The sequence below is a fragment of the Myxine glutinosa genome, chromosome 4, assembly GCF_964187855.1.
Source record: "Myxine glutinosa chromosome 4, kmMyxGlut1.1, whole genome shotgun sequence".
NCBI classification, from domain to species: domain Eukaryota; kingdom Metazoa; phylum Chordata; class Myxini; order Myxiniformes; family Myxinidae; genus Myxine; species Myxine glutinosa.
Window position 1 is genome coordinate 98,558,515 of NC_136264.1, and position 72,089 is coordinate 98,630,603.

A 72,089-nucleotide genomic window follows, 5' to 3' on the forward strand; every position below is an offset into this window, starting at 1 on the left:
CAACTGCTGTTTTCAGATCTCCCCACATGTGTTCAATGGGTTTAGATCTGGACTCATTTCTGGCCACTTCAGAACAGTCCAACGTTTTGACTTGAACCATTCCTGGGTGATTTTTGAAGTGTGTTTGGGGGTCATTGTCCTGCTGCAAGACTCATGACCTTCGACGGAGACCCAGATGTCTTTCACTGGGTTGGTTGAACATTGCACTCCAAAATGCCTTGGTAATCTCCTGATTTCATGATGCCATGCACATATTCAAGGTACCCAGTGCCAGAGGCAGCACAGCAACTCCAAAACATCACTGAACCTCCTCCATGTTTAACTGTAGGGAAGGTGTTCTTTTCTTTGAAGGCTTCACTTTGTTTCCTGTAAACATAGAGATGATGTGCTTCACCAAAAAGCTCTAATTTGGTCTCATCTGTCCACAGGATATTCTCCCAGAAGGATTTTGGCTTGTTTAGGTGTGTTTTGGAAAACTCCAGTTTGGCTTTCTCAGCAGTGGGATCTTCCTGGGTCTCCTACTATAGAACCCCTTTCATTGAGTTGGCGACAGATAGTGTGAGTTGAAACTGTCGTACCTTGTGTCTGAAGGTCAGCTTGAATATGTTTGGCAGTTGATCGAGGTGCTTCCTCCAGCATTCGAACAATCCTTCGCTGCAATCTTCGATCAAGTTTTCTCTTGCGACCACGTCCAGCGAGGTTGGCTACAGTGCCATGGGCCTTAAACTTCCTGATAACATTGCATATGGTGTACACAGGAACATAAAGGTCTCTGGAGATGGACTTGTAGCCTTGCGATTGTCCCTTCTTGGCTACAATCTTGTGTCTGACTTCCTCAGACAATTCTCTGGTTTTCTTTCTTTTCTCCATGCTCTTTGCGGTACACACAGTGACACAAAATAGCAGAATGACTCCTTTACTCCATTCAAACTGGTTGAATGAGTGATTTTTATTTTGCAGGCACCTGCAACTCAGCATATGTGTGTTCAATCCCAAAGTAAAGGAGAATCACCTGCTTGAAATCTAATTATTTTTAACAACCTCTAAAAGATGGCAATAATATTGTCCGGGCCATTTTAGGATTCCTGTGCGGAATAAGCTAAGATTTAGTAATTTTTTCAGCTTTTTTGTTTTGTTCCACTGCAAACAAAGAAATACATATGTGGAGACCAAATATTTTTTTATTTCAACAATTTTCTGGAAGAAATGGTGCATTATTTGAAAAAAGTGCAAGGGTGCCAATAGTTTTAGCCACAACTTTATGCTGTGTACACATCTTTCCAAATAAATAACGACGGGTGTTTTCTTTCAAATTGTCGCGATATTCCCAGAATTCGTCAACAAATACCTTTATAATGACATGGGTTTTATAAATACTGATTAAGAAAAAATAGTCGGAAATAATAGCTAGGACCTGCGTAACCTCCACGGTAAAATCTCTGCTTGAAAGAATGCCACATAATTATTTGGGCAGTGTATAAACAACATACTGCTGCATCGATCGATGAGGCCTATCTTCACAAGGCCTGTGATGGTTTCGTCATGTTGTACAGTGCATTTGCGTTGTGCATGAAAATCCATTCTGGTACACTCATGGTGCCAGTTGGGTGAATTTCAGCAATTTCACATAAAATAGAAATTAAAATATTTTCACATGAAATAAAAACAAGTGCAGTACCTTTTTCAGGAGCCTCATCTGTTTATTTTGTATGTAATGACTTATTTAATACAGGCTGTGCGGCGCGTACGCTGCAGCAAAAATACAGTGCTCATGTTGAGTCAACAAAATCTCACAATCAATCTCTTCAATGCATAAATAAGAGTATAAACGATGTGTACAATCTACGTAATTTGTTTTCTCAAACTCCCACTCAAACTATGTCCATGGAGTCATTTTATCCAAAAACAAACAAACAACGACAAACAAAACTCCCAAACATATTTTCTAACAGAAGAACTACAATAATTCCCCCATGTGCCTGAAAATAAAATAAATAATACAGGTAAAACAACACTGATCAGAAATTATCAGTTGATACTTCTTTTCTCAGATAATAGATTTTGGTCGAAATTGCCCAAGCAGCGGTGAGGTGCTCTCTGTCTGATACTGCTATTCACAGTTGTCAGGGTTTATTATCATACTTTACAAGTACCTGACAACTTATGGCTTTGTCTGACTACATTTCTGATTGTCATTCATCATTTAGTGAAAACACAGACTCACATTACCTGTTGCAACATTGTTACATGATGTGGTCACTTACAATGATCAATCAACAACCTTGTTATTTTCTTAAAGGGCCTTCAATCTCCTAATGAATTAATACACAAAATTGAACAAAAAAACTTAGAACTTTTAAATTTATAAAAACCAAAACACCTCCTTCTATAAGCACGGAAGGCTTTTGGTAGTCCAATATAAACTTTTACTCATGTGGTCAAAACCCTATCATTTGGAGGTTCCGCAGTTGGATTCCTGGGTGACAATAAACTATGGACCAATCGGCAGCAACTGTGGAAAATTCCTCTCTGTGGCCACAGAGGCATAATAGTCCGGCAGAATAGGTAAAACCGTTGTGGGGTTTTTTAAAGTAGCAAATTTGACACAGTGGTTGACCACCGCATACTGATTAATTTTGGACATGGGGCCACTCAAAAAAATTCAAAATGGCAGCCATTTCCAAGATGGCAGCCATTGGTTTAAATTTCTGATATAGTGACATTATATTGACAATGCAGCTTGCAGTTTTTCATTATATTTGCTTATTTACACATATTACACACAATTACGCAATTGGGGACATTTTGTAATATCAAAATAACCAATTAAACAAACCAACGTTATATATTTAGGCATGTTTGTTGACATGTAAAAGATATGATCAACAACTTGATTCTTCGAAGTTATTGATGACACTTTTTTATGATATAAATAACATTCCATTTTATCATCAAAATCCCCTGCAATGGTAAGACTGGCCATGAATATCATATGACAAAATGTGAATTTCTCTCAACACAGGTTAAACTCTTGTTATTTCCTTTGACTAACCTCTGTGAATTCTGCAAAAGATGATACAATTTAATTTGCAAAGAGTATAAATTTGTGATCATCTTTGGAGGACTCCATAATTCAAATAAATATGAATTAAGGATAAAGATAATAATAAAGATGAGTGGGTTCATCAAAAATGTAGTGGTCTGACAGGGTCATTAACCAGTGTGGCAGCTACATTCAAATGTAAGGTGTGCACAGAGGGAGCTGCAGATGGAGGAAATGTTGAGTTGGATCTTGGAGACGGCGTGAAGCTGGAAGATGTGAAAACATTTTGCTACCTCGGAGACATCCTGAATGGAGAAGGTGGATCAGACTCGGCAACGGTTGCTGGAGTGAGATGTGCATGGAAGAAGTTTCGGGAACTGAGTGGCATGCTGATGAGGGGAGTGTCGTTGAAGCTGAAGGGAAAGGTGTATGCTGCATGTGTGAGAAGTGTTATGATTTATGGGAGCGAGACATGAGTAATGAACGTAAAGCAGCAACGAAGGCTGGAAGGGGTGGAAATGTGAATGGTTTGGTGGATGTGCGGAGTATCGTTGAGAGAGAGGAAGACAAATGATGAATTGCAAAAGATGATGGGAATAGAGCCTGTGATTGATTATGTGAAGAGGAACAGGTTGAGATGGTTTGGTCATGTGTTGAGGAAGGATGAAAGTGACTGGTTGAGAAGAGTGATGGAAATGAATGGAGAAGGAAGTAGAGGATGGGGAAGACTGAAAAAGACTTGGCTAAAGATGGTGGAAGAAGAAATGCGGGCAAGGGGGTTAACAAGGGGAGATGCAGAAAATAGGGCAAAATGGAGAAGATTGTCATGGGGACTGCAAGGCTCTGCTCTAGCAGGGAAAATGGCCTTAAATGCCTGTTGTAGAGGGGTCAATATATGGTTGAACCCCAAAGAAATTGATACAAAAGGTTTTTCAATGGATTCTGGTACCATTGGGCATGCTAAATAACATACTAAAAATCTAGTAACATCTGACCTCCGGAAAGGGGTCATTTTCAAGATGGCATCCAAGATGGCCACCCGGAGCTTAAAATGGCCATATCTCAATTATTATTCAACCTACAAAGTTGGTTTTGGTGTCTAACCCTAGGTTTTAGGGCCCAAGGAATTCAATTGAATCAATAAAATTACCATCAGTTAATTATTTATTGACAAGTCCAAGATGGCATCCCAAGGTGACATCCTGATCCACTAAAATGGCTCTGTCGAATAGTAGTCAACCTAGAGAGATTTTTTCAGTGTGTATACCTAGGTTTAAGGCACCCAGGAAATCATCAAAATTACTTAAATAAGCACAAAGTAATCAGGTAATCCAGTAAGCCAGGTTTACCAGCCCATTAGGTATTTGTTGTCTTATACAGTTAGTCGCTATTCATCGTCATCCTCCGACTCACCAGCTAATGAACCAAGTGTGTGTTTCAGATTGGAGATAAGAGTGTAATGTGTGGGGGGACTGAAAAATCTGACAAACAATTTATTTTCATCTCAAAAGGAATAAGTATATTATTTGGTACATGTATGCATAAACAAAATCCATATTTTTTAGACATTTCCAAAAGAAATGTACACAACTTTTCCCAGCTATAGCCTGGGGGGGGGGGGGCACTCCATGTGTCCAGGGTAGTAGGACTGTGCCAGTGTGCCACCCACAAGGGTGGCTTTTTGGCAATTTGAGTATACTAGGGCATTGCCCGTACTATATCTATATCTAAAATTATATCCCCCCCCTCTATTTACATGAAATGGTTTGGTCCAAAGCGAACGGCTTGCGAGTACGGTGACAATCCCCCCCCTCTATTTACATGCAATGGTTTGGTCCAAAGCGAACGGCTTCCGGAGTTTGGTAAAGAAATCGCCATCGCGTGCACAAACGCGCAGGAAAGCGAATGAATCGCAAATTCGGTTTTATTAGTTTTAAAACATAGTTTAACGCCAACATAGTTTGCAAACGTGAAATAAATGAATACGCTCTCAAATGTGCCATCCGAGGCAGAGTGTGTCCTCCACGTTCGGCACACGCGATCGTTCGCTGCTCTCTGATTGGTTGAATCGTTTTTTGGACATAGCTCGGTAAGTAATTGTCCGATTAATATGAAACCTTGAAAAGGCACATCCTCGGGTCCCCAGCAATATACCTGGCAAGTTAAAAGTATATCGGACCCGTGGTTGTCGAGAAACAGCGGTCACAGACAAACAAACAAACGTACAGACGTACAGAGATTACTGGAATTATAGATAGATTCAAGGGTGTGGAAAATTCCATGTGTTGTATATTCAAATTTTGTCACAGTTAACTCTCAGTTAACTGTCAGTGGCATCTTCAGGAAACAAAAATAATTTGGAAGTCAGAGTTTTGTACTAATTTTGGGGGGTTCGGTGGTTACTTTCCATATATTGACCATTCTAGAGGCTATTTGCATTTCGTTATGATTTTGTAAAGGCACTAATCATACGTGTATTAATTTCTTCTTTTTTTCTTCAAGGTACAAGATGAGTGCATCCTGCAGTGACCAGATCTGTCCCATTTGTCAAGGCAAATTGGAAGATGGAGGTGATGTAGGCAAGATTCGCCAAAAGGGTGCTGATGGGATCAATGAAGCTAGTGTTCGGAGAGGTGACACCATTGCTGTGACTGCTGGCTGTAAAGTGCGTTTGAACTGTCGCAAAATGTACACAAACAGTATTGAAATAGATCTTCATTTAAAGAGGAAACAGAGTGGTGAATCCAGTACCACAAAAAGGAGTACTAGGGTTTCTGAAGGTCCGTTCAATAGCAAAACTGATTGCCTTTTCTGCGGCACTAGTGTTCAGGAAGGGAGTGCAGACTATAGTTATGTGAAAACTGATATCTTTGCAAAGAAAATATTGCTATGCTGTGATAACCGGCAAGATGAGTGGTCTTTCAAGGTCAAAGGTAGAATTGAATACGATCATGGGGATCTACACGCTGCAGACTGCGTGTATCATCAAGATTGTAGCAGCCATTTCAGGTGTGGCCGTCATATACCCCTGCAATTTCAGACAGATCCTGATCCAAAGCGGAGGAAATCTGGAAGGCCAAAATATGAGGACCAAGAACAAGCCATGTCAAAGATGTGTGCATACCTTGCAGCGAATGATGAAGAACAGCTGACTGTTTCTGACCTTAGGTGTAAAATGAAAGAGTATTTGTCTAAGGCCGATTCCCTCCCCTATGGTAATCAATACCTAAAAAGACAGCTGAAGGAACGGTATGGGAACTGCATATATATTGCAGAAGGAGAAGGTTTAGATGACATAGTGACAATGAGAGAGAAAACGTCACACATCCTCAGATCATACTTCAACAGCACAAACCAAGAAGGTGATGAAGAGTCGCAGAAGAGAGCAATACTTGAGACAGCTGCAAGGCTCATAAACAAGTCATAGACAAGTCCAAAGCTGATGGCAGTTTTAAAGTGTATGACATCAACCGTCTAAAAGAAATCCTCGGACATGACATGTGTTCTCAGTTGATATTCATCCATGCCATGACTGGTTGTGACACGACTTCTCGGATTTTTGGTGTTGGCAAAAAGACTGCTTTCCAGAAGCTTGTAAAAGGAGACCCTGTCCTTCGGTCTTGTGCCAACACATTCACCATCCCAAACCAGACCACAGAGGTGATCGATGACCTTGGATGCCGAGTAATGGCTATCCTCTTTGGTGGCAAGTGCAAAGATTCCCTTGCAACAATGCGATATAACACCTTCAGCAAGAAGGTTGTCTCTGCTTCGTCTTTTGTAACACCCGAACGTCTGCCCCCAACTGAATCTGCTACCAAACTTCACTGTCGTATAGCGTACTACCAGATCATGGTGTGGATGGGAAAAGAAGAGGGTATGGATGCCATGAAATGGGGGTGGAGCCTGCAGGATAATCAGTTTGTCCCACTTATGTCAAGAATGAACGCTGCTCCAGACAGTCTCTTGAAGGTCATTCATTGTAACTGCTCCACTGCCTGCAAGACACTCCGCTGCTCTTGTAGACGATATGGACTACCATGTACTACTGCCTGTGGACCGTGCCAACTTGAAGAATGTGACAATCCACATAACAAGTTTCTTCCAGAGGAGTCGGAGGATGACAATGAATAGCGACTAACTGTATAAGACAACAAATGCCTAATGGGCTGGTAAACCTGGCTTACTGGATTACCTGATTACTTTGTGCTTATTTAAGTAATTTTGATGATTTCCTGGGTGCCTTAAATCTAGGTATACACACTGAAAAAATCTCTCTAGGTTGACTACTATTCGACAGAGCCATTTTAGTGGATCAGGATGTCACCTTGGGATGTCATCTTGGACTTGTCAATAAATAAATAACTGATGGTAATTTTATTGATTCATTTGGATTCCTTGGGCCCTAAAACCTAGGGTTAGACACCAAAACCACCTTTCTAGGTTGAATAATAGCCGGCGAAGCCGGTGTTGTCAATAAACGCGTACGTATTATGTCGAAAACCAGATTATGCCTTGGCTTGAGAATTCCGAAGCTCAATGGAGGCCGCCATCTTGCGGATGCGGAAGTATGCATAACAAATTGAAAAACGTTCAAAAGGAGTTTCTTTCACCCGTCTTTGTTTGATTCACAATCTTATGCACCTCTAATTTATAATTAAAATACTTTAAGACCAACCTCGGCCCGCACGGGCCTGGTTATCTTCAACGAAAAGCGTCACCAAACACCGGAACCAATGAGATTCGAGCATTTGAAAAAATATTTCTAAAACCAAATCATGCAATGGAGGCTGCCATCGACCGGATGCGGAAGTTTGCATAAAACAATTGCGAAAAAGTTCAATAGGAGTTTGTTTCACCCGTCGTTCTTTGATTCACAATCTAATGCACCTCTAATTTGTAATTAAAATACGTTAAGACCAACCTCTGCTTGGAAATCAGCCAACATCACCGCTTTGCACAAAAAAGGTGCAAAAACAGATCCCAGCAACTACAGACCAATCAGCCTTCTCCCAATTATCAGCAAAGTCATGGAATCCATCATTGCTTCAGATATTAAATCTTTCCTCTTCTCCAATGGCTTGATCTCTGATCATCAATTTGGTTTCAGACCTGGTCACTCTACTCTGGACATGCTGCTTCTGCTTTCTCAACAATGGATGGAGGTCCTCAACGCCAAACAGGAAATTAGAGCTGTCTCCCTTGACATTTCACGTGCCTTCGATACGGTCTGGCACCCTGCTCTGCTCTCCAAACTCTCCTCCTTTGGTATCCATGGAAATCTCCACGCATGGCTGGCGGACTTCCTCTCTGGTCGTAGTCAACGTGTGGCCCTGAATGGGTTTCTCTCATCTCCTCCTCCTGTTCAGGCTGGAGTTCCCCAAGGTAGTGTTCTGGGCCCTGTGCTTTTTCTGGTCTTCATCAATGATCTCTCTGACTCTCTTGAAAATCCTCTCTATCTCTTTGCTGACGACTCTACTCTCTGTCGCTCCATTCCTCATCCCTCAGATCGGCAGTCTGCAGCCTCCTCACTCTCTGCAGACCTGGACAAAATCACAGACTGGTCAAACAAGTGGAGCATGTCTTTCAATCCTGACAAATCTCACACTCTTACAATGTCTCTCCGAAAGGAACGACTGGACAACCCTCCCATCTACTTTCTCAACAATCCTCTCCAAGAAGTTCTGTCGCTCAAGCTTTTGGGTCTCACTATCTGCCATGATCTTTCTTGGGAAAACCACATTTCCAAGCTGGTCTCCAAAGCCAGTCGCCGACTGGGCATCCTCCGTCGTGCGAAGTCCTTCCTTGGCACACCTGAGCTCCTCACCACATACAAGGCTTTCATCCGCAGCTCAATGGAATACTGTTCCCCCCTCTGGGCTGGTGCTCCTGCCTCACACCTTGCTCGGCTTCACGCTGTTGAGGCCAAAGCTTTCAGAATCATTGGAATCTCCTGCGATGTAGTCAACGCCGAGGGCCTTTCACTCACTCACCGCAGGCAGGTTGGTGGTCTTTCTGTCTTCTACCGACTCCTCTCCGGCCTTGCTCCCCCAGCTCTCTCTGTGCTCTGTCCCCCCAATATTCCTTCAGGTCGCACAAGATCTGCCTGCAACCCTCTTCTGGTTAAACTGCCAAAGTCTAGGCTCTCTGCTCACCTTCACTCTTTCATTCCCCTTTTCTCCCGCCTCTGGAACAAACTCCCCCACTCCCTTCAATCCCACTCCTCCCTCCAGGTCTTTAAAACAGCTGTTCACCACCATCTCTTATCTTCCCCCATCGAAAACCTTGATCTTTTCTACCCCCGGTAATTCACCCCAGAGTCCTTGCAGTGTTCATATGTTTTAATCCTCTCCCACTTCCCCTCAAGTCCTCCCGATGTCCCTGCTCTCAAATGTTGTGTTTGTGTCCTTCCCCCTCTCTTTTGTGTCCTTCCCCCTCTCTCCCCATCTTGTCTACCGCTCCCCTTGTTTTTTGTGTTTTGTGTGTCGGTTTGTCTTTTTGTGTGATTAATGTTAGCTCTTTCACGAGCCTCGATCTTGTATACAAAAAAAAAAAAAAAAAAAAAAAAAAACCTCGTTATCTTCAACGAAAATCGTCACCAAACACCGGAACCAATGAGATTCGAGCATTTGAAAAATATTTTTCAAAAGCTTGTTACGCGTTTCGGACGCTGAAAACAGCGTCAAATATTCTAAAATTGACGAAGAATTATTTTTTAGAAATCTCGCGGCCGTAGGGGATAGTTTTTCACGGCCAGAAATACGGTACAAGCGGTTTACATGAAGAAAGAAAGCTCGGTTTGATTAATGACAGTCACACATTGCCGTTGAAACGGCACAATCGTCTGATCTGTCGGCACTGATCTTATTGCAAGCTAACTTCTTCTGGTTGAGGAAGCCGCTGTGCCCGGAGAGAACCAGCCCTGACAGACTGAAGTTGGAAGACTACACACATACTGTGAAAACGTATGTTAAGCCCAGTTAAAATTTCCTAAAATAGGCCCCAAGCTAGCACATCGTATCGTTACTTCCTTAAGCTTCTTGTGACATTTATTGTATGTAGGTATTGGGGAGGACTGTCTGCTCTTCTCTTTTACCAAGTCTTACCAGGTACGGTACCTACACCGACCTACTATCAACTACCTAACCTACTGATGCCATCGTGATGGGTAAAATAGTGGCAAGAGGCTTTGGCTTCGCCGGCTCATTGCGGCTTTGCAGTCGGGTACTAGTAGCCGGCGCAGCCGGTGTTGTCAATAAACGCGTACGTTTTATGTTGAAAACCAGATTATGCTGTATCCCTTAGCTTGAGAATTCCGAAGCGCAATGGAGACCGCCATCTTGCAGATGCGGAAGTATGCATAACAAATTGAAAAACGTTCAAGAGGAGTTTCTTTCACCCGTCTTTGTTTGATTCACAATCTTATGCACCTCTAATTTATAATTAAAATACTTTAAGACCAACCTCGGCCCGCACGGGCCTGGTTATCTTCAACGAAAAGCGTCACCAAACACCGGAACCAATGAGATTCGAGCATTTCAAAAAATATTTCTAAAACCAAATCACGCAATGGAGGCTGCCATCGACCGGATGCGGAAGTTTGCATGAAACAATTGCGAAAAAGTTCAATAGGAGTTTGTTTCACCCGTCTTTCTTTGATTCACAATCTAATGCACCTCTAATTTGTAATTAAAATACGTTAAGACCAACCTCGTTATGTTCAACGAAAATCGTCACCAAACACCGGAACCAATGAGATTCGAGCATTTGAAAAATATTTTTTTAAAGCTTATTACGCGTTTCGGAGGGTGAAAACGGCGTCAAATAATCTAAAATTGACGAAGAATTATTTTTTAGAAATCTCGCGGCCGTCGGGGATAGTTTTTCACGGCCGGAAATATCAGAAGTTGAGATGGAATTCACCGAATTAATCAAGAAGTAAATTTTATCAATTTTAATCTCATCCAGAATGCAAATGGTACCTACTACACCTACTACACCTACCTACTACCAACTACCTAACCTACTGATGCCATAGTGATGGGTAAATTGTGGCAAGAGGCTTTGGCTTCGCCGGCTCATTGCAGCTTTGCAGTCGGGTACTAGTAATTGAGATATGGCCATTTAAGCTCCCGGCGGCCATCTTGGACGCCATCTTGAAAATGACCCCTTTCCGGAAGTCAGATGTTACTAGATTTTTAGTATGTTATTTAGCATGCCCAATGGTACCAGAATCCATTGAAAAACCTTTTGTATCAATTTTTGTAGGGTTAGGTGAGTTTTTTTCGTATATTGACCCTACTATTGTTGTTGTTGTTGTTGTTTGGAGGACTCCATATAGAGATTACAGTATGAAAGACTATCAGTGACTCGATAGAAGACAGTGTATGGACCACAGCTACAACAGAAGTAGAATTCAACTTACTAGAAACAGGAGTTCGAGTATCCAGCTTCACGAACAAACCAAATCTGCTTATGGTACGTTCAGCGACATTATAACATCACTTTTTATTGTGATAGATAGAATGGGAGACCTTTTCTTGAAATAAAGCATGGACTTAATTGTACCTGTTACCAGAGACATTGCAGATGAAGAGGTGGCAGCAACATAGAAACATTGAAAGAGTAAGAACAGTTTGATGACTTTGTGGAAAGCAGAATAGTCAAGAGAACCGAAACACTCTTTGTCCCCTTAAAGAGAAACAAGTTTCCATTGATTAGTTGTCTTCCACCGAGAGTTGCAAAAAAGGAGAAGCAACAGATTGATTAATCCAGGGAAGAATTGTTCTCTCTTCTCTCATCTGTAGGTATCTCTTGCCAGGTACATGGGTGTGATCTCGATGAGTTATTTTGTCATAAGAATCAGTCATACGCACCAGCACTTTCACAATTTGGGACACTTAGATCAGGTGCCAAATAAAGTTTGGTTTCATGTCTGGAAAAGCTGGGTCCTAAGCCAAAAAACTCACCTGATGTTGAGGCCACAATTACAGACGGTGCAGCGATCATAAACATGTTCAAAGCAGGTGTTGCCAAAACATTTTGTGAGTCTGCCCAGACCATGTTCATGAAGGTTTTGGGAACCAGGTTGCAAAATGTCAACAGAAGAAATATTGTGTGGGATGAATACATCAAAGACAGCCTGAAAGCAGCACCAAAGTGTAAATTAAACAAATGTGTCATGCGCTGTGTCGAGGCAACAACAAAGCTTCCGAGAAACTAGGAATAATTATTGTAGCTTTTTCTTCAGACAATAAATAGACCAAACAGCTCCTGTACCTTGCCTAACAGTCCATCACAATAGAGAGCAAGAATAAAGAAGTTGTACATGGCTATGGGAACTTCATACTAAGTAGCTAGCCACACGTGAATGTAATCTGGACTCCTATCCCCATGCACGCATGAAGAGGCAGATAAAATAGATTGGTAATTCATGCCGCTGATTGCGTCAGGGAAGGACATACTAGAATCTTGATGAGGATGGTGGACACAGATATAGTTGCCCTAGCCATAGCTATGTTCCAACAACAGAGTTTTGGCTAACATTCAGCATGGGAAAGCACTTCAGGTACATAGCTGTGCATGAAATAGAAACGTCTTTCGACCCTGAGAAATCCAAAGCACGACCATTATTCTACGCCTTGATAAGATGTGACCAAACATCTTTCTTTGTTGGCAGAGGGACGAATAGTGCAAGGGAGACATGGAAGATGTATGACAAAGTCACAACAGCATTTGTGGCACTTCGTGAGGAACTGGAGGCACAAGTCTTGGCTGATAAATCCCATGTGTTTGAACGCTTTGTTGTTCTCATGTATGATCATGCAAGTACCTGTATCAAAAAGGCACACGAAGAACGGTTCACCAAGAAAGCCAGATCCATGGAGGCATTACCTCCAATGTCAGCAGTTCTTATCCAACACACAAAGAGAGTGGCATACCAGGCTGGATACGTTTGGGGACATAACAGCAACTCTAAAACCTCGAGGTCCCAGTGATTTGGGATTGAAAGGGTCACCAACAAGAACATGGGGACCTCTCTGGACAAGTATTTCTGAGGCATAAAAGTCCGATCGACAGCTGATCAGATGTTCGTGTACTCCAGACAGAGGCTGCAGAGGACACTGGAAATATGTCAAAAGTAATTTACGGTATACTGCATACTGCATTATACAAGTGCGGTGCTGACTGTGAAAGAGTGTCATGGAATAGTTGGACTTTTCCACTTCGACTTATGGAGGTCCTTCATAAGCTACTTCAAAAATTATTAAATAACATGTAGTAACCATGAAGACACACTTGAGTACTGTAAAGAGATAAAGGAATAATAACTATAAATTATTTGCAAACAGAATATCCACGTGTTTGTTTAATAAATAGACAAATACCCGTGAGGTATGAAAAAAGATACTGGTATTCAAACAAAAATATGCAAATAAGGCATCAAATTTCTGCTAAACAGGTATTATAAATTTTAAAACCTCAGTATTTTAGTTTTGTTTATGTAATTCATCATACATTGTGGACACAAGTCAGAAATATAAAAATGACAACAAAACAACTCATATCTGTTAAAATTATCATTTTCACTATGTAGCGGCCATCTTGAAAATGGCGGCCATCTTGGATTTTTTTCAAGTGGCCCCAGATCCAAAATTAATTCTCAGATTTTGCTCTATCACATGCCAAGTTATATGCATTTAACACAAAAAGCGCTATTCGGTTGATTTTATGCACCATTCCGCCAGACTATAAATTTCTCACAATCTCTGAAATTTTCGAAACAAAAAAAAGAAAAAGAAAATGCGATTTGCACAGCTTAGTCATGCTCTGCATTGATCTGAACTATCCATACAAAGATTCAAATACCCAATAAACCTTGTTTGGATCAATGGACTTTCACGCACGTCGAATCTCATGGTTTACCCCATGAGACTCAGGTGAACTTTTTTCATTTTTCGAGGACTCGTGGGCTGGAAGCACATTCTCATGGGTCTCACGCAATTGTAACCCCAAGTGATGCTAGCAGACAAATTCAGCCATCATTTAGCTTCTGACCATTCACAAATAGAGAGTTTGAGTGAGGCTTTATCGACCAGAAATCATTCGCGTCAGCAATTACTTCGACGCAAGAGCTCCGATGAGAGGCTTTCATCTCAGAAAGAACCATGAAATGGAAAAATGCATGAGCCTCCAGTGAAGCCTCAGAAATTTTATTTGTGCAAGTTTCTGTCACAGTGGACAAATCAGTTTGTTGCAACGTTCTAAAGCGGGGTTTTCACATTTTAAGTTTTTTCACATCTGAAGGTTTTTAAACGAATTTCAATGAATTGAAATATTTTCTTTTCTTCTGGAGACCACTTGTTTTAACAAGTATCCACAAAATAACTTGATATCATAAGTTCTGCATTATTTACAAATATTTTTTGTAATTCTCTAAGGCTCCTTGATGAGCTTGTACCTCAACCATTTGTAGTACAGGTGCAACAAAGACGCGTCACAATGTATTTGTTCACCTTGAATCCAAGCATGCCACGCTTCTCCGCATTGGCCCTCATCCGTGCCTTTTGGGGATCTTTCAAAAGTTCGTCAAGATAGGAAGCAAACCGTGAAAGATTATTGAGGTTGTTGCTTGCTTGAAAGTTGATAAATTGATTTAGTCCATAAAACCCAGAGATACCAAGAGGGAGAATTGCTTTGCAATACATGTCCCCAACCAATGTGATATTTTAGTTCATTGACAGTCAATATTTGCAAAAAAAATGTATTCCATAAACATTTGGTTTATTGCCAACAACCCAGTGTTAATTTTAGTAATACGCAAACTAATTCATCAAAAAAACAATATTATGAAAACGATATTATTAAGAAACGTAGACTAATAGGTTGTGGCTTGCTAGCAGTTATCAGAAGTGGTTTCTGAAATTATACATCGCTGAATTCTTATTGAGTCATGAATGTCCGCTGAATTTTAGTCACTGCAGTAAAGGCCGAGCCAAACCTAACGCTCGACGTAACACCGTAATAATGTCCCAGACATAACACCGTCTTACTAAATCCGTCATACAGAAGGCGAGCTGGCGTCTGGCATTCAGCCCGTCTCCTATGGATATCAGGTAGAGTCACATCTATGGGTTATGTTGTTCAACTGCCATCAACAAAGCAATGGGACGGGTTGAGTGCTGGATGCCGGGATGACGTGCATGTCCGTAGAGGCCTAACCGGGAGCTAAACGTAACACGTGCATGGAAAAGGCCATGGCAGACGGACAGACTGACAAATCTGGCTACTTCACTATATAGATGAAACATATCCGTGTGAAGTACAAAGATAAATAAATGCACAGTATGGTGGGGATACACTATGATTGGCTGAGCCGAGGTGTTTTTTTTAGGCAAATCAGAATTGAAATCCCCATTACACCGACCGACTTACTTATTGATACATTTTTTGGGCATTTGCCTTATTGAAATCATCTTATTGAGTATTTGTCCTAATGAAAGAACTGCACAAGCTATATAATCCATGGGCATTTCTTTATTAAGGTTAGTAAGGCTTTAAAAAGTAGGATTATTGATTCCAATTAAATACGTCACGAAAGTCTTCCACAGAGCATTTTAATGCTTTGAAACACCTCGTTTTCACCTCAAGACCGAAGCTCACTCGTAAAAACAAATTCGCTGACTTTGGTGGTGTGTAACAAATGTATGATCAACTTTGCAAGTGATTTTAATTCTGCAACTCCATTCTAGCCAATCAGTGACAAGTATACCACTGAGCCAAACAACTCTGAGCTTATTGGCTCCCGCTTGACCGCTTCAGAAGTAGTAGCTCAGCATGACATGCAAATCATGCTAACGTCACATATGTTCCTCGATGACCAATTACAACGTATTTTCGGAATGATTCGCCAGCGAATGAGGAAAAGTAATTATTCCATTATCGCTTTGAAAGGAAGTTCATACTCTTTTTGTTGTTATTTTTTTCCTTGTGTATAACTGGAGCCAGGTAATGCCAGGAAACTGTAGAAAAAGTACTACAGATAAAAGGTACCTCCATGGTAAGTTTTCCTGGAAAATATGTTCATTTGTAAATATTCCGGGACCACTGTAGGTCACCCTTGACCTTGACTTGATGTTCATTCTTGTGCACTGCCATTTTTTTAGCTATTGCTAAATTTCCTTGCCTTTCCCATTGGCTGAACATAATACATTTGGCCAACTTGGGTACCCAAGCCTGAGAGAAAGGGTGATGTGGAGCCAATGTTTCAGGAGACAAAGTCGAGAAAAACTTTCCTAAGGACGGCATTCCTTCCGTCCGGCTGGCTTGTTTCCAAGAATGTTGTCCATCTCCGCCACCAGCGCAGCTGTCAACTTAGGAAGCACCTGTGTAGGTCAATCAACAATTTTCAAGTTAACTTCCTGGAAGAAATTTAAATAATTGTGCATTTCGATATATTGGGGAAAATGTTGAGAGAATTGAACAGGAAATTGAAATTTACATCTTTAAATTTACAAATTGAACAAGCAGAATGAAAACAATACGTCTCAGGACCATAATATTTGGTTGATACGCTACCTGTATAGCTCCGAGGTTCTCGATGAGTTGCTCCACCTTGGTAGCCCTCAGGAGCACCGAACTCACACCTTCATTGTGAAGGCACCATGCTAATAGAACCAGACATTGTGAAGCACCATGTTAATAGAACCAGACATTGAGCAGGCACCATGCTAATAGAACCAGACATTGAGCAGGCACCATGCTAATAGAACCAGACATTGAGCAGGCACCATGCCAATAGAACCAGACATTGAGCAGGCACCATGCAAATAGAACCAGACATTGAGCATCAGTTGAGACTTTTGACTTCGTGTAATTGTCGCACAATGTAATGATGGCTCTGCATGACATCCATAAAATGAGAACATCGCTTTACTATGGTAAAAAGTTGAGTCTCTGACATCATGCCCGAGGCCCATCATCACATTGTGCACTCCAGCCTTTCAGTGATGCTTTGTGGTTCCTTGAGACGTCCCTGCTGCCTCTTTCCCTCCTCACTGAGCACCTTTTCCTTGAGCCACTGATATCCCTGCATCGAGTGAAGAGTTTAAACGAACAGGTATGACGTATTCATGTCGAAACCCAAATTCCCTTCAGCATCCTTTTTGTAAGTAATGGGAGAAGGTATAACCATTTCCTCTTATTTGCTGTACCAGATCAATAATACTTTTAATTGTACTGGATAGTTCATCACCACCATGCACATCAAGAGCGAGGCTCATGGAAGAGTAAGGATGAACTGACAGTTGGGTAGTGGGGGAACAATTGGGCACAAAAAGGAAGGGAATAAACACCCAGAAAAGGAAGAGAGACACAAGATGGGAGGAAACACTGACACGAACAAGTAAGAGGGGACAAATTTGAAAACACACTCTTTCATAGCAATGCTTCAGATAAAGTTTATCATGGTTGTGATTTCAACACCTAAAGGTGGTTATATGGTTGTGATTTCAAACTTTGCTAACAGTTTTCTGCATTCCCACAGTGATTCTCTTTAAAAATATGATATGTGTGAACCATTAAGTAGGTAAAGTGGTGGCTTTGTTGTGAGGACTCTGGGCTGGTATCCCAGTGATTGTGGCTTGAACTCTGATTTAAGCAACATATAAAAAAATACTTTATACGCCTCATACCCATGTTCATGCAAGCCTGTAGTACATGGGCTTATGTTGGGAAACCAAAGTTTGTGGACCGTTTTGCTAGATTCTTTGCAACAAGGCTTAAATCACTCTAAATAGCATATAAAATAAAAAAATTGCTGTTGCCAAATTTTCACGACATCTTCATGGTGGTCATCTTTGATTTCAAGATGGCCACCATTTCGGACCTATTTTGCCTTATATCTCACTTATTAATCAAGGTATCAGCACAAGAATAGTGTCCTTACCCACATTTTCGGGGTCAAGGAAGACAATGGTGATAATCAAATTTCAGCTGGATGGCCAACATCTTTATAATTTCAAGATGGCCGCCATTTTTAATCAAAGTATGAGCAAACATAGCCTAGTGTCTTAGTCTGAGACAATTGATGAAGACTAGTTGTGGTGGCTAGCATCCATCATAGACTTAAGCCTTTTCTGAAAGCAATGCTACAGTTTGTTAATCAGTTTGTTTCATCAAACAACTCCTATAAAAAATCCAAACGACGGGCTCTCTACTGATCAAACACAATGTCATTCCCAATAGGCTGGGCATCAGTGTTGCAGCATTTCTCCAAATCAGCATCACAGTTACACAATTCGGTACAGACTACATTCCTAGCTTTGCATGAACACCTGCGTGAACACAATTTGCTAGGACTCTTTGCAGCTCGTCCACAGCCACAGCGAACAAGTTGGAGAATTGAGGCTGGAGCAATTGCAACCTGCGCCAGGACTGGTCTCAATTCGCCTCCAACAGTTTCCCATCCCAAGGTGTTTGGGTCGATCACAGTTGGATTTAGAGTTAGATCTTGTGCCCACGTGTGTGCTTGCAAATGAGCACGCTGGACATGCTCTTTCCAGGCACCACCAGTTGGTGTTAGTTTCTCGACTCCCTGATCAGCCTTCAGCTGGCGGAATAGGTGCCATCGTAGTTCAGCAGCACTTCTTATTGTGACACCTTTCGGACATAAGAGGCGACAGAAATACTCTTCACATCCTTCTTGGACAGCATCAGATGGTTTATCACCCTCTCCAAGCTGAGCAATTGCTGACACTACTGTTTGACTACTTTCAGTGAATGCCTTGAAGCAAGTTGTTTTACTCTTGCCCTGAATGTGGCCAGTGGTGTCACAGCCAGTGAGAGCATGCCAATTAACAAGTGCTTTTGCCCTCTGAGCACCAAGCTGTTCATAGATTGGCCTTAGTAAGATTTTCCGACGGTTTTTTCCAGTGCCCATGATAACTGCAGCATCACTTCCTAGGTCATCACTTCGACGTAGAGCAAGTAACAACACATCTGTGTCTGGGGAATAGATACTCACAATGAATCCTGTTTTCACAAGTTGCACTGCATGCAAAATCATGAGTGTGTCAGCTTCCTCCTGGCTACTGACCTCTTTAGCAATTTCACATTCAAAATTGCTCTGGACACTTCTCCTTGTCACTGTTACAATCTGCATGGAGGATCTACTGTTGATCAATCTATTTGCCAGGAAGAGTGTCAGTGAATCCTTTGTGACATTACTAGCAAGGAATGACTTGGTGTCCTTGATTTTGGTTTGCTCATCAACAATATAGTTTTTCACTGCCTTGGTCTTGCCTCTACGACGTTCCCTTGTTCCTTCCTTCAATGATGCATCAATTGTGTAATTGTCAAACACAACCCGAAGCTGATCATAAGCACGTCCTCTGCATTCGGCTAGCTGTACATACGCTGTGCCTAGCTCCTTGCAGTTCTGAAATTTCTTGACACTCATTAATTCTTGCAATAGCGCCATTCCATCAACAATTAAGCATGTCCTGGGTCTTTCTTGCACATTCTCAGGGTGTTCTGCAAGTTCTTCAGCATGGTCACTTGAGTTTGTGTCATCACTGGATTTCACAAGACCCTCCAGGAGTGATATGATCTTGCTCTTGTCGGTGGTGGGGTGGACCATTCCATTTGGCTGGAGAAGAGTTCTATTGGTATTGGACAGTTCATGTGCCCCTACCACTTCCTCTAGATCCACTGCTTCCCTCGATGACCTTGCAATGACTAGTAGTCGAGCAAACAGGGATGTCGTCACTTTCAGTGCCACTACCTCACTACCAGTTTTCACCAACAGGTCTTTGCCGACCGAATTCCAAGATGGCAATGTCAATTTGGTCATTGTCGACCACAGGTTTTGGTTTCCCTTTATTCTCTTTTCTACAAATGCACTGTAAGCCTCCTGTCCGAATTTCTCTGCATTAAGAATTCCTTTCTCCACAGCTTTAGGAATCACCTCAATTGCAGCATCTATTGCTGTCCTTCTTGCCTTTTTGCCATGAATGACAGAAGGTTTTTGGCCTTGACCATCGGTAATATCACAACAAATGTTCTCACGGATCTTCTTTAACAGCCTGCCCCTGGTGATGCTGTGATTCTGAATACCATAGTCCCTCATCATGTTACTGTAGACCTCATCAGCCTCAGGTGTTGAGACAAACTGTCCATCATCGATGCAATCCTGTAATTCAGCGAAGAACTCAATTTCAGCTGATACAAATCTCTCTCTCTGTCCTAAGTCCCAATCACCACTTTGGTCACCTGCACAATTTTTGCGCTGTGGCATTTGCACGTAGCGACTCCAGTTGGAGGTCAAACAGCTCTTAAGGTAGTAGTAAGGGAAACATATGAAAATCTGTTAACTAAATTGTTACCAAAAATTTTCTTCACCAATATGTTTGTAAAGGTGTGTAATAACATGTGTTAAAATGTTGAAGTTCAACTCCCGTGGGAAACCCAGAAAAAAAGCTGTTGAATTCGGGTACCGAAAAATTATTTTCGAGAATTTTTATTTTTTTAATCGGCCCTTAAGTAACTTATGAGGGGTCAAATAAGGGTTTTTCATGATTCTGAGTTGATTGTTAACATTTATATTTCACCACAGACACTCCTTTGTGGAAAAATAATTTCTAAATATATATCATTTTCTACTTTGCAGGACATGGAGTCTAGCAATATGGATGAAGACGTTACTCCACCTGTGCTCAATTGCTTCATCTGTGCACGCTCGGATACACCAGCTGAAAGGCTCATACAGGCAACTCCAAAGGGATACTCAACTTTATTGAAACGAGCAGAAACTGTCGAAAATGTTACTGTTGTGGAACGTATGAAGGAGGCTCAAAAGGAAGGAAAACTGAGGTACCACCAGAAGTGTAAAAATGATCTGTACAACAACTTTGTTGCAACCACCAAGAAGTCAGCTCAAGCATCAAAGGCAGAGAAAGAGTCATCAAAGTTGAAGAGAAGACGCACTACTTGTGAGTTCAGTTCATCAACTGGCTGCAGTTCTAGAAGATCACAGTCAGTTGACCTCCTGTATAAGGATGTATGCATTCTTTGCAACCAACCAGCCCAGCTCTACAAAAATAATCCAGCACAAGCTAGAAAGAAATACAGAGTGCCAGATAATTTGACTGCAGATACACTGAAGGCAAGCTTGCTGAAGACAGCACGGAGTCACGGGGATGACTGGGGCACTGAAGTCACTGGACGCCTGGAAGGGATCAACGACTTGGTAGCAGAAGAAACACTGTACCATTTGCGATGCAAACTTATGTTTGCGAGAGGTGACCGTTTGTCCAAGACTGATGAGGAAGGAAAAAGGAAGAGAGGACAGAGGAGTATTGATGAGGAGCGAGAGGCAGTTTTTATTGAATTCTGCGAATGGTTAGACTCAGAATTAGAGCATGGGGTAATGAACATGGACCAAGTCCATGAAAGGCTGCAGGAGTTTGATCAGTCACCAGAGAAGAGCCTTTCTTATTCAAAGCATTGGCTAAAGATAAAACTTCTAGAGAAATACGAAGACACCTTGTATTTCACACACAGGAAAGAAGGGCAGATGTACTCTGTCTCAAAGATGGCACCGACAATATTCTGCGAGGGCATCATGCTAATCTTGACCATGGAGATGAGAAGACTCAGATCATAAAGACGGCACTCAAGTTCATATCCAATGATATTGCCTTGATTGATTTAGGTCCAAAGTCATACCCCACCACACACAGTATGACTGACATCGATAGTCAGCTGACACTTGTTCCTGCAAGCCTTCAGATGTTCTTGAGACCGATTGTCAAGACAGATGAAAGAGTTGCCGTTTGGGGGCAGAATTTTATTAAGGCCTGTCGACCTCGGTCTGGAGTATTGCCACACCAAATGGGGCTTGCCATACAACTTGATCATAGATTTGGGTCAAAATGGATGCTCAACAAGTTCCATCGGCTGGGATACACTGAGTCTTACACGGAGACACAAAACTACAAATACTGCTTCCTTAATAGTAGGAGTGGAGATGATGTTCCAGATACTTCTGGCACTCTTGACACCATTGTGGAGGAAACCGATGAACAGATCAATGATGAGGTTGCGGTTGATGCTGCGCTTGAGGATCAATCAGTGATGACAGCCAAAGTGCCAGCCAGTGAAAGTGAATTGTCAAGTAATGATCAGGTGGTCTTTATGGAGGTTGGGGAAACAAACAATGCAGTCACTCAGTTTGTTGGAGACAATATAGATTAAAACATTGTCTCTATTCACGGAAACACTCCCTTTCACTCAATGGGTTGGATCGAAGTCACCTCTCCGGCACCACCCTTGCCAGATCCACAGACAACAGCAGCTTTCCCCCAGGTGAAGTTGAAGGCACTCGACAAAGCTAAGATCCTGAGAGGAACCTGAGAGGAACTTTCTCCCCCATTTCCCCAGATAGTTTTCACTCATTAACCTTCAATGTTTACACTTTCCCCTCAAGTTATGTATTCCGTCATATTTTATAACACCTTTTTCTTCTTCTTCTTTAAAAGGCTGCTTTCGACTTGCTCACCAATTCAATTCATCCCAAAAAAAATATCCATCTCCTATAGTGCCTTTTTTCTACATTCCCTAAACTCTCCTGCACTCCATCCTCCATCCAGCGTCCTTAAACATATTTTTAACTCGAAGGTCACAAGAAACTCATTTTGCAATAAATGTTCGTTTCCCATAAATCGTACACTTTCAAAAATCCAATCTCACCCCTCCCCTCCAAATCTTCCCCATAACCCCTCCCCTCCAAATCTTCCCCATCACCCCTCCCCTCCAAATCTTCCCCATCACCCATCCCTTTCAAATCTCCCCCCTTGCCCCCTCCCTCCTAAACTACCCCCTCACCCCTCCCCGCCAAGACGCCCCCTCGCCCCTCCCCTCCTAGACTCCTGCCTCACCCCTCCCCTCCAAATCTCCCCCATATCCCATCCCTTTCAAATCCCTCCCCTTGTCCCTTCCCTCCCAAACTCCCCCCTCACCCCTCCCCTTCAAATCTCCCCACCCTCATTGCTTCTCAATTTCCCCCCTCTCACTCCCCCTCCTCAAAGCGTCCTCCCCGCTTCTTCCCCCTTCAAACTCTCACCTCCATCTCCCCCAACCTTCTGCCTCGCTCTTCCCCCTCCTCAAATAACACCTCATTGTGGCTCACCCAATCACCATCAAACCTTTTGTCCGCCCCATCCTTCCCTTTCTCCGAGCTATTCTGAAATCTCTGACACACCTTCAACAGCTCTCCCTACCTCTTCCACCTCTTCCACATCTTACCCTACCCCTCCTCCCCCCTGTTCTGTATCTGATGCTCCCCCTTCCTCTTCATTAACGGTATGGACCTCAAACATCCGGGGCCTTCGTTCAAACTTAACTGATCTCTCCTTACAGGTTGCTTCTGTCAAACCAGACGTGATCTGCTTAACAGAAACTTTCCTCCTTTATGATGTCTCTGATTCCATAGTATCTCTCCCGGGCTACTCCCTCCTCCGGTATGATAGACCTGAGCCTCGTCCTGGAGGCGGGGTTGCTATCTTTATCAAAAACTCTCTTCCTCACTCGCCCTGCACTGCACTCTCTCCACCTCACCCCCAGGAATACCTCTGGCTACGGCTTCCCCTTCGCTCCCACCTCTTGTTCATATGTGTGTTGTACCGTCCACCAAACAGTGATGACTCCATCTACATCTCGCTGTCTGATGATATGGACCAACTTCTATCTACTCATCCCGACTCTCTCTTCCTCATATGTGGTGATTTCAACTGTCATCATGCCAGTTGGCTGGGTGTGGGTACCTATCTCACCAGCCATGGCTCCTCAGCAAAGGACTTCTGCGACTCACTGGGACTGACACAATCTGTCAATTTCCCGACCCGGATCTCAGTCAACGGAACATCTTCTCTTCTGGACTTGGTTATGACTAACTTCCCTGAAAATGTCTGCTGCTCTTCTTCTGCTCCGATCGGATCATCTGATCATGTCCTTGTTAAAGTGGACATCTCTCTGACCATCCTCAGGGAGCCTGCTCAGCGTCGACGAGTCTGGCATTTCACTCAGGCCAACTGGCACGGTCTTCAAGCAGCCATCAATCATCTGGACCGGTCTCCCATCTCTACCACCTCTGACATCAACTCATCCTGGGAATTCTTCCAAAGTAAATTGCTCTCTCTCATGCACAGATTTATCCCATCTCGTCTTCAGTTGTCATACCCTTCCTCCCGTCCATGGTACACGGAATCTTGTGGTGAGGCTGTTGCCCAGAAACAACTTGCCTTCATCTCCTGGAAAGCAAATCCAATGGAAGGAAATCTCATTTCCTTTCACAAAGCCCGAAACAAGTGTGTGTCCACCCTCAGGAGAGCCAGGAAACAATATCTCTCCGTTCTCAAGACCGAACTCTCTTATCTGTCTCCCTCTTCCAAATCCTGGTGGCATCTGGTCAAATCCGTTTCTGGTGTTTGTTCCCCCTCCATCCCCTCCCTTACCTCAAACGGCTACACAGCTGACTCCGCACGTGAAAAAGCTGAATGCCTCAACTCTGTGTTTGCCTCTAAATCTTGTGTCCCAAACCCATCCCTCTCTGTACCAACCATACCCAGTCGTACCCTGCTGCTCCTGGACTCCGTGTCCTTTCCTCCTGACAAGGTGGAAAAGTTTCTGTCAACCCTCGACTCTGATTCTGCAACTGGACCCGACGGCATCAGCCCACGGGTCCTAAAATCCTGCTCTGCTGCTCTATCTCACCCTCTCTCTGTTCTCTTCACCCTCTCTTTTGCTCAAGGTCAACTGCCATCTGCTTGGAAATCAGCCAACATCACCGCTTTGCACAAAAAAGGTGCAAAAACAGATCCTAGCAACTACAGACCAATCAGCCTTCTCCCAATTATCAGCAAAGTCATGGAATCCATCATTGCTTCGGATATGAAATCTTTCCTCTTCTCCAATGGCTTGATCTCTGATCATCAATTTGGTTTCAGACCAGGTCACTCTACTCTGGACATGCTGCTTCTGCTGTCTCAACAATGGATGGAGGTCCTCAATGCCAAACAGGAATTTAGAGCTGTCTCCCTCGACATATCACGTGCCTTCGACACGGTCTGGCACCCCGCTCTGCTCACCAAACTCTCCTCCTTTGGTATCCATGGAAATCTCCACGCATGGCTGGCGGACTTCCTCTCTAGTCGTCGTCAACGTGTGGCCCTGAATGGGTTTCTCTCATCTCCTCTTCCTGTTCAGGCTGGAGTTCCCCAAGGCAGTGTTCTGGGCCCCGTGCTTTTTCTGGTCTTCATCAATGATCTCTCTGGCTCTCTCGAAAATCCTCTCTATCTCTTTGCTGATGACTCCACTCTCTGCCGCTCCATTCCTCTTCCCTCAGATCGGCAGTCTGCTGCCTCCTCACTCTCTGAAGACCTGGACAAAATCACAGACTGGTCAAACAAGTGGAACATGTCTTTCAATCCTGACAAATCTCACACTCTTACTATGTCTCTCCGAAAAGATCGACTGGACAACCCTCCCATCTACTTTCTCAACAATCCTCTCCAAGAAGTTCTGTCGCTCAAGATTTTGGGTCTCACTATCTGCCATGATCTTTCTTGGGAAAACCACATTTCCAAGCTGGCCTCCAAAGCCAGTCGCCGACTGGGCATCCTCTGTCGTGCGAAGTCCTTCCTCGGCACACCTGAGCTCCTCACCACATACAAGGCTTTCATCCGCAGCTCAATGGAATACTGTTCTCCCCTATGGGCCGGTGCTCCTGCCTCACACCTAGCTCGGCTTCACGCTGTTGAAACCAAAGCTTTCAGAATTATTGGAATCTCCCGCGATGAAGCTATCTCTGAGGGCCTTTCACTCACTCACCGCAGGCAGGTAGGTGGTCTTTCTGTCTTCTACCGACTCCTCTCCGGCCTTGCACCCCCAGCTCTCTCTGTGCTCTGTCCCCCAAATATTCCTACAGGTCGCATAAGATCTGCCAGCAACCCTCTGATGGTTAAACTGCCGAAATCTCGGCTCTCTGCTCACCTTCACTCTTTCATTCCTCTTTTCTCCCGCCTCTGGAACAAACTCCCTCACTCCCTTCAATCCCACTCCTCCCTCCAGGTCTTTAAAACAGCTGTTCACCACCATCTCTTATCTTCCCCCATCCAAAATCTTGATCTTTTCTACCCCCGCTAATTCACCCCAGATCCACCTTGTTTGAAATTCCAACTTCTTTCCTGGAAGTCCTGGCAGTGTCCATATGTTTTATACCTCTCCCACCGCCCCCTTCCCACGCCCCTCCCACCAAAGCCCTCGCCCTCTCTCAGATCTCTCGATGTCTCCATGTCTCTCGGTCCCTGCTCTCAAATGTTGTGTTTGTGTCCTTCCCCCTCTCTCCCCATCTTGTCTACCGCTCCCTATGTTATATGTTTTATGTGTCGGTTTGTCTTTCTGTGTGATTAATGTTCGCTCTTTCACGAGCCTCGATCTTGTATACAAAAAAAAAAAAAAAAATAACTGAAGTAAAGATTATTCCATTTACGAACAGGAAACAGATAGGAACGAACGCGATCATGTTTCTCCCCCTCGCTGAGCTTTCCTCCTCCCTGGCTCATGATCAGCCACTCCTCACTCCAGGTGACACACTCTGGGCAGCGGGGTGGGTGATCAAAGCCAACGATCCTGAGTTCCCACACTCCAACTGGAATGGCTGGATGAAGAGAATCCATGCTAATGATGCAAAGCAGAGCACACAGATCGAGTTCCTCCCAGTTATTGAAGGAGACCCTAATGACCTCAACACCATCTTCACCACTCTGAAAGAGGATCCTTCTACAGAGCATGTCTCTGAACCCCAGTGACTATGGATGGACAATAGGTGTGCATGGGTATGAGCCAGTTCCAACACTGGACCCCACGGCTCCTGAGGAGCTATTGCAGTTCACGAGCTGTAATTGTCATGGAGATTGCAGCAACCGGCGATGCAGCTGCAAGAAGAATGGGGTCACGTGCATCTCGGCCTGTGGAGTCTGTAATGGCATTACATGCAGAAACTGCAGTCATGATGTTGTTGAGTCTGAAGAAGACATAGACAATGACTGTTGAAACTTCTGACATTGTGAATGAGAAATAACTCTTGAGTATTATATATGTATGTGAAATAAAAGCTACTTTGTGTGTAAATGTAAAAGTGAAAATATAAATGTTAACAATCAACTCAGAATCATGAAAAACCCTTATTTGACCCCTCATAAGTTACTTAAGGGCCGATTTAAAAAAATAAAAATTCTCGAAAATAATTTTTCGGTACCCGAATTCAACAGCTTTTTTTCTGGGTTTCCCACGGGAGTTGAACTTCAACATTTTAACACATGTTATTACACACCTTTACAAACATATTGGTGAAGAAATTTTTTGGTAACAATTTAGTTAACAGATTTGTGAAATATCTCATAAAATGCCCTTAAAATCTCATAAAGCACATACCCGGCCCCTATTCTCACCTGCATTAGACCTACTTCACTCACTCCCCAGTTCTTTGTATAATTCCGCCCTGGATGTGGTTCATTAATTTGGCCTAGGGTTGGTGTGACCCAAAGTAGGCATACGCCCCGACGGAGGTTATGTCCCTTGCAAGAAAATCTCCCTCAACGAGAAAGTCCACAAGGTTGAGTTTCCAGACACTGTTGTCACTGTTTTCCACAATCTGTTTAACTGACCTACCAATATCTTTGCTTCTACACTCACAGCGTATCTCTTCTGTCCCGGTCTTTTTGTCCTGTTTCACAGTCTGACAGAAAAAGCACATATTCCGGCAGAATGATGGTACTGTCGACCGTGTCTGCCTTTCTGCTGGTGCTGAACAGGAGGCTTCCTCTGGAATAGGAGTTGTTGATGGTCTTCCTCGTTTCTTACCTCCGGTCAGAACACGAGTGTCCATTTGACTTGTGGCTTGTTCATATCGTCCTTTATCACGTTCAATATGCTGTATATGTGTCAGCATACCGTAACAGCTCCGATGCCATAATGCTTTTCTTGACATCAGATCACCAGCGGATAAGCCTTGCAGTCTCTGATTTATGGCCACATATGTCGGATTCCTGTATGTATCTCGTTTGGTGAGATTTCGCAAAAATGTCTCATATGTATCAGTATCTGCCTGTGGTGTGCTTAAAGGCTCAAGCACTTTCCTTTTTATGTATTTCTTCCCTTGGCATAGCAAACAAAGACTGAAGTCAATGGGCTTCTTTTTAGCAGCAGGTTCCTCTGGCGTGGTCATGATGCCGGCAGTCGTTCTTCCTCCACAGTTATCCAAGAATGCAACTTCTCAAGGTCGTCTGCTGCACATCTGAAAAGAATAAAGATTGTTAAAAAGTCATCCAACACAGTTTCAGGAATAATATTTGACTAAAACTAGATGTACGGTAGCTTGATTCTTTAGATAATATTTGGGTGTGGATCTGGCAGAAGAACTCCCCTGTCCCCCCACCTCCTATCCACCCCCTCCCAATCCAATCCTAACCATTATCTAAAAATGTAAGTACCTGTGAGTAAAAGTAAATAGATTCAATACCAGGACATTTATATTTAAACCTGATATACATGAAAACCTTTTAAAGTATGGCTTTGACCTGGAGTTTGGGCAAAACTAGCTTAAAAAATGGTGGCCATCTTGAAATTATAAAGATGTAGGCCATCCAGCTGAAATTTGATTATTACCATTGTCTTCCTTGACCCCAAAAATGTGGGTAAGGACACTATTCTTGTGCTGATACCTTGATTAATAAGTGAGATATAAGGCAAAATAGGTCCGAAATGGTGGCCATCTTGAAATCCAAGATGGCCGCCATGAAGATGTCGTGAAAATTTGGCAACAGCAATTTATTTTATTTTATATGCTATTTAGAGTGATTTAAGCCTAGTTGCCAAGAATCTAGCAAAACGGTCCACAAATATACATAAGCCCATGTACTACTGGTGTTGGCTTAGCGGTTAAGGTGCCGGCTTGGGATCCTGGGTTCAAATCCCAGTCGATCGCTGAGTTAATGCCAGGGGGGTTGACTCAGCCTATCATCTTTCCAAGGTTGACAAATTGAGTACCAGCTCACTGGTAATTCACTGTGTGTTGCAAGAAGTGAGTAACAGAGTTGGTGGCAGGAAGGGTCTGATTTTTGCCTCTTATTTGCAATTGATAATAATATTTATTCATATAATATATGTTTATTATTTATTTATTTATAATTATTATTTATTATTTATATAATAATATTTTATTATTATTATAATACTTATATAATATATTATTATTATTATTATTATTATTTATTTATAATAATATTATTATATTATTATTATTTATAATTATTGTTTATTTATTATTATATTGTTTATAATTATTATTTTATATTGTTTTATATTGTTATTTTATATTGTTTATAATTATTATTGTTTATTATTTATATAATATTTATTTATAATATATTATTGAGATAATAATATTGATAATAATATTTGCAATTTGCAATTTGCCTAATAGCGTACAGCAGGATATGCCTCCCAATGGTTTATGCCAGATGGCTGTAAAACATTGCTTCAAAAAGGGGACCATGGTGCCCAAAAAGGCCAGCCTGCTCTGTGGGGGAAAAATGGCCTCTAAAGACGGTTCCTATACGCATGTTCATTCAGGACAAGTATGAGGCAATCAAGGTGGTCAAAAAGAGAAAATGACCTTTCAAGCTCAGGCTCATTTATAAGCAGTTTGAGTAAGAGGAGGTGTAGACATGTAGACATGTGGACATCAATCTCACAGCACAAAAGCACCTCTGAAAGCATGCTTTTTAAGAATATCATGTAACATACGGAGGGGTCACAGATGACCCCCTCCCAAGACCACAAGCAACATTGTGTGGGAATCATGGTCACAGATGACCCCCTCCCAAGACCGCAAGCAACGTTGTGTCGGAATTGTGGTCACAGATGACCCCCTCCAAAGACCGCAAGCAATGTTGTGTGGGAATCATGGTCACAGACGACCCCCTCCCAAGACCGCAAGCAACGTTGTGTGGGAATCATGGTCACAGATGACCCCCTCCCAAGACCGCAAGCAATGTTGTGTGGGAATCGTGGTCAGAGATGACCCCCTCCCAAGACCGCAAGCAATGTTGTGTGGGAATCGTGGTCACAGATGACCCCCTCCCAAGAACGCAAGCAATGTTGTGTGGGAATCATGGTCACAGACAACCCCACCTCATGCCGGTCCAGAATTATTGTGAAAGATGGCGATTGGATGAAAATTGCATACCAACACTCCCTCACTGTCCCTCATTGTCCCTCATGTCCATTCCGGCACCCTGTCTCTTGCTCCCGCTCCTTCTCCCTCCCCTCCCTCTAGTTCCCATAGGCGGACGTTTTGCGAGAAGCAAAGCGTTTTGCAGGAAGCTTCCAGGAAGCTTCCAGGAAGCAAAGCCAGGGCTGTTGCTTTTTGTGTATTTTCTCTGTGCCCCATACTCGCAGATTTGGTTGGTACAAATATTTTATTGAAAGGTGAAAGATGCTTTTGTGGAAGAGCAATGGCAGACCACCCATTGTCACCACTTTCATGAGCTCAGAGAAATAAAAAATTCCAAATTCCACTCTGATGGCTCAGTGGAAATCGGCAGCAGAGTGGGAATCGGCAGACAATGGAACAGCTAGCGACGAGTGTTTGTGAGTAACAACCACCCTCTGGTCGAGGCTCATAGGAGGGGTGATGCTTACTGATTCGGCACGCTTACAATAGATATTAATGGCGAAGGTTGTGGTTGGTTCGATTTTGCGAAATGGACGTTCTTTGAACGGGTTAAATGAGAATTTTCATATTGGATGATAAAGCAACGAAGAGTTTTGTGGGATTATGGGGTCATATCGCGACATCATGGGAAAGCTGGTGTAAATGGTGGGATGTCAGAGGTAATGGTGTGGTTTAATGTTCACACTGTTTTGGAAAATAATGCTCGATGCAACATGATCCTAAAAAGAACCCATCCCTACATCTAAGGATCAGGAAGGGAAGGAATGGAAAATTTGAAGTATTAAAGTTACGGAACTCAAAATGTCTGGGTTTGGATGTAGTCATTAAAGGATTGAGTCATTCATTGGTTTGATGATGGTCCTAATATTTTGATAAATGTTTGATAATGGTCCTGGTAATTTTAGTCCTAGGAATAATATTGCTAGTGGTTTGTCTGAAGATTTTAATGGGATTTTAATAGGATTTTAATGGGATTTTAATGGGATTTAATGGGATTTTAATGGGATAAATTGGGAACATTCAAATGTTGGGTTGTGCTAACGTTTCCACAACGTCGCTACAACGTTTCACTTTCGTTGTTGCAACGTTTTGCTCCAACGTTTTGGGAACATTCAAATGTTGTGTTTTGCTAACGTTTCCACAACGTCGCTACAACGTTTCACTTTCGTTGTTGCAACGTTTTGCTCCAACGTTTTGGGAACATTCAAATGTTGTGTTTTGCTGACGTTTCCACAACGTCGCTACAACGTTTCACTTTCGTTGTTGCAACGTTTTGCTCCAACGTTTTGGGAACATTCAAATGGTGTGTTTTGCTGACGTTTCCACAACGTCGCTTCAACGTTTCACTTTCGTTGTTGCAACGTTTTGCTCCAACGTTTTGGGAACATTCAAATGTTGTGTTTTGCTGACGTTTCCACAACGTCGCTACAACGTTTCACTTTCGTTGTTGCAACGTTTTGCTCCAACGTTTTGGGAACATTCAAATGTTGTGTTTTGCTGACGTTTCCACAACGTCGCTACAACGTTTCACTTTCGTTGTTGCAACGTTTTGCTCCAACGTTTTGGGAACATTCAAATGTTGTGTTGTGCTAACGTTTCCACAACGTCGCGACAACGTTTCACTTTCGTTGTTGCAACGTTTTGCTCCAACGTTTTGGGAACATTCAAATGTTGTGTTTTGCTGACGTTTCCACAACGTCGCTACAACGTTTCACTTTCGTTGTTGCAACGTTTTGCTCCAACGTTTTGGGAACATTCAAATGGTGTGTTTTGCTGACGTTTCCACAACGTCGCTACAACGTTTCACTTTCGTTGTTGCAACGTTTTGCTCCAACGTTTTGGGAACATTCAAATGTTGTGTTTTGCTGACGTTTCCACAACGTCGCTACAACGTTTCACTTTCGTTGTTGCAACGTTTTGCTCCAACGTTTTGGGGACACTCAAATGTTAAGTAAATCGGATAAGAATTCACGAGTTATTTAATTATTAGCGATTAATGAAGTACTTATTTAATTAATTACATTTCTTATTAAATTACAGTAATTACATTACAGTAATTACCTGAGGTAATTACAGTAATTACAGTTCCGGTAATTACAGTAATTACAGTAATCATTACAGTAATTGCAGTAATCTTATTACAGTAATTACATTACATTAACTCAGGCACCTTTTGAGTAAGGAAGCTGATATTTGGACATGACACTGACCAAGTGATGTGGCTGTCAAGGAAAATTTTGATTTATTGATTAATCATTTAATAAATTAACTCGTTGATTTATAAATGACTTATTTAATTAAAAGTCCTCAGAGATACATCTTCGGATGAAATACTTGCAGATTGGTTATGCTATGAGCCAATTGATGAAGGAAAATATTTTGTGATGGCCATATTGGCAATTTCGTGGCCATATTCGTGGCAACTCAGTTAGTGCCACTGCACCTTTAAAATGCATCCCTGCGTTCATTTTTCGATCGATTGAGTTGAAATTTTGAACAATCGGATCTGGACTGTCGTTGTTAACGACTCTAGCACGCACTCGTCCAATCAGGATGGAGCGGTATGGTCCCCGGATCATCACTGCCCGCAGTTTTTAATTAATTTTACTTTTTCTCTTGGTCATATAATTTTGAAGACATGCATGTCATGATAGAGGAAATGTTTGTTCTGTAAAACGGAATAAATGTTGTTTATTTGTGTGGGTGTGTATTTTTGTGTATTTTGGATATATTTTCACGACTAATTCCAGTTATCGTCCTGCAAAATGTCTGCTCGTTCTTTTTCCTTTGAGTCGTAAATTCCTGTTGAATTCTCATTAAAATGCGGAATTAAGTACGCTGTGTGATGATGGAGATCCTTGATGACGAATCAGGAATAGTGAATGAGCAAACAAATATCACGGATGGTACACCGGATAAGGAAAATGTAGATGAAACCCCTTTTGCTCAGGTGCTGTGCAGCGCTGCACAAAGATCCATATGAGCGGGGCCTGGGTGCTGTGTAATTAGTACACAAAGAACCAATTACTAGGGTGCTGAATAAACACAAAGATCCATTTTTTGAGCTGGTTCGCCCGGTGCTGTGATTTATTCAAAGAACCAAATTTTGTAAGAATTAAGATATGATTTTTCGACATTATAAATACTTTAATATATGTAACGATTTTTGTAACGATCGTCCTGCAAAAGGTCTGCTCGTTCTTTTTCCTTTGAGTCGTAAAATCCTGTTGAATTCTCATTAAAATGCGGAATTAAGTACGCTGTCTGATGATGGAGATCCTTGATGCGAATCAGGAAAAGTGAATGAGCGGACAAAATTTGGGAGAGGTCTTACACACGGGTTTATCTATTATTCGTGTTTTTTTTTTGTTTTTTTTCTCTAGTGATCTGTAAATAATGCATGTGTATGGAAGAAGTTGAATGATATGATTGGATATTCTTCACACTTATGGAAGAAGTTGAATGATATGATTGGATATTCTTGACAATCATGGAAGAAGTTGAATGATATGATTGGATATTCTTCACACTTATGGAAGAAGTTGAATGATATGATTGGATATTCTTGACAATTATGGAAGAAGTTGAATGATATGATTGGATATTCTTCACACTTATGGAAGAAGTTGAATGATATGATTGGATATTCTTTACAATCATGGAAGAAGTTGAATGATATGATTGGATATTCTTCACACTTATGGAAGAAGTTGAATGATATGATTGGATATTCTTCACACTTATGGAAGAAGTTGAATAATATGATTGGATATTCTTGACAATCATGGAAGAAGTTGAATGATATGATTGGATATTCTTCACACTTATGGAAGAAGTTGAATGATATGATTGGATATTCTTCACACTTATGGAAGAAGTTGAATGATATGATTGGATATTCTTGACAATCATGGAAGAAGTTGAATGATATGATTGGATATTCTTCACACTTATGGAAGAAGTTGAATGATATTGTTACAGACACGACTTTGATGTTATGGTGGGCCGAGCGGAATGGCGGCCATGTCCGCACAAGTTACCCGATTATACTCGAACCTTGGCCGAGCCGCGCTACGCTAGATCAATGAAGGAAAAGGACACAACGGCTGGGATTAAAATGACACGACACCAGGGATACGGTTCTCAAGACCTCCGGAGGAGGTTATAATATGGCGGAAGGTTAGATTACAGGAATGAGAGGGACAGCATAGAAAGATAGGCACTTAGACACACTTATCTTATTCCCGACAGACCACAGATAAACAGGACAAAACTGACTCACACGGGGATTGATGGCAAGGAAAGCGGGCAGTCGATGGCTCAAGGTGCACTCTTGGCTCAAGGACAGAATCGACCCGGTCCGGTCCAAAGATGCGGGGAGGTATCGTCGCGCTGGGGGTGGCGTCCTTTGCTCTCCGTAGTTCAGGCGCATCTGACCTCACATCCGGTTAGTCGTCGCGTATATCCGGCGGGGAGTGACACGCCCTCGGCTCGTTAGCTCCGCCCTAGATGGAATCGGCCCGTTGCTTCTCATTGGGTGCGGGGGGGTTACCAGCTCCGCCCTTGACGAGGGGCCGACAGGCAGCCCCTTCGTGGTAACCCCGTCGGCGCACATGGGTAATGGCGGCTAACCGAGCCGGAGTGAGGACGCACACTCCCCGCGCGCGCCGCCCCCCTCTGTTGTTGTAGTTGTTGTTGTAGTTGTTGTTGTTGTTGTTGTTGCATGGGGAAGATGGGAGGAGGTATGGGGAGGTCCTAAACTCACTATTGGTGCCATACAATCACATTCTGGTGCAACGAAGAGTCAGAATTAATGGAAACGAGTCCTTAACTGACATAGACTAAGAATAACTAGCAAGATGTCCGAAAGTTGTCTACGTGAGATGCGGTGGACCTGGGCACGACATTTAATGGGGGAAAAAGGGGAAGGTCGGTTCTACAGAGTGTTATTTACAGGCAATGGGACTAGGGAATGGGGGATTGGGGATAGTTGGGGAGTATTGGGGAAATAGGGGAATATTTACAAGCGGATATGGAGGCCAAATGCCATATCCGCAACATTGAACCCTTCTCTACCCTCGGGGCGTCCCGACCCGATAAATTTTTCCTACTTTAGTGTGGCACTCAGATGTAGTTCCCTCTACTATTAACTCTACCCTGAGTGCGACAGTTTTACAGATGTTCACAAATGAGTAAATATGTCCCCCTGCGACGTTGCACCCTTCTCCTCACAGAAACACACCCACAGGATAACCGAATCACGGAAAGAATTCGCAAACTAAACATACAGCCGGTAGGGAGCATTATTTACAAGACTACGCTGATATTTACACTACGATCCAGGACCTGTTTTTGGAGGAACACATGCAGATGTTATGCATAGAGAGAGCACGCATGCCAGCATCGATACACCAACCCACGAGTGCTCTGTGGCCTTACGGCCTTTAATATAATGTGCAGAGCACCCCTTCCAAGCACCAAAAGCACCACCCCATCACACAGTCAGCACCATCCGGTGCACCAATAAAGTGTCTATAAATCACGGTGTGGTGTCGCAGCCGGCCGATGGTCTGCCGCTGGTCTTGCCTTCGTGTGGTGCACTTGGCCTTCTTGCCTCTTTCAAAAAATAAAGAAAGGCGCCAACCACGTCCATTTCTTTATTGTGGCCGTCAGGGGGCCAACTATAAGTGGTTCACCTGTATGGCATAGGTGCCACGTTGACCCATAGGTCCATCCACGGGTGGTGCTTGGCCGCATAAGAACTGCGGTCCATGGTGGGTGGCCACAAACATTGCGGTCCATATGGCGTATCGATCCAGGCAGCAAGCAGCGAAAGTGCAGGCCCACAACTGCGAAGCCAGCACCTCTCTCTCCTCTCTCTCTGCCCCAAAGCCAGATCCTCGGAGGTGGGAGACAAAAGAAGAAGACAAGTGAGTAAGGTGGTAAGGGCGCAAAAGTGCACGCAACACAAGGTAATGCACACTAGGGGCACATGGGAACCAGGTGAGACAGGTACGTTCCTACCGTACGCTCCCCCCCCCCCCCCCACCAGGTAACCTACATGGCCCCTCCCTTACCCCTTACTGTATCCACAAAACACAACACTACCCATAAACATCTATTTTACTAATCAACAAACGTCCCTACTGTCTTCCCCGTTCCTCCCATAAACCAAATTCGTCTTCTCTCCCTCCTAACCAATCAAATTTGCTATTTCCAACTCTCATCAAAATTTGCCATCTTCAACTGAACATCAAAATTTGCCATTACCAATTCATCATCAGTCCCTCCTAAGGAGGGAGAGATGGAATCACCCCAATGTCTCATCCACGTCGTGATGCGTCTCACAAATCCACAGCAATCTCATTTCCTGCAACAAAACAAAGAAAACACAGGTGTGGAGTCATCATCACCACAGGTAAGTGGCTGCGTATGGTGCGACAGGTTCATCAATCCTAACTATTTCCTAAATGACTTTAACAACTTTACATTACCCGGGGTCTTTCTCCTGCCAAACCATTGGCCCTCTTACACTATGGGTTCTAAAAACCAATTCCCATTGGCCAAACTGTGGTGCTTTTCAATTTGGGGTCTCACTCCCCCGATTCATCTCCCGGTGCCCTCGCACAATTTCCGGGCTGTGACGTGTACCTCTCCCAGCGGGTCTACCCACTTGCACACCTCCACCACTGCAGTTGCCTCCGAGCTTACCTGCTCCTTACCCTAACCTAACTACCTGGGGAAGGCCCTCTGGCGCTCTCCCCACTCGGTGCCCTCTCTGGCACTGGGCTGCCCGATCCACACCCGGGATCCTCAGGCACCCACTCACAACTACCGGCTCCCAGAGCCCACCTGCGGCCTCACCTGGCCGACATCCTCACAGTGGTGGAGTGCCCAACCAACTACACACACTAACAGGCTACACGCCCAGCCATTTCCACAACACTAATGCACCCATCCACAATACCATTCTGTCACCCGCACCACAAATGCCAATATCCAACCACAATTTACCTATACCCTCTACCTAACACTTACACTACCCGCCCCGGGTATCCGTGATGGGGGTCCACTCTTCCCCCATTCACACCTTCGCACCATGCACACCACTCCGTACCACTTACTCCAACTCTCTCCACACACCTGTACCTGCACACCTGTGCTCTCACACCTGGTGCCACCTGCACCCTTCTCTCCCCAAGCGCATTCGCGCTGATCCACAACACTCACTACTCATACACTGCTCCACACACCTGTCCAGCTCTCACACCTGTTCAATTCTCAACCACACGGCATCATCTCAGCTAACTACTCCCTTCTGAAACTTGCGCTTCCCAGTCGCCCCTTTAAACTATTGCGCTCCCTCGTCATTATCATCCATACTAATCTACCTGCGTCCCCACTACAGGTATCAGTCACTAACTAACCTTAACGTTACCTAATGTCATCTTCTAGGGCCCTATCAATATAACCTAACCCACCCGGGCTAGTTTTCACTGCCATCAACCCCATAAGCTATTGCTCCTTTGCCCCCACATGGGAAGGGCGGCAGGGATGCCAGCCTTACCCACCGGGCCCATCGCTCACTACCAATTTTGCACATCAAATTTCCACAAATCAAAAATTTGCCAATCACTACTCATCATCTGCCAATCACTACTGCCAATCCTTTGCCAATCATCAAATTTTGTTTTTCTCTAATTTTGGGGCCAAAACACTAACCTCATCACACAGTCTACTCACTAATGCCTCTCGGTGCGCCAATTCACTTCTAAAGCTCGGCTTTGTAAAGCCAAGCCATGAATGCGGGTTGTTCTGTGCCAGCGGCTGGATACGTCCCGCACTCGGGGCAGGGACGGGGGCTTACCCGGGCCGAGATCCCACGCACCATCTCGGCACGGAGCCATCCCATGGCTCGATCTCGACCTGCTGGAATGCCGCAACAAAAAGTGGTCGCCATGACGACCCTTCCTATCCAGCCGCCCGCTCCGCCTAGTGGAGCACGGACGCGGCCGTTCAAAGCGAGGCCCAGCACGCACCGAGGGCCCGATTCGGCTAAAAGTCGACCTAACCGCTGCTCCGTTTAACGTCGATGCTTCACCTGCATGCTTACACCCCGCAGCCCGTTCCTTGCTCACACATCCAGCCGTCTCCATGCTCCTCGTACCTCTCCTTACACACCTCGGTACCCTCATTCCACTCACAGCCTTGGTCACACACCTGACCACCGAACACTTTGGCACACATTCGTTGGTAGCACACCTCACCAACACACCTCTTCGCACCCCCTCCTCGGTCACCTCCTCTGTGACAATCACAGGTGTGCTCTCATTCGCACACCCAACCACGTGCCTCACTACCAATTCCAGCGTGCATTCCCACTCACGCTCTACCATTCCAGGTGTGCATCCTTTCTCACCTGTCACAACCAACTCACGCTCCTTGTCACTCTCACTACTCTCACCACCACTCTTGACAGCGCACTCACCCTTACTCTCGACAGCGCACTCTTTCCTCATGCACCTGTCCGTCACACACCTTTCTCGCGCACACTCTCCCGTTACACCCTCTGTAACACTCACCACAGGTGTGCATTCTTCCTTGCCTTTGACAGCGCACTCTTTCCCCATGCACCTGTCCGTCACACACCTTTCTCGCGCACACTCTCCCGTTACACCCTCCGCAACACTCACCACACCGCGCTTCCATGTGCTCCCTCGCACACGCGCTACGACCAACTCACTCTCGCCAGCACCCTCACTCCTTGGCACGCACTTTTTCCTCACACACCCCAAAGTCGGACTTTCTCGCACACCTCCTTTTTCGCACACCAGACCTGTCGCACTCTTCACCAACGGCCTCTCACGAACACCCGGGTCCATCTCGACCCCCAAGCTTCTTAAATCCCCTGGCGCATCATACGCACGACCATATTGGTCACCACTTACACCGGGTCCTCTTCCTCTTCGCTTCTCCTCCATCACCTGCGAATCCCTCATCCGGTTAATGAGCACATCATCACGATCCGAACACAGACTTTGGACCAATTCTTTTACTTCCTCCTTTATCTCTTTCTTATCCTCTCTCCGTCGCTTCTTAATTTCGCTCACCCCTTCTTCCACTTCTTCTAATTTCTGCTTCACCTCCTTCATCTCTTCGTGCGCCCCTTTAAGTTCTTCCTCTAACTCCACTTTATTTTTTTCTATGTGCTCCCGCACCTCCCGCTCTTTAACCTCCATCACTTCTACCACCTTGTCCATTTTCCTCGTCAGGGCCTCATGTACCGTCTGACACTCTTTTTTAATTACCCCTACGTCCTTTTTCATCTCCTTCTGTGTCGATTTTAAACCCTCTATTACCGCTGTGTTCTTCTTTACCTGGTCCCCCAACTCCTTTTGTCCCACTGTCAGTTGTTCTACTCCCAGCGTCAACTCCTCTATACCCCCTTGCAATTTTACAGTCCCCTTTCTCACCTCCTTCTCCATGCGCTCCTTACAGTGCCTCACCTCCTCGCGCACTCCTCCGACCTCCTCACTCACTCCTCTTCTGATCTCCTCTCCCATCACTTGCATCTCCTGCCCAGATGCCACCCTCATCTGCTCCATTTCCTCCCTGTGAGCATCCAGTTTGGTTTCTACCCCCATTCTGACCCCCTCTATCTGCTGCCCCATTTGTTTAACTTCCCTTTCCGCTTGGTCCCTCATGTCCCTCAATTTGCCTTCCATACTGTTTTCTAACCTCTCTAACCCCTTTTTCATCCCTTCCATTTGATTCTCCTGAACGGCCATTCTGTTTTCTACCCCCATTAACCCCTCCTGTATTTCCCCTAATCTATTGTCTAATCCCTCTATTCTACTCCCTAACCCATGTTTCACCCCTTCTATCCCATTGTCTAACCCCTCTAATTTCTTGTCTAATCCCTCACCGGTACCCCTCGCTTCGTCCCTCATTACCCCCATTTGTTTTCCCATTACCCCCAATTGGCCCTCCAATCGCTCACTCTGAGCCCTCATTTCCTCCCTCATTTGCTCGCTATTCTGGGCCATAAGGGCCTTCATTTGTATGAAAAAAAGGTCCAAATTTACCAGCGGCGCTACCACGGTCGCGGGCGTGGGCGCCGTGGCCATGTGCGAGGCGCTTTTTCGCGCGTCTGCTACCCTCGCTGCTTCGCTCTCCTCACGTCCCTCAATTTGGTCCTGGATCGACCCTGCCTCACTCCCTACTACCGGAACCCAGCCGTCTTGGTCTGCCATAGCGCGACTTTCAAAATTCGGGTTTTTATATTTTGTAAAACACAATCAAATTTCGCTGTTATAATTTCGAGCGCGTAAAACGCGCTCCGGATCGAATTCTACTTCCCAACACCAAAATGTTACCCTAATGGTACACTTGGTGTTCCAAAATTTGGGCTAAATGAATTTAGTCCCAGGTCCGAATCCGACACTCCTGACACCAATTGTTACAGACACGACTTTGATGTTATGCTGGGCCGAGCGGAATGGCCGCCGTGTCCGCACAAGTTACCCGATTATACTCGAACCTTGGCCGAGCCGCGCTACGCTAGATCAATGAAGGAAAAGGACACAACGGCTGGGATTAAAATGACACGACACCAGGGATACGGTTCTCAAGACCTCCGGAGGAGGTTATAATATGGCGGAAGGTTAGATTACAGGAATGAGAGGGACAGCATAGAAAGATAGGCACTTAGACACACTTATCTTATCCCCGACAGACCACAGATAAACAGGACAAAACTGACTCACACGGGGATTGATGGCAAGGAAAGCGGGCAGTCGATGGCTCAAGGTGCACTCTTGGCTCAAGGACAGAATCGACCCGGTCCGGTCCAAAGATGCGGGGAGGTATCGTCGCGCTGGGGGTGGCGTCCTTTGCTCTCCGTAGTTCAGGCGCATCTGACCTCACATCCGGTTAGTCGTCGCGTATATCCGGCGGGGAGTGACACGCCCTCGGCTCGTTAGCTCCGCCCCAGATGGAATCGGCCCGTTGCTTCTCATTGGGTGCGGGGGGGTTACCGGCTCCGCCCTTGACGAGGGGCCGACAGGCAGCCCCTTCGTGGTAACCCCGTCGGCGCACATGGGTAATGGCGGCTAACCGAGCCGGAGTGAGGACGCACACTCCCCGCGCGCGCCGCCCCCCTCTGTTGTTGTAGTTGTTGTTGTAGTTGTTGTTGTTGTTGTTGTTGTTGCATGGGGAAGATGGGAGGAGGTATGGGGAGGTCCTAAACTCACTATTGGTGCCATACAATCACATTCTGGTGCAACGAAGAGTCAGAATTAATGGAAACGAGTCCTTAACTGACATAGACTAAGAATAACTAGCAAGATGTCCGAAAGTTGTCTACGTGAGATGCGGTGGACCTGGGCACGACATTTAATGGGGGAAAAAGGGGAAGGTCGGTTCTACAGAGTGTTATTTACAGGCAATGGGACTAGGGAATGGGGGATTGGGGATAGTTGGGGAGTATTGGGGAAATAGGGGAATATTTACAAGCGGATATGGAGGCCAAATGCCATATCCGCAACAATATGATTGGATATTCTTGACAATTATGGAAGAAGTTGAATGATATGATTGGATATTCTTCACACTTATGGAAGAAGTTGAATGATATGATTGGATATTCTTGACAATCATGGAAGAAGTTGAATGATATGATTGGATATTCTTCACACTTATGGAAGAAGTTGAATGATATGATTGGATATTCTTCACACTTATGGAAGAAGTTGAATAAGATGATTGGATATTCTTGACAATCATGGAAGAAGTTGAATGATATGATTGGATATTCTTCACACTTATGGAAGAAGTTGAATGATATGATTGGATATTCTTCACACTTATGGAAGAAGTTGAATGATATGATTGGATATTCTTGACAATCATGGAAGAAGTTGAATGATATGATTGGATATTCTTCACACTTATGGAAGAAGTTGAATGATATGATTGGATATTCTTCACACTTATGGAAGAAGTTGAATAATATGATTGGATATTCTTGACAATCATGGAAGAAGTTGAATGATATGATTGGATATTCTTCACACTTATGGAAGAAGTTGAATGATATGATTGGATATTCTTCACACTTATGGAAGAAGTTGAATGATATGATTGGATATTCTTGACAATCATGGAAGAAGTTGAATGATATGATTGGATATTCTTCACACTTATGGAAGAAGTTGAATGATATGATTGGATATTCTTGACAATTATGGAAGAAGTTGAATGATATGATTGGATATTCTTCACACTTATGGAAGAAGTTGAATGATATGATTGGATATTCTTGACAATCATGGAAGAAGTTGAATGATATGATTGGATATTCTTCACACTTATGGAAGAAGTTGAATGATATGATTGGATATTCTTCACACTTATGGAAGAAGTTGAATAATATGATTGGATATTCTTGACAATCATGGAAGAAGTTGAATGATATGATTGGATATTCTTCACACTTATGGAAGAAGTTGAATGATATGATTGGATATTCTTCACACTTATGGAAGAAGTTGAATGATATGTTTGGATATTCTTGACAATCATGGAAGAAGTTGAATGATATGATTGGATATTCTTCACACTTATGGAAGAAGTTGAATGATATGATTGGATATTCTTCACACTTATGGAAGAAGTTGAATAATATGATTGGATATTCTTGACAATCATGGAAGAAGTTGAATGATATGATTGGATATTCTTCACACTTATGGAAGAAGTTGAATGATATGATTGGATATTCTTGATTGATTGAATCTAATTGATTGAATTTAATTGAATAAATTTAACTGAATAAATTGAACTGAATAAATTGAATTGAATATATTGATTGTTTGACTGATGAAAATGCGGTCTCAAGAAAGAAGCTTTGATATCTTTGCGAGATATTATCAATGTGGAGACAACCTGGGAAAATTGAGCAAGGTGGTGAGTTTATATACAGATATATATGTGCGGTTACCATTGTGTGATTTCCCCGTCAACAGAGCGGACACCTGAGGATTCACCCATTTCATACTGACCCTCCGGCTCATCTGCAAATACTGATCTGTGAGATTGGATTGTGCAAAAGCCACAGCTGAGGGAGACTCTCTGGAAATCACCGTGTGAACAGGTGGAGAGATCCTTCCTGGAGGTACGAGTGAAGCTTTAGAGGAACCTGGAACAAGCTACAACACATCCAACGCTACTTTGATAAAAGGCAGAATGGGAAATGGAGCCTGCAAGAATACACAAGGACAACCAGAGATTCCACAAAAAGGTACTTCTACACATCATATGTATGACCGCTATGGTGCCGAAGCTATAAGGCAGGTCGAGAATTGGTATTTGTGGACAAAGGGACATGATGAGGAGTTTCCAAGAGATGGTACATTTGAGCGAAGTCGATTGGAAAGATTGGAACAAAGATTGAAAGCCAGGAAGAGACAGAATCTAACGGTAGACTGGCTTGCATTCCATCTTTGGGATGGTGAATCCAGACAACGGGAACAGCAAGAACGGATAACGGATCTAGAACTTAAAATAAAAAGGATACAGGATACAGTGGAGGAGACAAATGCACAACTGCCCTCGAAATTAGGAATGAAAGTGACAGTTGTCCCATCTGATTTCCAGTTGTCTCCCCAAAAAGGACGGTACAGAGAATTTTTTTGTGTTTCAGGAGATAACGAGAGATTGCAGTGGCAACTCAGGGATGTAGAGATGCAGCCCAGCAATACAAGTGCACAGGTGCACAGATCAGACAACGACAGAAACCGGTGTTTCAAGTGTGGAAAGATGGGACATTGGAGAAGAAGATGTCCGTATGTCAACAGGAAGACAAGTTAATAGGGTAAACCAAGATCAAGGGTACCAGTGCTGACCGATACCTCAGACAATGATTAGGCCTTCATTGCGACAAATCCCAAATGACGATTGGCCTCAACAAATTAGATTACTGGACAAACATGAATAACTGTCGATGATTCTTGGGTCTGAAAAGTTTTCGGAGCAAGAATTATTCATTTTTTTCTTTTGCTTGTAAGCAAATTAGTAATTAATTGATCACATGCCGAAATTGGATCTTTTATGTTGGGCACACAATTTTAAATTTACAAAGTTGGAACAATTGCTTTGCAAATTTTTGAAACCAAGTGACAAGGGTCACATGATGATCAGGTGGGAATTTCGGACTATTGTTTCGCATGATTGATAAGTCAGTGGTCGACTGACATGTAAATGGGTGTGTAGTCAAATTTGGATAAATTATTGTGGGAACTGAAAGGGTAATTTCAATGTGACATCATAGGGGTTTTCTAAGAATAAACTTTTTGGTCCATTTGTGTATTAGCATTTCTAAAATTGAAGGACAAATTTTATGAAATTGAAATAAAATTGACACCCATCTTGATCTGTAAATAATAGTTCCAACGCAAACAAATACGCATAATGCATGTGTGTGTGTATTTTTGTGTGTCAATGTTAGTGTTTTTTATTGTTTTGTGTATCAATCTTACAAGATTGTTGACACCGACAGTGTGCCTGTCTGGAAATGGATAGTTTTATGTGGATGGGATTGAATATGCAGAGAATCCATAAAATAAAATAGAAATATAATTTGATTATGAACATTATCTCTTTTGTCAAGGGAGATGGAATATAAAGATTTGATGTGCTGGGTTATGAGCAGCCATTAATTAATAGTAAAATTGTGAGTAATTTGGGGATTCCATTTTTGATAGAATTTATATGAGAATAACAGCTATTTATGGATATGAGCTTCATAAAAAGAAATGAGGGAGTACAAAATTAGCCAAATTTGGGAGAGGTCTTACACTGACTTCCCAGAATACTCTGCTCACGGATTTATATATATATATATATATATATATATATATATATATATATATATATCTATCTATAATTCCAGCAATCTCTGTGTGTATGTTTGTATGTTTGTATGTTTGTATGTTTGTATGTTTGTATGTTTGTATGTATGTTTGTCTGTAACCGCTGTTTCTCGACAACTACCAGTCCGATATACTTGAAACTTGCCAGGTATATTGCTGGGGACCCGAGGATGTGCCTTTTCAAGGTTTGAAATTAATCGGACAAGCAGTTACCGAGCTATGTCCAAAAAACGATTCAACCAATCAGAGAGCAGCGAGCTATCACGTGTGCCGAACGTGGCGAACAGACTCTGCCTCGGACGGCACATTTGAGAGCGTATTCATTTATTTCACGTTTGCAAACTATGTTGGCGCTATGTTGGCGTTAAACTATGTTTTAAAACTAATAAAAACTAATTTGCGATTCATCGTAACTGCGATATACGACCTTCCGGAGCTCCCGTGAGAGCGTGCGCCATTACGGATAGTAATTCAATTAAAAACATAAAAACATTGTCCCAATTCAGTCAGAGCGAAGGGCGTTGTTTTAAGCGAAGAGCGTTTTATTTTTCCCCTTAAATTCAGTCGCCGGACGGTGAAAGCTTTTTTGGGGGGGCAGCTACTGGCAGCGACGTACGGCCAATCACAGGACACGTTGTTGTGTCGACGTGCCGTGTTGTTTTCCCTTGCGGTTTGGAATGTTTTTCCTTTTCATTTCTTTTCTCTTCCTTACGGAAGTACGGGCATTTCCTTAAATTTGCGATTCTTTCGCTTTCCTGCGCGTTTGGGCACGCTATGGCGATTTCTTTACCAAACTCCGAAGCCGTTCGCTTTGGACCAAACCATTTCATGTAAATAGAGGGGGGGGATTGTCACCGTACTCGCAAGCCGTTCGCTTTGGACCAAACCATTTCATGTAAATAGAGGGGGGGGATATAATTTTAGATATAGATATAGGACGGGCATGCCCTAGTATATATAAACTTGAATTTTATCAGCATATAAATTGTGCTGTATGTATGGATGTGTATTAGGCATAGATGATATGGGAAAATAGTCAAGAAAATCTTGCTGATTTGAACTATTGTGAGTTTTAAAACGGAATGCATTGTGAATCTTAAACCAAGGGGCAGACATGAACGTGCTGTTACGTTATTTATACTCAGAACGCGATGTCACGTGTACCTGCAACATATTTGTTAAACTCGCACACCTATATTGGCATACTGGTGTCAGTAGTACTCACTGGGTGCATAGAAATGGATGAGCAACAGTTAAGGGGGTTTAAAATAAAAACACTTACTTGGATATTTTCTACAAAAGTATGGGTTTCAATAAGTGGTAGCTGTACACATGGGATTCATCAAATTAAGTTTTGGAGTTCAAACAAAGTCACTGGTTAACAGATGGGAATGGATAGTAAATAAATTCTTCGATGCTGGGTAAATGAAGTGAGATATTACAAAGACTTATTAGAGCTATTGTTCTTCCTTGCAGCAGTGGGAGAAAATTTAGATCCAACATAATGAATCTATAAATGAATGTGATAGGGATAATATCCTCAATTTGTACTAATTATTTGATTGTGGGTAAAGGAATTAATTTATCGTAGTGGATTGTTAACAAGCAGCCTGAAATGTCCTGAGAGTGTGCATCCATGTAATCAGAAATCCCAGATTTGTTTTTTACAAACAACATTTTGGTAGAGGTCTTATGTGGATGAATACTTGCTTGGTAGATAAAAACGGTACTGCATGTTGGCAGCCACTTCGGTGGCCATTTAGGCCGAACAAATAGGGAGAAACTGTAATTGAATATGTAATTTACAGATGAGTATTTGGGAAGTAAAAAGGGAATTTATTGATTTGGGAGACATTTTTCGAAGGTTTATTAAAGTGTTGCAATATGACATTTGGCAAGGAAAATTATTGGATGGGAAAATTAGATCTGTTTATAAAATGAGTTTGTTGACCCATTGAAGTTAATTCTTTGAATTGTTGTTTAATTAGCATTTTGAGTTCAAATTGGAAATAGTTTGGTAGAGCTTTGGTTAAAACCTTTGGTTGCAGTGTTTTGGAACAAATTGATAAACCGTAGGAGGTTGATAAGAATAGAAACAAATATGGACCTAAAATAGAAAGATTGTTATGATGATATGAATAATACCGAGATTAAAAGAATGAATCAAGTGATGTTGCAAATGAATAGTGAATACAGTAGAATTTAGATAATGGCATAACGACAATGTTATGAGTTGTGTCAATTACAATATCAGTGAACTCATATCACCACGAGTGACACACTGTTAGGGGGAAAAAAAAGAGGGAAAAGAAAAAGTGGAGAGGAATTATGGTAATAATACGTTATGCTTAATTTGTTGGTTTGGGAAAATTGTTGTTGGGAATTAGGTATTCCCATTTGTGATTGTAATCATATACAATTTATTTTCTTAGAGTAGTGCTAAAATACCTGCATGAGTTAATTTTTGAACTATATTAACCTAAAAGCAATTGTGGATGCTATTCTTAGTTTAGTAAGAAAATACATACCTGATTGAATATTATTTGTGTGACGCATATAAATGAATATAACTTTTTGAATGTGTTAAGGAAAAACAACAAATTGTTGAATGTGAAACTGTCGGAAGATATACATGATTATGCTGATTTCATGGTAAGATGTACCCTATCTGATTCAGTGTGTGCGGAAAGCAGATTCAGATGTGACTGAGCATAAGGATAAGACGAGATCACATTTTGAAGGGAGTGCTAACGGAATTGGGAAGAAGTTCGAGAAAGAAAATTTGTGGCTAAAAATGAAGTTAATCATGGCATACACCCTCTTTCTCAAAGAATGATGAAGACATTCTCCCGTGTAACTTGGAGATGAATGCTTACCTTCACCAAGGAAATTTATGTGACCATTTGCCTGGATCACACTGCAACATATGAAAGAAAGGCGATCACTTACTCTTGTTTGAAGGCTTCGAACATTCATCACATCAGAAGTTGCAGGACAACGACATTTTACCTGCAACCTCTGTGAAATGCGGGGACATATGTTATTACTTCACCAACGTCCGGGGAACCAGCATGGAGCTGCAAACCAATGGCTGTGCCTTTTCACAACAGCTGTGCGCGATTCTGCGGGCCATTCCTGGTATGGACCATGGATGACCTGAACACCATGGTCCCAACATCATTGTGGATGCATCCGGCATCCCTGTTCCACATCTTGCTGGCCAATCAACGTCACACCAAAACTTGCTGCCCACTCACAATGAGGGAGGAGGCAAGTCGACTACAACTGGGTGAAGGCCTTGTTCAGGAATTACAATGGTTTACAAAAAAAAGTAGCAAGAATGCTACAATTTGAGCAGGGTCAGTCTATGACTCCACAATGTTACCACAACAGCGAAATCCTACACGAAGTAGTGCAGGAGCTATGAAGACATTAGGAGAAAATGTTTTATACCTGAATTCAAACACAAGTGATCAGCCCTTCCTTTCAAACAAAATCAACATTTGTGTGGAGGCAAACGTTTTATGCCAGATGGTGCAGATGCTTTACAAAACTTGAAAATGAAGTGAAATTGTTGTATCTTGGTGATGGTGAAGTGTTGTTTTGAAAATATATTTGTGATGCAAATGCAATAGATTGAACAATATGGAAGGAGTCAATGACCAACGAAATGTTTTGTGATTCTTGCAGGATGACGGTGTATGCCTAAGGGAATTTGATTACCAAAGTTATGATTATTTACTTATACTCGTAATGATGTTTACTTGCAGTGATTGATTATTTACTTATACTTGTAATGATGTTTACTTGTAGTGATTGACTGTTTACTTATATTGATGTTTTGATTAATGGTTAATATAAACAAAAACAAAAAGATGAGGGAATTGTGGAAGTGTAACTCAGTGTAACTTATTGATTAAAGACTGGTAACGATTTCGTAAATGGATGCCAAGAATGTGCACGCACATGGTAATCTCTTGTCCACCTGGTCACAGCCCCTGGCTGGAGCACCCCCCTATCGTTTGGTAAACGGAACTCACAGCAGGAGGGGAGCGAGCTGATGCCAGGACTTGGTGCATGCATGACCTCGGGGCATTAGCGGAGAAAGGATTAACATTCAGCGGACAGGGGATTAACTCCAGTTTGTCCATATAAATCCGAGCAAACGTTGAGTCAAGGAGACTTGTGACCAGAAGCTCTGACCGACGGAACGGACGAGCACTCATCATCAGACCCTCTGCCCGACGGGAGTGGCGGAGGAACATCGGCCGAACGAGAAGGACCATGCGAAAAGAGTTAACCTGGTCCATTGAATTAAGCGGTATTATTTGGTAATGGAATGAAGTGAATAACCAGTTAATAAACCAGACCTTTTGTAAAACCTGTGTCCGGTCATTGGAGTCTTGAGTCTCAGCAACCAATTCCCTGACAACAGCAAGCAATGTTGTGTGGGAATCGTGGTCACAGAAGACCCCCTCCCAAGAACGCAAGCAACGTTGTGTGGGAATCGTGGTCAGAGATGATCCCCTCCCAAGACCGCAAGCAATGTTGTGTGGGAATCATGGTCACAGACGACCCCCTCCCAAGACCGCAAGCAACGTTGTGTGGGAATCATGGTCACAGATGACCCCCTCCCAAGACCACAAGCAATGTTGTGTGGGAATCGTGGTCACAGATGACCCCCTCCCAAGAACGCAAGCAACGTTGTGTGGGAATCGTGGTCAGAGATGACCCCCTCCCAAGACCGCAAGCAATGTTGTGTGGCAATCGTACATGCCGAGGTCATTCTCCTCGAACATGGCCGTCGAAGGCTGATTTTGACATGTAACACCGCAAGTCGAGTTTGTGCATGATGTAGCAAGCGTGTCTACCCATGTTCATTATCAGGATTACAATGAACCCAATTTAATCCTCCAGGGACTACCAATCACCGAAACATTTTCGCAGGATGGATAGCAGGCAGATACACACAGGACTTAGGGGGGAAATAAAAACTTAGCACAAGACAGCACAAACGAAAATTGCGGACACAATGAACGAGACTCTAGAGAGTTCATGCGACACATTAACCCATGCAGTCTTGAGAAACTGAGAAACAAGGACATGTATGAGTTCTGCAAGCGGCAAATTTGATTGGTTGTGATGTGATGACCTAAAAAGCAGTAATATTTTCTCAAAATACTGCTGAACAGTACTTAGACAAATGAACAGCTTTTCACTTCATGGGGTGATAAATAGCTACACTTTACAGACAGTGAAACTCAAACCCCCGAAGGGACCATGTACACTAAAACCGGACGAGATAGAAAATGATTAGGCAGGCATGAAACTGCCACGTCTCCAAAGTAGCAGCGGCGAGCGAACAGCAGGATATGCCTTGAGTTTTGCCAGCCACGCATACGACAGGAGAGCATCTCTCCTTCAGACTGTCTCACTCTGTGCTTCTCAGACTCAGCAGCGAGAGAGCACGCCACCTCATGCACCTCTTGCACCCCTGAAGGGATCCACGACATCCCTCCTTCCCGATCATGGGCTGCCTCACACCTCGTGACAGCATCGCGATCCAATCAGTGGAGTCGATCCTGACCCTATTGGTGCCGTGGACATTGAGTAGTGCAGTCCAATTGTGTGCCTCCTTTCTCGTTGCTAATCAAGAGTACTGAAGGTTAAAAACCGTCTTGCAGTGGCAGACAAAAAACAGGACGACTGTCCCTATCCACATGTCCTTAATACAAGGAGAAAAGTCCTATACTCTATGGGAATAAAAACGGTGGTCTATATCTCAATTCAAATAATGACCCGACCTTCCACACTATATGCGCAAGGTGTGTGAAGGGAATAAATTGGGGAGAAAATATTGCAGAAAAATAATGGAAGAGGGATGGACAAGGAAAAAAGATGCAGGATGTTAGGAGAAGATAGCTGTAAAAGGCAAGGTGGGAAGGTGGAGGTGTGGAAGCATGCGAGATGGGGGAAGGAGGGCAAGGCGGGGGAGACTAAAATCACGCCGATGGCAATAATGTTGTGTATTTGCTCCTGTGTGAAATAAATTGAGATATTTCTCAAATAAATATTATTAATACAATGGATTAATATTTAATAAGGATTCCCCTTTTGGGAAAAGTAGGTGAAAGATACTCTCTGTTCCCTCCAGAACACCCCCCCCCCCCCCAACCACCCTGTATGACCTCATTGGTCCTGATCACATGTTCCTGAATGTCTGCAGCAAAAGTCCCTCTGATTGATGGTTGTTAGCACTGTACATTCAATGAAATGAAAGAGGAGGATATATATATATATATATATATATATATAGAAGGGTGACAGCTCGTCCCACCTTTCATGCCAGGGGCATTTGCCCCACCTTACTCTGAGCAAGAAAGAGCAGGAATACAAAGCCCTCTTTATCATTCATTTGTGCTTTTGGGTGGAATGGATATATTCATGGGGTTCCAAAGATGATTGCTCTCTTAAGGTTTTGGGTAAAGCAAAATAAAAACCAAAGGTTGTCCTCGGACGCACCTTGAGAGAAGCCCGGGAGTCTTCCGGTATGCGATGATCATATTTCCCTGTCAATAACCCACAGGCTAGTGGGGACCACGTGATGGCCCCGATGCCTGCACCAGGAAGTAAACAACCCTTTTCTCATTACCCAGGCAAGACTCGGTTCAAAAGGTACAATAAAGATTTAAATCAGTGCCATGAATACAAAAGAATCCCTTCATCAAGTTTACATTTTCAGTGTGCTTCTTTCCCTGATATCGTTTCTATTTTTCTTTCAACATGGCAGTCAGGCAAGTGTGACCTCACCGATTTTGTGGTAAAGTTCAGGCAGCTGCAACTCGACTTTGTCTCGATGGAATAGGTTGTACTCTGCTTGCTCGCACACAGGCGGGATCAGGCTGAACTGCTGTGCAACTGAGTAGGCCTCCTGCAAACAGCCAAGAAATCAAATCTGGGCACGTACGCACCACCTTGTGTGGCACACATCTGAGGAGGGAAGCGTTGCCGAGGACGGGACCTGCATTATGGAGTACAATTGAGGAAGTTATTTACAAAAAGAAAAAGTTGATGTGTGACAAACAAGTGTAAATATTTAACAATTTTTATCTAAGTACATCTGATGTGTTTTCTTCTCTCCTTCCCTTTGCCTCAGATGGATTGGCTCTAACAGAAGGCACGGCCTATAAACTCAACCTTTCCATCAACAAATGTAAAAAAAGCAAATTATGGTCCGAAGCATGAAACCAAGAAGCTCCTCTGTATCCACCATGTCTTCCAAGAAAGACTGAATTATAAATCCACAACTAACGCAAAACAAGTCAGACTCTCCAGGGATGACTTTTCAACTTGAATGCAGCCGGTTCTGTCGGATCTCGGAAGTTAAGGAGAATCGAACTCGGCTATTACTGAGATGGGAGGCCCGGGTGTTGTCGTCAAATGCAGGATAGCTCAATTCGTAACCTGCTTATGTTGAGCTGTCTGATCTTGATTTTGAGGTTTGTGTGTGTGTGTGTGTGTGTGTGTGTGTGTGTGTGTATATGTTTATATATTTCATATATATATATATATATATATATATATATATATAGATATATATATATATATATATATATATATATATATATATATATATATATATATATATATATATATATATATATATATATATACAGACTTGGCATTTAATATGGATTTTTTTCTTCTTCTTGACTTGGGTTTAATTTCTGAACTCAGTATATCAATCTGGTGAGTTTCTTTTACGCTTCGGTGGTTTATTTGTTGAAAGAACCATGTCACTGATTGTCTTTCGCAGCAAGAAGTCAATACAGGATTATATCACAGGTGGCGTGACAAAATGTACGGATAGGTACATTTGACGATTGGCTTCACAATCGGGTAAAAAAGGGTTGTTGTGTTCTGTATTAGTGGAAAACAACTGCTGCACGTCTACAAAAGTTATTGCCGCTTCCCTTGGAGATGGTCCGTCAACTCAACAATGCTGTTTGTCATGGAGTGGTGGCTTTACGAAATTACGGCATGAAACAGCGTGCTATTGCTTGGGAGTATGGCATCAATCAAGGTCAAGTGTCAAAGATCCTGAAACGAAATGCTCAGAGGGGTGTCCCTACTCCAATACCGAGGCCAGGACGTCCCCGCAGAAGCACAATAAGGGATGATCGCCATCTGCACCGGTTAGTCCGCAATGGCCGTACCAAGTCAGCTAATCGGCTTGGGGCTGAGTGGCAGCAACTGACAAATGTGCCTGTATCCAGAAGGCTAGTCAACCAACGACTGGTTCAAGCAGGCTATCGTGCCAGGCGTCGCCTGAGAAAGCCACGTCTGACCAGACAACACCGCCAGCGCCGATTGCAGTGGGCCAGAGAGCACCGTCAATGGCAGCCAGGGCACTGGAATCACGTGATCTTCAGCGACGAGTCTAGATTTCTGGTCTATCGTCAAGATGGCCGCGTCCGAGTGCGCAGACAAGTGCATGAAGCCTACAACGAAGATTGTATAGTGCCAAGAGTCAAAGCTGGAGGTGGTGGGGTGACCGTTGGGCTGCTTTTCATGCAGGGGGCAAAACTGACCTGGTTGTTCTGAATGGAAACCTGAACCAGTTCAAGTACAGGGCCATTCTGGACGAAACATTGCTTCCATTTGCTCGTGCAGCCTTTCGAGGAAACTTTGTCTTCCAAGATGACAATGCACGGCCTCATCCTGCTCGCATGATCCAACACTTTCTTGCTGACCGTGGTGTAGAGCATATGGAGTGGCCTGCCATGTCCCCGGATATGAATCCGATAGAGAACTTGTGGGCAGAATTAACGCGTCAAATCGACAACTTGGACCAGCAGCCTGCCTCTGTGCGTGAATTGCAGCAGGCTATTGTAACTGCATGGCAAGCGATTACTGTCCAAACCTTGGCAAATCTCGTGAACAGCATGCCTCAACGTGTACGTGCTCTCCTGAATGCTCATGGGGGTTACACGAAGTACTGAACTGTAATTTTACTGTCCGTAATCCCAGTCGTAATTTAACTTTTGTTTTTGTTAAAAAAAAATTGGGCGAATGTGCAAAATAAAGAGATACTTCTGGAAAACGCAGAGAAGTTTAACACAGTACTGTCCGTGAATTGAGTTCGATATCAGTTTACATCACTTTCAAGGATCAATTTATTTGCTTCGAAATGTCAAATGTGGTTTTTGTTTCTTTGAAAGGTCACATGAACAAAATCTAGAATAATTTCAAGATAATTCCAATGAACTTTTGGTTCTAAGTCATCTTGAAAAAAGTAAGTTCACCCCCACAAAAAAAATATTCCATATTAAATGCCAAGTCTGTATATATATATTTGATATCGATATATATATAATATATATATATATATATATATATATGTACATATATGGGTAAGTACACGATGTGTTCAAACCTCTTGTTGTATTTTACCTCTTGTTTACCAAAGATTTTAAAATGTTACGCGCTGCTTCCTTGCATGACGTTCACTATTTATTAAAGGATAGAGCACTGACAAATAACCATAGGTTGGTAATGACAACGCAGGCTTTCTTCTCCCGATGGTCTCCTTCTGCGTCGAGGGTCCTTCATGTTCCTTGTTAGTCCCAGGATTAGAGTGAAGGAAGAGTGTTTCCAGGTCTCCACGACCTCCATCTCCACGACATCCATAAAGTTACGACACTCGACATGGATACCGTAGGGAAGGTGTTCTTTCAATTATACAGAAACTCATAATGTTTCATACATACTCCATCAATACACTTCAATATGAGCTCTGATTGTCGCTCGCAGGACCCCAACGCGGTGCACAACTCGGTGTCGGGAGAGACAAACGGACAAACAGATAGACGGGGCTGAAAACATAACCTCCATCCACCTTTTGTGGCAGGGCAACAATTCGGTGAACTGCAACGTATTTTGAATGTTTACAAAATGTTTAATTACGACAACGTGATTGAAAACAAATGCAGATCTACCTGTAAATCTGAAAACAAAAGGTTGACGTCTTGACGTTCCTGAGCTATTGTAGACGTTTCGTGGACCTTTTTTGTCGCTCAATTGATAAGAATATCTGTAAACAATCATTGATGCAAACGATCACGTGTAACCTTCGTGTTTAATCTGAACCGTTCAAAATACGTCGCAAGCGCCCTGAGGCCATTGGTGAACAAAGACCGTCACAGGTGGAACAGGTAAAAATAGACGCGAATCGATTAATTGACGGAAACACCTATTGATGACGTCACAAGGTGATTTCAGGCACAGGAGGCCACGTCAAATGGTCGATCACGAAGTAAGACTACTTTAACCATCAAATATTCACGACTTTAACAATAGTTCTGTAATTCAAGGCCACAGGTGTATTTTTAATCAGATTTGTTTGCATTGGTAAACTGCATTCGTGTACAGGTAAACAGGTTATGGGCACTCATTCACAATTGTTGACAATTCATTAATTCCACTTTAACAATGTCAGGTGCACGATACCAGGTCCAAATGTTGAGAGTTTATGAAAAACTCTTTAATCGATACTTGATGTAACTGCTCAGTGAGCATCGCATTTGGTATTCGAACGAATTTTAAAAAATCAATGAAGAATTACATAAAGTGAGAGATAAGTCGGATATTATTAAATACTTTGTGGAAGAATAATGAAATTCTGCCCATTCACGTCCTCGATCAGATCGGTTGCTTTATGTGTTTGTTGGGATCAGTGAAACTAGAGGGAGAGGGAGAGGGGAGAGGGGAGGGGGAAGGGGGAAGGGGGGTGAGGGGAGGGGGAGGGGGGAGGGGGGAGAGGCGGTGGGAAGAGATGTGGTTATTCCAGAAAAGAATCAAAAATTCTGGGTTGTTTATCCACATTTATATCAACACCAGCACACCAGGATGGCCTCCATCCATTGAAGTCTGAGTAGAATCAGAATGTCAGATCAACTTGTGGTGCGGGAGTTATCGACCATTTGTCAGACAGACACACGAGCCCCGACCCTCGTGCTGCCCACACAGTCAATATTCAGGAATGCAGATGGATGTGCAGAGATTCAAACCCACGATAATCCAGATATCAAACTCACCATAATCCAGATATCAAACTCAACATAGTCCAGAGACGATAAAATATTTGAAAAGCGTTCACCTTTATTGGGCTCCACGTTATCATTATCCCGTTCTGAGTCAGTACATTGTGGACCCTCCTCTCCCCATATGATTAACACTTATAATGATCATATAAATCGAAACATCAACTCCCTTCGCTAATAACTTCCACAATCAGGTATACACAACGTCGCATTGTATTATTTCCAGGCTGTGGATTTATTGATTACCGCTCGTTTTTAATTATTTCAATTCACAGCTCGACTTGATCATCATCTCACACTTAGATGATTACGTCACAACTTCATCAACGTATCATAACGGGAGGGGTTCATTGGTTCCCTATTTGGGGGAATTACCCCTCCCAATGCACTTTGGGAAATGAAAACCTATTTAGGTGTCTACCTGTGATCATTCCACTTTATTGAAAGCCGGTATTCGGTACGAGCTGATCCAAGTGAACCCGTCTTCATGGAGAACCGAAGACCCGGTGGTGTCCCGAGATCCAGTGCCGGCGGACGCTTTCCATTCTATGACGACGACGGGGAATCCCCATCGGTCCTTCCTGACCCAGACGGCAGCGCGAGGTCATCCCATGTCCACCCTTGCCTTGCGACCATCCGGGAAGTTCCGGAGAAACGCACATGGTACGCGGACCCTGGAGGCGTCAACAATTTGGAGATCGAACGGACTCCTCAGCTCGGACTCAGAAATCGATCGAACTCAGAAAGACCTTCTGTGATAAGTGGATTCGGACCTTTCAGTGATTCTCCTTTTTACACACATTTTCTTGACGAAATGAGGTCGTATTGGAGCGAGGTCATGACCCCGTCGGGTGCACTCGGGTCAGAGGTGGCAGATTCAGAGGCAGCGCACACTCGTGGCAGATTCCCGATGGGATCAAACTCCTCGTCGCTTGTCAGAGCGGAGTCCCGTGGACCTCAAGCCGTCCCTTTCAACGCCGTGGACCCGAGAGGTCACCTGAAAACGTCGAGCTCCTCGGACCATCGGAGGTTCCACGCAAGCTACAGCAGGTCGTTGGAGAGGACCCCTCAACACAGCAGACCTCCGTGCGTCCTCTGTTTAAAGAACGGATCTGCGTACGAAACGTGCGAGGAGCACGCGCTCAAGGATGTGTACGGCCGCGTCACGTGTCCCATCCTGCGTGCGTACACGTGTCCCACCTGTAAAGCCACTGGGGACAACGCGCATACCGAGCATTACTGTCCGGCGCTCATGCAGATGGGAAGGTCCTCCAAACCGTTCCAGTGGTGCACCTCGTCGCGACGGTCCTCCAAACCGTTCCATGGTGCACCTCGTCGGGACGGTCCTCCAAACTGTTCCAGTGGTGCACCTCGACGTGATGGTCCTCCAAACCGTTCCAGTGGTACACATCGTCGGGAGGGTCCTCCAAACCGTTCCAGTGGTGCACCTCGTCGCGACGGTCCTCCAAACTGTTCCAGTGGTACACCTCGCTCGTCGGGACGGTCCTCCAAACCGTTCTAGTGGTACACCTCGTCGGGACATCCCCAATGAGTTTGCCATTCGTGGCAACAGGTGTGCGATCACCTGTGTTTGCAAAAAATAACTTTGTTTTACCTCTAAACGTGTTTGTTGTACCGTTTTCTATTTTACAAAAACTTTGATGAAAATGTTCTAATCGCAATTCCCCAAAATTACATTTGACTTTTCATATGTTAAAATGAACATGTTGTGATAATAAATTGTGAGAATCAATTTTTTTGGTGTTTTCAATATCGCAATCCAACTTGTAGTAACTCTTTGGGAGGTATCACGTATCGGAAAGGTGAACCAGGTACTCTCGGGATCCAAAGTATCCGTCATCATCTTACTATAATCCACCAAATGTCCGTCTGTCCGTTCGAAGGTACCGCAAAATCGGCTCAACCGATCGCGATATTTTCGGTGGATATTCCTGGGACCCCTGGGAGTAAAATAGGCTATATCGTATATTGTTTTTCCAATTTGACAGAAACTTCTCCCCCTTGTCGGGAGAGACGGACACAGAGTCCAGGAGCAGCTGGGTATGACTGGGTAAGGGGGGGGTTGGGAGAGACAGGGAGAGATGGGGTTGGGACACAAGATTTTGAGGCAAACACAGAGTTGAGGCATTCGGCTTTTTCACATGCAGTATCAGCTGTGTAGCCATTTTAGACCATGGGCCAAGACTCAAAAATCCACTTTTCCGTAGTCCCCACTTGGGGGTACTGGATATTTGCAAGAGCAATAGATATTAGGTCATTAATTACTATTTTTAATGTTCCCATCACTAAAAACTGAGCATTTTTGAGAAATTTGCACGCAAAAATATACACTTCCCCAGCCAGAATCTAGCATGATGATGTCATACTGAATGCCTTGACAGACCAATCACAGATGCTGTATCTGCAAGTGTCACAGAATTGGCCAATCACAGCCCTTGACCCATGCAGCTGAGCTACCTGGGCATAGCAATGGCATGTTGCATGCACATTATTACTGGTGCAAGAGAAAAGATTACTTTGTTTTCGGAAGTTAGTTGGCAAAAATTCATCACAAGTGTTCATCAGTGGAAATCTACAGATACCAGAGAAGTTGAAATTCCACAAAATGCAATCAATACTTTTGGATTGGAGCTGGTTAGAGCACCAGAAATACTCGATGCCGTTCCCTGTCAAGCCGGGTATCATCGCAAGTGCTACATGCCATACACTGACAAGTGCAAGATCGAGAGAGCGAGGAAGAAGCCTGCACTCGTGCCTCAAAGTAGTGACCAATGTAAGTAAATATATTCTGATATGTGATTGTGTTATATTTTCAATAAAATGAGCTTATCCAGCATTATATCACCACATTTTGCGTGTTGGTTTGTTTGGTCTACAAAATGCAAAAGCACAATCCACCCACATGCCCCATGTACTGAGATCTGTGTAGTGTTTATTTTGATCGTACAGTTCATATCAGTGCTACTGCTAGCCTAGATTATTTAGTTTTGCTGCCCCACTTACTTCTGTGCTAGTTTTTAAAATTCTCTTTCAGAAATATTTTGGTTCCTACCAAGATTTATGGGATATACCCTGGAGATTTTAATTTTAGTTCCTGTTACGTTTAAATTTCATGGCTAACTAGGTACGGCATAAGTTAAGCTAGAGAATAGAGTTTACAGTTACCAGCCACCGTATCGTGAACATTCTATGGGTTACCAGCCACCTGAAAATTTGTTCAGCTTGTTCTCTTATTCCTCCATGTATGAAATCAACAATAGTCATATCAATTTGTATTTATAGAGAAGTTTATATCACATATTGTTGACATCATACATGCAGGAATAAAAGAACAAGCTGAACAAATTTTCAGGTGGCTGGTAACCCATATAATGTTTACGGAGGCTGGTAACTGTCACCTCTATGTCTGACTGCAATGAAATATGAATTTTGTCACGAGTCATGTTAGGTAGCTCCACGGACCATCCTGTACACCTCATTATTCATACTGACAATATTATCTGGATACAGGACGCTTGTTTGCCTTAGATAATCTAGACCTGTAGATGTCAGAATTTCCTATCATACAACTAAAAATGATTTAATTATTTTTGAAGGGTGTGTAAAGTTGTAAACTGTGTATTTCTTTTTGTTTCTCATTCCTCATATTTTTCTTGTTTTCCCACTGCTCTCCCTACTGGTCCCCTTTCTTTAATGCAGCTGATGCATCTGCTGAACATGACCAGGGACAAGACGAAGTGGCTCCCAAGATCAGACTTCTGCGGTCAAAGACAGCCCATTCCAGGGCGGCGGGCTCAAGATCCTCCCATCTACTGCCAGTATGCTGTCTCATTTGCAAGAAAGACAAGAACATTGTAGAACCACACAGCAGAAAAAGAAGAAAGGAACAGTTGGTTCATTGTGAGACTATAACAGCTGGTAAGCTGGTCACTGCAGCTGAGATGAGGAAAGATGAGGCCCTCCTCATTAACATCAGAGGGAAAGGCCTAGTAGCCATAGAAGCTAGGTATCATAAGAGCTGTTTTAAGTCTTACACTAGATGCAAAAACAATGTGAAAAACCCCTAAGAGGTTTTTTTGTATGACAAGGGGTATAAATGTTTTTGCCAAAGAGTTGTTGAAGAGAGAATTGTCAAAAATAGAGGAATTTTGAGGTTAACAAAGTTAAATTACTTGTTCAAGAAGTGTGTAGAAGAAGAGGAGGGCATGAAAATCCCATCCTACAAGACATACAGCCTTAAAGGAAGATTACTACAGTCATATCCATTCCTCAAATTTGTCAAGTCATCAAAAAGTAATGAAAGTGATCTTGTGTTTGTTGAGGATCTTTCCACAGCAGAGATTGCAGGGGAAGCAGTGAACGACTCATCGGAAAGTGCTGACGATACAGACACTGACACTGATGTCAGAATGGGTGCTACAACCAACAGGATTACAACTCAGATGAAATGTAGACCCCTGTACCACGCTGCTCTGGCACTGAAGAATTCCATTAAAGACAAATGTGATGCCATCCCCCTCCACTGAAGTGGCCACCAAGTTCCAAGGAATTGACTCTACAAGCAGCACACAACATAGTTCCAGATGAGCTGTTCAATTTCCTGGCATGGACTACAGGCATCACAAGTGATTTCCCCCCACACGATTCGCGTGTAAATGTAGATGATTCCAGCAGTAAAAAAAATTGTATCTGTGTGTCTGGATATCATCAATCTTGGAATGAAAGGAAAGCGATTAATGCCAAAACATTCAGCTTTGGCAATGTCTGTGCGTCATCTTACTGGTTCAGCTCAGTTAATTGGGCTGTTGAATGGCCTGGGTCATTGTACCTCAAATTCAGCAGTCATAGAACACGATACAGCCCTTGCTGAGTTGCAGCTCAAACGAGGAGAGGAGTACATCCCACCGAAAATCAAACCCCACATACATACTACATTAGTTTGGGACAATAACGATTTTGGGGAGGAGACTTTGTCAGGAAAGGGCACTACTCATAATACCAATGGAATAATTATTCAGCATGGAAACCAGCCTGCTGCAGAAGAACCAGAACAGCATTCTCTAGCAAGATCGAGAAAGAGATCCCTTCAGCCACCCACTCCAAATATTGAATTGTACACTGGAGGACAGAGGGCATGTCCAGAGCCGTATGGTGAGGGTGTATTGGTAGAGCTCACATATTATGTGCAGATGCAGGAAGATGCACGAACATTGGATGATGCCTACTTTATTTGCAAGGTACCAGATTCCAATATTGACACCCTACCTGGATGGACAGGCTTTAATACCATTCTACAGAGAGATACTATCCCATCAACACCAAGCATTGGATATCTCCCAGTAATCGATGCTAGTCCTACTAACCTCAGCACAGTGAATACAATTCTGCAACGAAGTATTAGCATCGCGAACAAGCTTGGCTTAGAGCAGATTGTCGTAGTCATGGACCAGGCAATTTACGCTAAAGCTCAGGAGATCCGTTGGCAAAATCCTGTCTTCATGCAAAGACTTGTACTTCGAATGGGAGAGTTTCATACAGCCATGACATTCATGGTCTGTATTGGGAAACGATTTAACGATGCTGGTCTACAGGACATCCTCATTGAATCTGAGCTAGTTGCAGCAGGTTCTGTTAATGGAGTGTGCAGTGGCCATCACTACAATCGCAGTGTGAGGAGTCACAAGATCATTTGCGAGGCATTGCACAGATTACGATGGCAAGCTATCATCGAAACTCTGCCAGATGAAGAGCAAGACCTTGTGTTTTGCAATGCTACAGAGCTGCAAGCTGCATTTCCGAGGGAGTTTGACACAGTTGTGAAGTCTGAAGGAATCAGTTGTCTCCTCCAGAGGTATGCAGATTTTGTGGAGAAGAACAGCAAACAGAACCTGACATTCCAGTACTGGAGTAGATACATTGACATGGTGCAACAACTACTACTGTTCATCAGAGCAACCAGAGTTGCTAGTTGGAATCTTCACCTATCGAGTGTTCGCTCTATGATGCCATGGTTTTTCTCCTATGACCGCGTCAACTATGCACGGTATCTTTCTGCATATTGGCTTGAAATGAATAGCCTATGCGACGATCATCCAGACATTCATGGTGAGTTGCAGAATGGAAAGTTTGTGGTTCAGAGGCAACAGGAATATGGCTTTGCTCAGGTTGCCTGCTACCAGGTGATAGAACAGACAGCCAACTGTGATTCCAAAACCAAAGAAGGTCTGACTGGATTTACTGTCAACAAGGGTGCTGCTCAAAGATGGACTTTGACCCAACATGAGAGAGCTGGAATTAGCAGGCAGTGAACAGAGATGGCTGGTCATAGAATGTCTGCAAGGACCCGTATTGACCTGGTAGTCAGGTTCACTATGTTAACAAATATAATTTCGTTCAAAATTTTGGTGGATTAGCAAAACTATACATTTTTGGAATATTCAGAGCATGAGGAATCCAAAAGTTAATGTTTACATTTGCGTAGACACCTTTGCGAAAATGACACTCAGGACAGTGATGACTGATGAAGATAGTCAGGTTCACTATGTTAACAAATATAATTTCTTTCAAAATTTTGGGATTAGCAAACCTGTACATTTTTGGAATCTTCAGAGCATGGAGAATCGGAAAATCAATGTTGGCATTTGCACAGACACCTGCATGGCCGCCATTTTGGATTTTGAAAATGGCCGCCATAAAATACATATTTTGCGCGATCTCGGCTTCTAGTCAACCTAGAGACTTAATTAAATATGCTAATCCTATGTTTTCTGGGTCAAGGAATCCAATAAAGGCCTCAAAATAGTGCTCAGGATTATAGAAAAGCAACAAACAAAGGTAATTGAAAACCATTGTCTTTATATTTGTGATACGACTGTATTACATTATACATGATTTTGCAAGTCCTTTGAATATATAGGTTGTTATAGGAAGTTATAGGTAGTATCAGATTGAACTATAAGTCCTATACACAGGATCTACGAGGTCTATACCGTTCAGGAATATGCTTTTACAGATCTTCATCACTGTCCTGAGTGTCATTTTCGCAAAGGTGTCTACGCAAATGTCAACATTAATTTTTGGATTCCTCATGCTCTGAATATTCCAAAAATGTATAGTTTTGCTAATCTACCAAAATTTTGAACGAAAAAACATCGTGAACCTGACTATGGATGAAACAAGGAAAATACGAGATGAGAAAGATGTAAGAAGTGTCATGGATACCATTATTAACATAGTAAATCCCTTTGATACTTCTCTGGAATCTGATCAGCTATATCATATTACCTCGGGGAAGGTTGCATCAACCCAGGTGGTGAAAGATCTCCAAAAAGCCTATGAGAAAGGAGAAGAAGCATTTCAGACCTTTTGTGAGAAACGACTTCAAGCCTCAGACATCAGCTTTCACGATCCCGTCAAGAAGATGAAATTGAAGACATTCAAAGACACAGGCAAGCCTAGAGTATAAAACGTGAAGGGGAAGGAGATTGCTCTTAAGGCTGACAGGAATCTTTTTGCTAGGTTAATCGTGATTGGTACTGTTAGGAAGCTTGATATTGAGGAGATGCTAACTCATTCACTGGGCCCATTACCATTGCCTCTTGCAAACTATGATGGATCGCTCATCAAGACCAACAAAGCAAAGCTCTTACACTTCATGGAGAAAGCAGTAGACCCACTTCCTACCATCAATGCTATCCCAAGTGGTTCAACATGGGTTTGGGATGCCATGGCACTGATTCAAGTTCTCAAGCCACCATCAATATTTGGCCAGTTTGCTGTTCAGGTACTTTCATGCCTAGTGAGACAAGCCAAAGTGTATAAGTCAAAAGTGGTGCACTTTGTCCCTGACAGATACCATACCAAAAGTATCAAATGTGGTGAGAGAAGTAGACGGTCAGTAGGAGGAACGCAAGTCATGAAAATTTTCTCTCCTGAACAGAAGATACCAAAACAATGGTCAAAGTTTTTGTCATGCGGTCAGAATAAGGAGAATCTGTTACAGTGCCTCTTTGAATACTGGTGCAAGAATGCAATGGAAGTCATCGATGATGTAAGACTCATTGTAGGACACGGGGGTGAATGCCACGCTCTTCGTCAGAATAAAAAGAAAACAGACCTCGAAGTTGTCGCCATTCAATTTCTCTTCACAAATCAAAAAGAAGCGGACACGCGACTTTTATTGCATAGTGCATTTGCAGCCAGATCAAGTGATCATGTGATCATCAACATCCCAGAAACAGATGTGTTTGTGTTGTGCGTTGCATTCTGCCAAGATATTGATGCTAAGCTATATTTCCACACTGGAAAAGGAAAGAGCAAACGTACCATTGACATCCAGCAAATCTTCCATCACTTCCCCTTCTCTCCCCATCTTGTTTTCCGCTCCCTCTTTTTGTATATTTTGTTTGTCTGGTTGATTTGTTTGTGAAGTAAATGTTAGCTCTTTCACGAGCCTCGATTCAGTATACAAAAAAAGAAAAAAAAGAAAAAAGGAGGTGTGCTCTGCTCTTGTGGGATTTCACTGCTTTTCTGGATGCGACTCAGTGAGTGCCCTGTATGGTATGGGGAAAGTGAAGGCTGCCAAAATCTTAATAGCAAGTAAAGAGCACTGTTCCACATTTGAGAAGTTGGGAACAGCTTTTGAGATTCCTGAAACTCTCTATGCAGGACTTGAGATGTTCACTTGTGCACTCTATGGCCAGACTAACTGCAAAGATGTGAATCAGGCCAGGTGTCAGATGTTCAAGACAGAAGGATGTGTAGAGAAATGTTTGCCACCTAATAAGGATTCATTGCACAAACATATACAACGTGCAAACTATCAGGCAGCAATCCATATAGTGGGGCGGCTTAGCCCAAATATTCAAAAGAATTGTGCATTTTGTGAAACAAGCACCAAATTTGGCACAAATGTACATTAATATGTTGCGAACATTTTCAGATATTGGGCCACTTGAAATTCCGTAATTTTTTTTTTCAAATTTTTTCAAATTTCGTAATTTCAAATTTTTAGGGTGACACCGTCACAATTTCGGTCTTCGAGGCTGGCCGATAGGCAAAGTGTGACCGGAAGGGACGAGGTTCTCCTGACCACGTGGCCCTCGATCTGGGAAGCGAGAGGCGTTCCATTAGTGGACGCCCCCCTCACGCCCGACTTTTGGGCGGCCCCGGCAGGCCGTTTGTTTTGACGTTCCGTGACAGGCCCCGCACCCCCACCTCCGGGCCGACCGGAAGCTTGTGCTGAGTACATCATACCTGAACAACTCAGTGAGGCAGAACACAGCAGTGCACACCAGGGTGACCCCTTCAGTGCATAAACCAATTAACCTGTCCACTGCAGGGCATATAGAAATGAAGTTATTTTCTGCATATAATAATAATATAAGTTCAGTTCTATATAACAATTTCTGTTATCACCACTACCACTACAACTACCACTACTACAAGCTTTGTCTGGAATTTTGTGGACTAACAGACAAACAGACATACAGACAAGCTGGGATCAAAACATTACCTCCTTCCACCATTGAGTGTAGAGGTAAACATCATGGAAATTATATCATGCCCTAGATTTAATTCATGCTTACCCGTGTATTTGCTTCACTGGTTCACAAGGTCTTTTGCATACATGTAATTCAGACTCTCGTCTTCATTGCTGACCACACAATGTTCGCAACATATTAATGTACATTTGTGCCAAATTTGGTGCTTGTATCACAAAATGCACAATTCTTTTGAATATTTGGGCTAAGCCGCCCCACTATATCGGCCGGCCTCGAAGACCGAAATTGTGACGGTGTCACCCGAAAAATTTGAAATTACGAAATTTGAAAAAATTTGAAAAAAAAATTACGGAATTTCAAGTGGCCCAATATCTGAAAATGTTCGCAACATATTAATGTACATTTGTGCCAAATTTGGTGCTTGTATCACAAAATGCACAACAGGTTTGCTATGCTGCTACACTAATAAGCAATGTCTTGAGACCATGCCAAACATTCCATCTCCAAAAAATCATGGATGGAAAGCAGATGGTGATGAGCTAGTGGTCGATTGGATGGGGCTTCCCCCTGCACCTGCAAGTGTTATGGAGTTGTCACACTGCTCATGCAAGAAGATGCAGTGTTCACAACGGCGATGTTCTTGTTTGGCCAACAAGCTTCCTTGCACAGACCTTTGTTCTTGTGTAGGGTGTGAGAATGTTTCAGTTTCAGCAGAGGAACTTGAACACTATGAAACTGACACCCCTGACTCAGAGGATGAGATATAGTTTGTTTGATTTGTCTTCATCATCCTTCACCGTGCAATGACTGCTTTTGTTATTTTGTTTCGTTTTGTCTGAGGGAAAAGAAATAAGGGAGGAAGGTGATTTAGCATAGCCCCATGTAGGTGTTTCCTTTTTGCTATTTTTAATAGAATATCAAAGTTAATACATACTGGTTGTTCCACACAAAATATGAATTATGCACATCATTTTTTTCTCAATTATTATTCATCATTTGATTTTGTACTATTCTATTTAAAACCTTGAAAAATGATATTCCTAGCAGTATATGATTTGTAACACTTTGTTCTGTGACCAACTTTGTACGCAATGTTTTTGTGGAAACATTTAAGCGACATGTACTATGTTAATGATTGGTAGAAACAAAAATAATAGACTTGTGTGATTGATTACCTCATAATAGTGTTAAATAGTGTATGTTAAATAAATGTGTATGTTATAGTGTTAAGTGTATGTTAACAAGTGTATGTTAAAATAGAACAATAGTGTTAAAAATTGCTTTAAAGGGTAAGACTTGAAGATCATTTCATCATTACTGGATTCATTTCATCATGACTTAATGAAATTGACAAAGATTGCTTCATTGCGTAAATGATGACCAGTTACAACCTAAACCTTGCTTTTAAATGTTCTGAGAAATATATAATGCCACATCATTATAAATACTTTGCAGGTTTTAACATAATATTATGATGTATGCTTCTTTTCAGTGATTGACATTATCACGAATTGATGATTTTTATAATGGCTTCAGCTTGTATTAAAGACACCAACCAAGACACAAGTTACTCATTGCACTGTACGCAGTTCGTTTGTAACATTACATGTACGAACACTTAGATGTGAGAGGAGAGTTACGGAGAGAAAGGACAAAAGGAAAAGAAAGAGAAAGAGGGGGGGGGGGGAGAGGGAGTGGAAGGGAAAATAAAGTGCCTGTGTATGAGGTATGAAATAGGAGAAACAAAATTTAGTAATTGAAAACTGTAAAAAGAGGGAAATATTTTGTAATGAAGTATGAGCACAAGCGAGGATGGTACTGGGTGTAAGTTTTTCAAGCAAACATTAAACTGGATGAACAGAGATATAAAATAAATAAGGGGTATGTTTTTTCTTCATTTAAACACGTGGTTGTGAGATGTTTGCATTTTAAACTATTCTGTTTGGTGAAAAGATGATGGCAGTGGTGTTCCAAGTTAGTTTACTACCCGCTATGAACTGCACTAATTTAGCCATTGATGTCTCCCGTAATTCATTGTGTAAGACACTACAAAGACCCTCTCATCAACATTTAACATCATGTTATGGATGTGTTTATATAAATGGAGTCTTTTACAAGTATTTCTTCTGCCCATTTGTTACATTTCTGTGCTCTAAACCCACAGAAAATGCCTATGTGTCACCGTTGCTAGGGTAAAATTACCTTAGCAACCATTTCTATGTATTTCTTTGTTTTTTTGTGAAATTCTCAGTAACACTCAATTTTCAAGCTTGGGAACATTTGATTTTGGGTTCAGGCACATATGAGGAATATATTAAGGAAGGTTTCAAGTAGTCCCCAGGAGGAGACTATGAAACTCAAAAACTAAGCAGAAAAATTAGGTTCGGCCCATGGTCTATTTGAGGTAAAGGAGAAGATGGAAGGGGAATAAACTCCAGAAACAGATTTGATCAGACGCCACCAGGATTTGCAGGAGGGAGACAGATTTGAGAGTTCAGTCTTGAGAGTGGAAAGACATTGTTTCCTGGCTCTCCTGAGGGTAGACACACTTGCTCTGAGCTTTGTGAAAGGAACTGAGATTACCTTCATTTGGATTTGCCTTCCATGAGTTGAAGGGAAGTTGTTTCAGGGCAACTGCCTCACCACAAGATTCAGTGTACCATGGATGGTAGGACAGGAATGAAAACTGAAGACATGATGGGATAAATCTGTGCATGAGAGAGAGAGAGCAATTTACTTTGGAAAAATTCCCAGGATGAGTTGATGTCAGAGGCAGGAGAGATGGGAGACTAGTCCAGATATTTGAGGGCTGCTTGAAGACCATGCCAGTCCGCCTGAGTGATATACCAGACTCGTCGACACTTAGGAGGCTCTCTGAGAATGGCCAGAAAATTGTTCACTTTAACAAGCAAATGATCAAATTAACCGATTGGAGCAGATGAAGAACAGCAGACATTTGCAGGGATATATTTAATAATAAAAGGCAGTGTCCATCCGTCCATCTGTCAGTCTCCTCCGTAACTCCAAATCCATGAAACCTAGTGGCCCCAAACTTTGCATGCATCCACCTGTACCTCCGACAGATTGCAATGATGAAACCTGGGTGTTTGGGTGTATTACAACACCCTTTTCGAAGATGATTAACAAGGTGCTCATAAGAAAAAACCTCAAAAAGCCTTACCAATATGGCGGCCCATCATCTTGGTCAGCCCACTGTCACTCACTGGGTTCTTAAGCCACCATTTTCTCGGCTTATTCAAACGTGCCTTGCCTTGGAAACACGATCGATTTACCATTACATATTTGAAGGTTATCATCAAAATCTGGATTCGGATATGAGGATTGGATCTTGTAAACTAAATAAATGTCCAAATCTGCAGTGAAATCTGACAAAATTTACCATATCTAGAGATTTTTTATAACTAAGTGTATATATTGTTGTGTGACTACCCTGTGGTGAAAACTGCAGGGTGACATGGATGACTAAACGAGCTTTACTCCCAGGCATTCAATCCAAAATGACAGTATTTGTTACACGCGAGGGAAAGGAGGATGACGAGCTTACCTTCACGAGTCCACACGACGTCCTCGACCATGCAATAAATCAACTCAAACCAACACGGAATTAAAATTTACAAAAATACCGGATTTATTAAAGAAAATGCCGGTCACAAAATAATGCACGATAAAACTATCCGACTATAATTCACCAAATGTCCGTCTGTCTGTCCGTTCGAAGGTACCGCAAAAACGGCTGAACCGATCGCAGCGATATTTTGGGTGGGTAATGCTGGGATCTCCTGCAGTAAAATAGGGTATATTGTTTTTCCAATTTCAGCTTTGGCCCCCAGCATTTTCAGGTTTGGACTCCCGCATAACATTATTTTCCCGGGTGCTGCACAAACGGCTGCACCGATCGGCTGCCCCACTTGGCTGCACCGATCGGACTCGGTGACCTCGGACCGAGTTTTTGGTGAGGTTTTGGTGAGTTTACCTTTTATAAGGACATGGGTTGAATCCCTGCTCGGGAGAATGCCAACCCCCTCCCCGCCATCACGGTCATCTCCCCAACTCACAATCCCATGAGATATGCGTAAAGGACGACCCAAAACCAATTATCTTATTTTTGATTCGCATATAAACATCATTAAAAGTAAATAATGACCTCGGCCAAAAGTTCAAACGACGTGAGTTTAATCTCTACATGAGAGAATTCCACATAGCTATTTGGGCGGTGTATACGCTAACAGATCGCTGTCTCCATCGATCTTGCCAAGGCCGGAACAACCTATCAGCTCAAAATCCTTTTAACTGTTGACTTGGTAGTTTTTACAATGAAGGAAACATTAACAATGTTGTGAAAAGTTTAATTTGTGAATGGAGTTGTGTTGTTTGGAATGAAAAAAGAGATATCGAGTTCAAGTAAATGACGACATGCCGTGATGGTTTCTACTTTCTAAACGTGAACTTCGCGGATCGCCATATGCAGATTCGCCACCGAACCACGATCGATGTTTCTATACGTGAACGTACCCGTTTGTTTGCGAACGGGTACGTTTTTCATGGAAGTCCTTCACGAACTTGCTGTCCATGTCTGACGTGCGACTGAGGGTGCTTCAGGAATGTGGAATTTATTGGTTTCATGCTTTAGCATTTGCCGTATCTGCATTGCCTGTTTGCTTGTGGCCTCCCACCCATGCGTAGCATGGGTATCTCACTAGTATTTCTAATTGGAGTGCCCCCAGACAGACCTGAATACAGACAAAGGTAACTATAACTGGAAAATAATTATGTGTGATTTGTGGCACTTAGCTCTCAGCTGCTCTTGAACCTCGTCGGAAATCATCAAAACCCCTCGCGTCCTTGGTGGCAAAACCACAGGCTGCACTGCCATGGGGGCGAACTAAGCCTCGCGCACCCTCGTTCGCCCAGCCGAGCTAGTCTTCATCGTCCATGCACAGGAAACCGCAGTTCTCCGTCCGCAGTTCCTCCTCCTCATGATCACGTGGAAGATGTCGGAACATGACTGTTCACCACCGGATTCAGCAACTGAGAGATACAAAATCGTGGCTGCTCCCAATGAATGTCCCTCGCTCAAGAGCACACTGTATATGTCCCCGCTCTTTAAGAATGCCCCTCACTCCGGAGCTCCCCAACACATGAGAGAAAGCCACGAGGAAAGCGAGAGAAGAAGAAAGACAAAATGTCGGGACACGACTGTTCGTGATGAATCTCCCTTGCGCAAGAGGAGAAAATGTCAGCCGAGTGTTCCTTTATAGTCAAGTCTCTGATGTCATCTCATGACGTCTCCGTGCCTGCTCCTATCAGCGAGTTCCATCTTACCAGTCCTTGCACCAATCAAATCCCGGACCAACCACCGCTCCTCGAGGCGTGGCCCCACGGACCCTGCCTGATTGAGGTGGTGATGTAGCGGCTGCGGCACCAGCGGTAGTGTTCGATGCCTGGTTTCCAGTTGGTTTTTATTTAACCTAATAATAATTTAGTTATTAGTACCGCAATTTGCGGTTTAGTACCGCAAAAATGGCTGAACCGATCGCAACGAAATTTTGGGTGGGTAATCCTGGGACCCCCTGGAGTAAAATTGGCTATATTGTTTTTCCAATTTTACCTATTTCCAATTTGTCCAATTTTCCAGTTTTTCCAAACATGATGGAATAATATTTACCGATATGAACAGTGATGTGGCTTTTATTGAAATTCTACAAATAGTTTAAATTTTGATGATTTGCATGTGATATTATTTAACGGATGTTATATAAATCGTTTAAAATAAAAAAAACCTTCAATTTCTGATATTTTGCATTTTCATTTGGGCCTCCCAATTGAAGACCCGCCCATAGGACGGGTACCGTTGCTAGTTATTATAATTGTTTAACTTTAAAGAAAGAAGAGTTTAGAAAAATGAATACGATAAGGAGTTAAAACATCAATTATATTCAGAAGAGGTAAATAAGAAAGCTCTTGGAGCTTTTGATAATAAGAGGTTTATTTTAGAAAATGGAATTCATAGCCTCCCTTATGGTTATAAGTGTTAAGATAAATATAAGTGATAACCATAAGTGTTAAGATAAAAAGGGGGGGGGGGGGGGTTACGAATTTTAACGGGCTACCGCCACCTTTTTTTACTGATATATAAATGATAGAACCAAGCATTAACCAAACCAAAGAGTGGAG

General features: G+C 42.9%; 1 protein-coding gene across 1 annotated transcript; it reads right to left on the bottom strand.

Annotated features, from left to right (window-relative positions):
* Positions 1 to 16,338: 16,338 nt before the first annotated feature.
* On the bottom strand, positions 16,339 to 55,851 carry LOC144891635 (voltage-gated potassium channel subunit beta-2-like). The gene is given in 11 exon segments (XM_078775286.1): positions 16,339 to 16,428; positions 16,622 to 16,710; positions 17,012 to 17,132; positions 51,791 to 51,885; positions 52,079 to 52,199; positions 52,387 to 52,452; positions 54,812 to 54,999; positions 55,157 to 55,195; positions 55,418 to 55,520; positions 55,614 to 55,683; positions 55,823 to 55,851. Coding segments are annotated over 11 exon segments (1,011 nt in total).
* Positions 55,852 to 72,089: the final 16,238 nt, after the last annotated feature.